The 72,089-nt window shown below is 35.3% G+C and overlaps 4 protein-coding genes and 1 long non-coding RNA gene across 9 annotated transcripts in view; 1 reads left to right on the top strand and 4 right to left on the bottom strand.

Moving 5' to 3' along the window:
* The window catches only part of LOC127860037 (monocarboxylate transporter 14-like), a 21,783-nt gene extending 2,068 nt beyond the window's left edge, over positions 1 to 19,715 (bottom strand). Inside the window, exons 1-6 of one of the 2 annotated variants that reach the window (XM_052397787.1) lie at positions 19,574 to 19,715; positions 14,610 to 14,697; positions 14,177 to 14,303; positions 11,725 to 11,868; positions 8,119 to 8,199; positions 4,947 to 5,903 (exon numbers count right to left, since the gene is read on the bottom strand). In XM_052397787.1, the coding sequence (XP_052253747.1) occupies positions 4,947 to 5,903; positions 8,119 to 8,199; positions 11,725 to 11,868; positions 14,177 to 14,303; positions 14,610 to 14,663 (1,363 nt within the window). In that variant the 5' untranslated portion in view covers positions 14,664 to 14,697; positions 19,574 to 19,715. Of the gene's footprint in view, positions 1 to 4,946; positions 5,904 to 8,118; positions 8,200 to 11,724; positions 11,869 to 14,176; positions 14,304 to 14,609; positions 14,698 to 17,212; positions 17,593 to 19,573 lie in introns of those variants that run through there. The other variant, XM_052397788.1, reaches the window with a different exon arrangement.
* A 4,291-nt stretch (positions 19,716 to 24,006) lies between these two features.
* LOC127860040 (radial spoke head 1 homolog) lies at positions 24,007 to 31,993 on the bottom strand. 2 transcript variants are annotated; one of them, XM_052397795.1, is made up of 8 exons: positions 31,818 to 31,993; positions 29,593 to 29,717; positions 29,305 to 29,399; positions 28,820 to 29,046; positions 28,599 to 28,670; positions 27,786 to 27,954; positions 26,662 to 26,693; positions 24,385 to 24,533 (listed from the first exon to the last, which is right to left on the bottom strand). In XM_052397795.1, the coding sequence occupies exons 1-7, from the start codon at positions 31,869 to 31,871 to the stop codon at positions 26,686 to 26,688; spliced, it is 750 nt and encodes a 249-aa protein (XP_052253755.1). In that variant the 5' UTR covers positions 31,872 to 31,993; the 3' UTR covers positions 24,385 to 24,533; positions 26,662 to 26,685. The 2 variants fall into 2 exon arrangements, with proteins under 2 accessions (XP_052253754.1, XP_052253755.1); XM_052397794.1 differs by lacking the exon at positions 26,662 to 26,693 and having other exon boundaries at positions 24,007 to 24,533; positions 31,818 to 31,992.
* Positions 31,994 to 32,062: 69 nt separating this feature from the next.
* LOC127860039 (PIH1 domain-containing protein 2-like) lies at positions 32,063 to 42,788 on the top strand. 3 transcript variants are annotated; one of them, XM_052397790.1, is made up of 5 exons: positions 32,063 to 32,180; positions 37,154 to 37,339; positions 37,905 to 38,028; positions 39,295 to 39,872; positions 42,095 to 42,788. In XM_052397790.1, the coding sequence occupies exons 2-5, from the start codon at positions 37,166 to 37,168 to the stop codon at positions 42,233 to 42,235; spliced, it is 1,017 nt and encodes a 338-aa protein (XP_052253750.1). In that variant the 5' UTR covers positions 32,063 to 32,180; positions 37,154 to 37,165; the 3' UTR covers positions 42,236 to 42,788. The 3 variants fall into 3 exon arrangements, with proteins under 3 accessions (XP_052253750.1, XP_052253752.1, XP_052253753.1); XM_052397792.1 differs by having other exon boundaries at positions 32,097 to 32,249; XM_052397793.1 differs by lacking the exon at positions 32,063 to 32,180 and adding an exon at positions 32,227 to 32,253.
* Positions 42,789 to 44,973: 2,185 nt separating this feature from the next.
* LOC127860052 (uncharacterized) lies at positions 44,974 to 46,602 on the bottom strand. The gene is made up of 2 exons (XR_008039582.1): positions 46,406 to 46,602; positions 44,974 to 46,251 (listed from the first exon to the last, which is right to left on the bottom strand). It is a non-coding gene; the product is annotated as an uncharacterized LOC127860052 (long non-coding RNA).
* A 2,989-nt stretch (positions 46,603 to 49,591) lies between these two features.
* On the bottom strand, positions 49,592 to 67,012 carry LOC127860043 (ATP synthase-coupling factor 6, mitochondrial-like). Its single transcript, XM_052397798.1, has 4 exons — positions 66,908 to 67,012; positions 54,792 to 54,962; positions 50,177 to 50,307; positions 49,592 to 49,682 (listed from the first exon to the last, which is right to left on the bottom strand). Exons 2-4 carry the CDS (start codon positions 54,953 to 54,955, stop codon positions 49,624 to 49,626), a joined length of 354 nt encoding a protein of 117 aa, XP_052253758.1. The 5' UTR covers positions 54,956 to 54,962; positions 66,908 to 67,012; the 3' UTR covers positions 49,592 to 49,623.
* Between the last annotated feature and the right edge of the window lie 5,077 nt (positions 67,013 to 72,089).

Genomic DNA, 72,089 nt, shown 5'->3' with positions numbered 1-72,089 from the left:
TTGGGTAAAGTGTCATTTCAGATTACATGTAGCAATCGGAAAAGGCGAATCAGGGACAACACTTTCTGCCCAAACTTAATTTTCCTTAAAAAGAGACCTCCTATAAATGAAACAAGAAATATCTTTAAAAAAGATATACGGCGTTGATTGTGGTCGATGTTTATGAACGATCAAAAGTTATCTCTATGAGATAAAAAGTAGCGGATGCCTTTTTTCTGCGCAGTTGTTAGCTACATCATAAATAAATCAATTACGGGGTGTTGCGCCAGATTTCGTGGCTTATTTTGCTTTATGTAATATTATTACTCAGATATCTATATTTACAGAATAGAAAAACACGAGAAACATGAAAATAAACGAGTGCATATAGGTCAGCCGGCAATACTCGAATCTTATTTAATTGCATAATTATAGTATAGCGAATTATTGTGGTCATGCTTAATAAACTGGTCTAAATGGATAAATATTTCTAATTAATTTTATCAAAATTGGTCCTTATCATGCAACTTTTGAAACCATATTAAAAATCGATGATTGACATACCACAATAATATCGCCGAATATCTTTATTTAGTATCTTTTTGATCAAAACAGACTTCAAGTGCACAAAGTTTACGAGACGGCGTTTATATAAAGATTTCTGCAACTGACCGCAAACTGACCTTGATACCTTGCGGATTGGAATGCAATGCATTACAGTCACTACGTTATTGTCAGTAAGACACAATGATCGCAACCCCTTTTGCGAACTCCGGTGATGAACTGTATATAAACTCTGACTTTCACAAAATGACCGCGTATTGACCCGAAACCTCGCGGGTTGAAATGCATTGCAAGTAAGTACTAAATATGACAACATAGCCTTTAGTTAAACGCTTTTGCGCTGGTAATTCTCTGAAAATAAAAGGTGAACGCACAAACTGTATTTATGTCGAAAATTGATTGTAAAACTGTTCTATCTATTGGGCCTTTTCATTAGAGATAAAATTGTTTCATGCAGTAAAACAGTGTTACAAAGACGCGGATATGTTTCCAATGTTCTGGTGTTATACTCAAATCAGCCAATGGAATAAATGAAGTGTATTCATTCGTACCTAGCCGCGGGAAATTTTATTTGAGTATTATTGGACACTTACAAAGGTCAAGTCAGGGTGAAAAGCTGGCTTATTCAGCTTACGCCGAAAAAATCCATAAACACTGAAAGTGTCATCCCTAATTAGCCTGTGAAGACTGTTGGTGATTAGATGAAGTGAGTATCTAAATTCAGTGTTGTGATTAATCAAATTGTGTAAAAAAGCAGATGCTTCTGATTGATTCTGCACCGGCAGATTCCAAGAGAGTGGCTGAATTGATATGATAGAATGATGGACAAACAGAGTTGTCTTAAAGGAGGATTTGATGAAATAAAAGAGACATCATTTTATGAATAAGCTAAATTTTATCTCAAAATTCTTATTTGACAAAATTTAACTCTTCAGGAGACTTATTCACAGATTGTAGACTTCAAGTCACAAATGCACAGAAATAAAAGTACACTGTGTAGCATCAAGCCAAACAACACCAACAACACAAACTAATTCTTTAAGTACAGTTTCGTTTATGACAAATCGTCAGTGAAATTGATGAAATTATAAAGCATTATAAATGCAAAAGGACTTAATCATTTGGAATGCTTCTGTTGTTTTTGTTAAATCAAACAATAATATTTTTTATGAACATCAATCAGGATTTAGAAAATCATATTCTACCGAGAGTTGCCTTATTCAGCTTCTAGATTCTATTAAATTAAAAACCTCAAAAGGTTTTTATACTGGAATGATAATGTTAGATCTACAAAAGGCCTTCCATACAGTTAATCACAATGTTCTTTTTGGAAAATTAGAACTTATGGGCATACGATCGATTCCCTGGTTTAAATCTTACCTATCAGATAGAAGTCAAATTGTAAGTATTGGTAAGTGTTCCTCTTATTCTAACCCTGTTTCGTGTGGTGTGCCACAAGGCAGTATTTTAGGGCCTCATTTCTTTCTTTGTTACGTGAACGATATGATTATAAGCATAGAGGAAGAATGCAAACTTATTTTATACGCTGATGATAGTACAATTTTATTTAGTCATAAGGATCCAGATTTTATATCCCAAAAGCTTGGTCATGTTTTAGAATGTTGTTCTGAATGGCTAGTGGATAACAAGTTGTTTCTACATCTCGGCAAAACTAGAGTATATTATGTTTGGGCCAATACCAAAAGTAAGCAAACTGAAAGTGTCTCCAGTAAATTGTAATGGCCATACAATAACAAATGTTAAGAAGGTTAAGTATTTGGGCCTTCAGATTGTTGATACTCTTTCTGGTGATAATATTGTAAATAACATTGTTTCTAAAGTAAATGCAAAACTTATATTTTTATACAGACACAAAACTTGTTAAGATTTTAATTCTAGAAAACTTTTAAGTTCAGCTCTTATACAATGTCATTTTGATAATTGTTGTTCATCTTGGTTCCATAGTTTAAATAAAGCCCAAACGAAAAAATTACAAATAATGCAAAACAAGAGATGTGTTCCCCAGAAACACAATGCCCTTTATTGCGCCGCTTTGAAATAATAAAAAAAATATTATTTTTTTACCTCTGACCTTGAAGAATGACCTTGACCCTGAACTTCCACCACTCAAAATGTTCAGCTTCATGAGAACGCCGCTTACATTTATTTTTTTTATCTTTGACCTTGAAGGATGACCTTGAACTTGAACTTCCACTACTCAAAATGTGCAGCTTCATGAGATGCACATGCATGCCAAATATCAAGTCGCTAACTTGAATCTTTAAAAAGTTATGGCAAATGTTAAAGTTTTTTTTGGAAGGACGGACAGACTGACTGACCTACTGACGGACAGTTCAACTGCTATATTCCACCCTACCGGGGACATAATAAAATTATCAGATTTATTACAGATTACGAACCAAGAACCTCCATTACCAATGATGATTTTGTACAATTGAAAATGTTAACTGTGGAAAACAGAGTGAAACAACTTAAATTAAGTTATGCATAAAATTTATTATGGAAAATGTCCTTCATATCTCAGCAAGAACTTTGAAAAATCATCAAGATCTGGAAAAATTAATTTCATAATACCAAATGTAACAAATGCTTATTTCAAAAAAACATTCAAATACTCTGGGTCTACCGACTGTTATTCCCTTCAGAGAGCTAAAAAAGTGGAAAATTTTGACAAATTTAAAAGAATGGTTAAAAAACATCCAAACAAACAAACTGAGAGAAGTGAGGACATGTATATTTAATATTAAAGGGATCTTTTCACGGTTTGGAAAATTGACAAAATTGAAAAAAGTTGTTTCAAATTCGCAAATTTTCGTTTTAGTTATGATATTTGTGAGGAAACAGTATTACTGAACATTTACCATAGTCCAATATAGCCATTATATGTATCTTTTGACGATTTGAAAACCTAAAAATTATAAAGCGTTGCAACGCAAAACGATTGAATAAGTTGGAGAGTTCTGTTGTTGTCGTTTAAATTTACGAAACTACCAAGATTGCTTATATAAGGTATAAAATACTTAACCTGTGTATACCCGGCGGAATAGCCGAGAGGGCTAATGCGTTTTTACTTCAGACTAACTCCAGGACTCCGGGGGTCACTGGTTCGAGCCCTGGTACCGGCTACTTTTATTTCCTTTTTTTAATTTTATTCTTGCTTTTTTACTGGAACTTTTAAGATCCAATGTTTACATTTATCAATATAAAGCATTTAATGACAAACTTCAAAATATGCCAAAATCTGTGAAAAGGCCCCTTTAATATAAGAATATGACTAAGATATAGAAACCATTGAAATCTGTGAAAAATACTATTTGAATTGAAATGTTTTTAAATTTGTAATAATATGTTTTTAGTTAAGCCTCATGTTTGGTAATGTTTTTCATTTTTTGTAAACATTGGTTAAGTTGTCGGGTTGAGACAAAACGCTTGGTTATTCACATGTTTTCTCTCAATCAAACGCTGAAGTATATGTGTGTAAGTTAGATCATATAACAACTTAATCATTTGTGTGTGTGTACTTTTAATGGACCCAATTGGAAATAAGCTTTTAGCTTGATGGATTATCCATAGGTCAAATATAGAATTTTAATTGATAACTAATTTTTATAACTGTTTTAATATATATAGATTTGAATTAATTTAAATATTTATATTTTATTTGATAATTACAGCTGTCAGAATTACATTGGTGTAACTATGTTTTTATGCTTGTATGTATTGTGATATTCTTATATGCGTTTGACCTGGAATGTAAATAAATAACATGTGGATCAGTTATTTAAAGAATCAAATGCGTGCTACCATATAACAGTCCAGAAAGCCAAGTGGTGAAGGCCTTAGTCCTTCAATCAAAAGGAGTCCTTCAATCAAAAGGAGTCCTTCAATCAAAAGGACACTGGTTCAAGTCCTAATGGGGAGAAAATTGCTTCTGTTTTTCTTTCTTGAATTATATATTCTTGTTATTATAATGGAACTCTACAATTCTGAGTAGCAATTTAAGGCATCTAGTGATCCACATTAAAAAATGTGACAATTTGTTGAAAATGTTGATCATTGCCATAACAACAGCAGCAGAATCAATTTATTTTTATTATTATCATTTACTGTTACTTTCCACAATAAATCTAGTCTCCCTCTGGGAAAACAGATGCCTTGTTCTGGGAACACTGGACGTAATGCATGTGGTAAAGTGTCATCCAAGATTAGACTGGGCATTCTCCACATCAGGGACAACACTTTCCACTTTATGGTATTTTTGGTTTAAAAGAAGTCTATTCATTAATCCAGTCAAGGCAGAGTGTCATCCTGATAACACTTTATGAACATGCATTAAGCCCCGTTTTTCCAGAGCAAGGCTCATTTTGGCGCATTCACAGTACCTGTAATCAGCGGTCCAACGAACGATCCAGTACCTGCAATACACGGTCCACCGAACGTTCCTATCATATGACTAAACGTCAGGAACCCAAAACCACAGCCCAGTGCTTTCGTACCCAGCAGGTCCGACGTCACGACAACCAATAACCCTAGGATGATTCCGTACATCAACCAAAACAGGAAGACGATTATTGCTAAACACCAAAATGTGTGGGTCGCCTTCCACGGAATCAGACAGGCAAGAAGACCAGCCCCGAAATTACCCAATATGTAGACATGAATGCGGTCGAAATGCCTGATGTTGCCCAGCATCCCACCCAGGACACACCCCACACAGTTGGCAGGCCCTATTAGATCGAACAGAATGATCAAGTCTCGGTTGTTCAGTCCCATTGAGAACGCATCATCAGCGAAGAATATCAGCATGATGCGTGCCCCAGCATTCCAAAAAATATTACTCAGAAGATATATGAGGAAATCTGTTATTCTAGTTTTTGTTTGACTTGCAGATGCTTGTGGTTTACTGGTACTCCACATCAGTGGTGATGATACATTATTTTTGTCTATGTTCACATTTTCTACACATAGGTTTTCATCTTTACATTCACTATTTATGTCCAGTTGCTGATTTAATACCTCTCTAGGTACAGACACACCGCCATTATGATCCTCATTATCACAATATATTGACCTACTGAGTGCATCCCTTCTCATTTCAATTTCCACATTCTGGTTTACACCATGTGTCACAGATTCCGGTTCCTCCAAATTATCGGCTCTTGACACCAGAACCTGCGTCCTCCTGGGAACTGGCCAAAGCAGGGCAGTGAAAATCAGCAAGTGGAGGTTCAAGCCTGATATGATGAACAGGGACCCAAGCAAGCCGTAATACTGGATCAACTCATGGATCAATATGGGGAACACTGTGGATCCCAAACAAGAGCCTGCTGTGGCAATGCCTGTAGTGAAGGAACACAACAAGGGGCTAAATGCATGTGTGAAAAGTGTCGTCCCAGATTAGTCTGTGCAATCCACACATGCTAATCAGTGAGGACTCTTTCCGCTTTCATGGTATTTTTTTGTTTAAAGAAAGTCTCTCCTAAACATAACTGGATTCAAGGCAGATAGTGTTGTCCCTAATTAGCCTGTGTGGTCTGCACAGACTAATCTGGGATGACACTTAACATGCATGCATTAAGCCACATTTTCCCAGAGCCAGCCATAATACTGGATTAAAACATGGAGCACAATGGAGAGCACCATTTAACCAAAGTCAGAGACAGCTGTGGCAATGGCTGTAGTGGAGGAACACAATTATGTACAGTTTCAGTTTTATGGTTTATGACAACAATATTTAAATATCACCCCCAATAGAGGGTGATACAATCCATTGTTGACTCAACCCAAGGTTGTAAGCCGAGGTTGACACTTTAATTGTGATGGTTGCTTATGCGTTGAGATGTGTCATGTTAACAAATTGGCGTGAGATGAGTTATACACCGCTTTGGTTTTAGTGAGTAGTAGAGGCATTATAAATGTGAAATGTATGAAGCAACACAGAATGAATTAATATAGGGCTGATACAACATGCATATAATATATTTAGAACAAAAGATGTGATAATCTGTGGCTAATTATAAACAAGAGCACCGCATAACCGGTACCAACGCTCGGCTGCGAAAGCTTTTTTTTTTTTTTTACAGGTCACGGTGACCTTGACCTTTGACCTAGTGACCCAAAATTTGGTGTGGTGTGTAGAACTCATCAAGGTGCATCTACTTATGAAGTTTCAAAGTTGTAGGTGGAAGCACTTTGATTTTAGAGCCAATGTTGAGGTTTTAGCACGACACCTATGGTGGACGGCTGACGGCGGACGACAAGCTGGCTATGATAATACCTCGGGTTTTTCCGAAAACAGACAAGCTAAAAATGGGTGTGTGTACATATGAAGTTTAAAAGTTGTAGGTGGAAGCACCTTTATTGTAGAGGCTATGTTAAAGTTCTATATTAGAGGGCACCGGGACTTTGACCTTTGACCTAGTGACCCAAAAATGGGTGTGGCATGTAGAACTCATCAAGGTGCATGTATATATACCGTATCAAAGTTGAAGGTGGAAGTACTTTGATTTTAGAGCGAATGTAAAGGTTTATGTTAAAGTTTTATATTAGAGGTCACAGTGACCTTGACCTTTGACCTAGTGACCCAAAAATGGGTGTGGCATGTAGACATCATCAAGGTGCATATACATATGAAGTTTCAAAGTTGTAGGTGGAAGCACTTTGATTTTAGAGCCTATGTTAAAGTTTTATATTAGAGGTCACAGTGACCTTGACCTTTGACCTAGTGACCCAAAAATGGGTGTTGCGTGTACACATCATCAAGGTGCATATACATATGAAGTTTCAAAGTTGTAGTTGGAAGCACTTTGATTTTAGAGCCTATGTTAAAGTTTTATATTAGAGGTCACAGTGACCTTGACCTTTGACCTAGTGACCCAAAAATGGGTGTGGCGTGTAGAACTCATCAAGGTGCATCTACATATGAGGTTTCAAAGTTGTAGGTGGAAGCACTTTGATTTTAGAGCCAATGTTAAGGTTTTAGCACAACGCCTACGGCGGACGGTGGACGGCAGACGACAAGCTGCCTATGAAAATTAGATTTTAACGTTTTATTTGTACCAGCGGATTGGTTTTGTGACGTAATGTCGATTTGTGACGTAACGTTATAGACGTGACGTCGTGACTTAGTGATGAACTAGATAAAGACAAGGATTGTTTTTATATTGAGGATCGTTAATAAATGTTCATACCAAAAGAGGGTATTAGGCGTTTATATTGTTCCCACTATCGTGAAAATAGTAAATTACGGATTTCCCATTATCGGGGATAATTCTCCGTAAACAGCAAAATTCAGAAACATCCATTATCGGGGAAACTTCTTAACAGGCTATGACAATACCTAATGGGTTTTCTCCGAAAACAGCCGAGCTAAAAAAGAGACTCACCCACAGAAACTGAACTGTTTTGATCAGCGTTTGCAATGTTTGAAGAACCATTTGAAAACGCAGTCAAGATATTATAATAATAATATTTCTGAGCAAGTTTTATAATTATTGGGCAAAAAATGTATGATAATTATCAAGGCATGATATAAATGTATGAAAGGTTGCTTACCTGTTGCCAGACTTCTGTATTTGCTGTAGTACAGGCCACTGAGCACATGAGATGAAACATACACCAGACTGTTACCTAGACCTGCAGAACAGAGGACAAACAGGGCACAATCATAAGGACAAATCATAATACATGTAGGTACTGAAAATAAGCTCTTTTAAATTCATCATGTGCGTAAAGTGTTGTCCTGATAAGCTTGGAAAAAACTTTCAGTCTAAACTGGATTTTAACTTAGAAGAGGCTACTTTTGAACAGAAAATACCATAAAAGTGGAAAGTGTTGTCCCTAATTAGGCTAATCTGTACTTACACCTTACGCATGTGAATTAAGACCAGTTCCATTTTCTCAGAACGAGGCTAATTTATACGAATGGGCATTAACAACTAATTTCACATGATCCATGTCATTATCACTACTGATTTCACAAAACCCATGTCATTATCACTACTTACCTTACATGATCCATGACATTATCACTCCGGATAATTTTTTAACCTAAGGACTTTTTTAGCTGATGAGTAAAATACAATATCAAAGACTTTTGCACAAGTATTGTATATCCGAACATGTAAAACATGTATCTCTAATAAAAAAACTCTTATCCTCAATTAATCAATAAAATAAATCAATTATGTGCTTCTGACTTACCAAGAATGAATGGAGGAAAGCAACTACTCATACTTACATTAATATGTATATTGAAATGGCTGATCAAATTTAATATCCAAATTGGTTATTGTTTGTTTACCTGATAATTGCACATAATGCATATGTCAATTTTTATGATGATTATTTCCATTCATTAACATTTTAATTAATGTGTATTAAGGAATTATTCATGAGTTTTTTATGCAAATACCCATCTTATTTGGACCTCTGCTTCTTATTTCACATGATCCATGTCATTATCACTACTAACTTCAAATGATCCATGCCATTATCACTACTGATTTCACATGATGCATGTCATTATCACTACTGATTTCACATGATCCATGTCATTATCACTACTGATTGATTTCACATGATCCATGTCATTATCACTATTGATTGATTTCGTATTATCCATGTTATAATCACTACTTACTTCACATGACCCATGTCATTATCACTACTGATTCCACATGATCCGTGTTATTTTCACTTCTGATTTCACATGATCCATGTCATTATCACCACTGATTGATTTCACATGAACCGTATCATTCACTACTGACTGATTTAACATGATCCATGTCATTATTGCTACTGATTTCACAAGATCCATGTCATTATCTCTACTGATTTAACATGATCCATATCATTATCACTACTGACTGATTTTACATGATCCATGTCCTTATCACTACTGACTGATTTTACATGATCATTGTCATCATCACTTTTGACTGATTTTATCATACATTTTCCATGTCATTATAACTACTGACTGATTTCACATGATCCATGTCATTATCACTACTGACTAATTCCACATGATCCATATTATTATCGCTACTGACTTATTTCATTTGATTCACATCATTATCACTACTGACTGATTTCTGATGATATGTCATTATCACTAATTATTTTACATGATCCATGTCATTAACACAACTGACATCAAATGATCCATGTCATTATCACTACTGTCTGATTTCAAATGATCCATGTCATTATCCTTAATGATTCATTTCACTTGATCCATTGCATAATCACTACTGACTGATTTATCATGATCAATGTCATCATCACTTCTGACTGATTTCACATGATCCATGTCATTATCACTACTGATTTATTTCACAAGATCCATGTCATTATCACTTCTGACTGATTTCACATGATTCATGTCATTAACACAACTGACTTAAAATGATCCATGTCATTATCACTACTGACTAATTTCAAATGATCCATGACATTATCATTACAGATTCATTTCACGTGATCCATGGCATAATCACTACTGACTGATTTATCATGATCAACGTCATCGTGACTACTGACTGATTTCGCATGATCCATGCCATTATCACTTCTGACTGATTTCACATGATCCCTGTTATTATCACTACTAATTTTGCATGATCCATGTCATACCACTACTGAATTATTTCACATTATCAATGTCATCATCACTACTGACTGAATTCACATGATCTATGTCATTATCACAACTGATTTCACATGATCCAAGTCATTATCACCAATGACTTATTTCATGCAATCCATTTCATCATCACTTCTGACTTATATCACTTGATCCATGTCATTATCACTACTAAATTATTTCATATGATCCATGTCATTATCACTACTTACTTCACATGATCAATGTCATTATCACTACTGACTTCACATGATCCATGTCATTATTTCTATTCACTAATTTCACATGATAAATGTCATTATCATAACTGACTTCACATGATCAGTGTCATTATCATGACTGACTGATTTCACATGATCCATTTCATTATCACTACTGACTGATTTCACATGATCAATGTCATTAATACAACTGACTTCACATGATCACTGTCATTATCACTACTGACTTATTTCGCATGAACCATGCCATAATCACAACTAACTGATTTCACATGAGCCATGTCATTATCACAATTGACTGAATTCACATGATCAATGTAATCATCCCTATTGACTGACTTAACATGATCCATGTCATTATCACTACTGACTGATTTCACATGATCAATGTCACCATCACAACTGACTGACTTCACATGATCACTGTCATTATCACTACTGACTTATTTCACATGATCAATGTCACCATCACAACTGACTGACTTCACATGATCACTGTCATTATCACTACTGACTTATTTCACATGAACCATGCCATAATCACAACTTACTGATTTCACATGAGCCATGTCATTATCACAATTGACTGAATTCACATGATCAATGTAATCATCCCTATTGACTGATTTCACATGATCCATGTCATTATCACAACTGACTTAACAATCCTCAAAGTCCTAAGAGCTCCCATACCATAAAAATTAGAGTTACTATTTTATTGTAACATCACACTATATGTGTAGCACAAGTATAACATTAAGTTCATTTGAGTCCCATTGACTTTGATTATTTAATGTGTAAGATCTGATACTAGATTAACAATTTAAATGAAGAATTCATTTTGAAATAGTATGAATTCTTTATGACCAATATATTTTTATTTGCAATACCTGTATGTTTTTATATTAAATTCTTATTATACCAAATGAGCTGTACTCTGGGGAAATAGGGCATCATGAGTGTGCATGAATATATAAGCAAATATGTAAGGACTGTGCAGGCTAAAATGGGACAACACTTTCTGCTTTTATGGATTTTTTTATTTAAAGGAAGTCTCTTCTCTCTTCAAAAATAAAGACTAGGCAGAAAGTGTTGTAACAGATAAGCCTGCACATGCTAGTCTGTAAGGATACTTTCTGTGTAACATGCGATGGTCAGGTTTTCACAGAAAGAGGCTCAAATAACTAGTTTGGACAATATCCCATTTGTACAGATGCATGAAAATTAAAGTCTATAAACCCATCTGGCAAAGCATAGCATTTATCTACCACTCAAAGCAAGCTTATATACCAGTGAGAACGCTGAAGAATGCATGCATGTAGTCGAGATTCGGAGCAAACAGTATCACAATGAGGCCCAGGTTGGTGAGGACTGCACCCAGCATAGCCACCTGCCGATGTGACCACCTGCACAACAGCAGACTTGACACTGGACCTGAATTATTAGAATGTATACAAGAGCAGACTTGACACTGGACCTGAATTATTAGAATGTATACAAGAGCAGACTTGACACTGGACCTGAATTATTAGAATGTATACAAGAGCAGACTTGACACTGGATCTGAATTATTAGAATGTATACAAGAGCAGACTTGACACTGGACCTGAATTATTAGAATGTATACAAGAGCAGACTTGACACTGGACCTGAATTATAAGAATGTATACAAGAGCAGACTTGACACTGGACCTGAATTATTAGAATGTATACAAGAGCAGACTTGACACTGGACCTGAAATATTAGAATGTATACAAGAGCAGACTTGACACTGGACCTGAAATATTAGAATGTATACAAGAGCAGACTTGACACTGGACCTGAATCATTAGAATGTATACAAGAGCAGACTTGACACTGGACCTGAATCATTAGAACGTATACAAGAGCAGACTTGACACTGGACCTGAATTATTAGAATGTATACAAGAGCAGACTTGACACTGGACCTGAATCATTAGAATGTATACAAGAGCCTCACTCTGGGAAAACGGCTTAATGAAAGTGCAGAGTGTAGTCCCAGATTAGCCTGTGCAGTCTGTACTGTTAATGAAAGTGCATAGTGTAGTCCCAGATTAGCCTGTGCAGTCTGCACTGTTAATGAAAGTGCATAGTGTAGTCCCAGATTAGCCTGTGCAGTCTGCATTGATAATGAAAGTGAATAGTGTAGTCCCAGATTAGCCTGTGCAGTATGTACTGTTAATGAAAGTGCATAGTGTAGTCCCAGATTAGCCTGTGCTGTCTGCATTGATAATGAAAGTGAATAGTGTAGTCCCAGATTAGCCTGTGCAGTCTGTACTGTTAATGAAAGTGCATAGTGTAGTCCTAGATTAGCCTGTGCAGTCTGCACTGTTAATGTTAGTGCATAGTGTAGTCCCAGATTAGCCTGTGCAGTCTGCACTGCTAATGAAAGTGCATAGTGAAGTCCTAGATAAGCCTGTGCAGTATGCACTGTTAATGAAAGTGCATAGTGTAGTCCCAGATTAGCCTGTGCAGTCTGCATTGATAATGAAAGTGAATAGTGTAGTCCCAGATTAGCCTGTGCAGTCTGTACTGTTAATGAAAGTGCATAGTGTAGTCCTAGATTAGCCTGTGCAGTCTGTACTGTTAATGAAAGTGCATAGTGTAGTCCCAGATTAGCCTGTGCAGTCTGCACTGTTAATGAAAGTGCATAGTGTAGTCCCAGATTAGCCTGTGCAGTCTGCACTGTTAATGTAAGTGCATAGTGTAGTCCCAGATTAGCCTGTGCAGTCTGCACTGTTAATGAAAGTGCATAGTGAAGTCCTAGATTAGCCTGTGCAGTATGCACTGTTAATGAAAGTGCATAGTGTAGTCCCAGATTAGCCTGTGCTGTCTGCACTGTTAATGAAAGTGCATAGTGTAGTCCCAGATTAGCCTGTGCAGTCTGCACTGTTAATGAAAGTGCATAGTGTAGTCTCAGATTAGCCTGTGCTGTCTGCATGTTGCAAAGTGTAGTCTCAGATTAGCCTGTGCAGTCTGCACTGTTAATGAACGTGCATAGTGTAGTCCCAGATTAGCCTGTGCAGTCTGCATGTTGCAAAGTGTAGTCCCAGATTAGCCCGTGCAGTCTGCACAGGCTAATCAGGGAGGACACTTTTTGAAAGAGTCTGTTGTGGTCTTTTTTTAATCATACTGCACAATTATGTTCAATTCGACATGCTTTTCTGCAACTATTGATAATCACTTACATAACATGGAAACTACAACATATAAACAACACGAATTTTAGTGGATCATGCCACATACATTCATGAGTATTGTTGTGTTATGTAATATGTTTGTAGCAGTATGTTCATAATAAAATATTATAAACTCTCAAAGCTTGTTTATTGAATACCATGCGAATAGTCAAATACTTAAATACCCGAATATTCTAATACCCATGAATCTGATCATTGCCATAGCAAGTTAAGAGTGAAATTGACCCCCTAATTGTTGTAAATTTTGCCTCTGCATCTTGAAATTCTTCATGTTTATTTGAGCTGCTTTCTGGAAAAAATGTCTTCCCAGATTAACCTGTGCAAAACACACAGGCTTATCAGTTTAAGAGGTCTCCAGTGTGTGGGAAAACTGTTGTCCCTAATTAGCCAGTGTGGGCTGCCCATGCTCATCTGGGACAACAATTAATGTACATGCAAAAAGACATTGTTTCCCAGAACAAGGCTCACTTTACTTTCCATGCTTTAGAAGAAATCAGTAATAAAAGAAGCCAGTACATGCCTGCCCCAAGGAAGACACCAAGGTTTATCGAGCCCACCAGCGACACTGCAGCCCCCCATCTGCTGAAATATCGCTGCCATTGAATGTAGAACATTCCGATTGACTGCGAAGTTCCAAATACTAAAATCTGGAAAATGGTGAAATGCTTAAAAACATGTACGGTGAAACAAGTCCAATTCAAAATTGTTTTGTTCAGTAATAAAAATGTAATGTTATTCACACATGGTGTGAAACAAAATCAGAATGTTTGGGGCTGCAAGTACTGAAATTTGTGTGGCTTTTGATTTCATTTTTATAACAACTAATTGCAGAATCATATAAATATATTTAACAGAACAAAACTGAAGGAGTAAAATGCTTACAAGTTCAGTAGTTATGGAAGGTTAAGACACATGACATGATTGTTAAAATCTGTTGCCAAGTTCATGTGTACCTGTATGCAGAATGCTGCAGCCACTACCAAAGCACCCTCTAGTCCACCTTCCATCTTCACACAAGATTTACTGGATGATTTGTACTGTCTGAAATAAATGTAGTGTAAGAAAACAACAGACTAGTAACATGAGCAAACTGTTCTGTGGATATGTATGCTCTATATACATATCAATTCAATTTTTGTTGTTTAATCATTTAGATCTTTTTAATTGTTCTTTTATAGCTTAAGTTCATTACATACAAGCCTCACTCAGGGAAAACCTGGCATAATGCATGTTCTTAAGTGTAACACTTTTCATTTAAAGGGAGTCTCTTCTTAGCAAAAGTCCAGTCTAGGCAGAAAGTGTCTAAACTGATTAAACAAGAGCTGTTATTGTGAATCACAATGCCCCCTAATTCGCTTGAAGCCACACAGTAGCTATTTGAGAGAAAACAAGGCCCATAACTTAGCAAAAATCAATGGACCAGAATGAGACTCACACTTCATCAGACAGTAAGTCATGTAGGTAGACTCACATACAAAAAATCAGCTCTATATCTAAAAGCGTTGTGTAAAAAAACGACAAACGGACAGTACAACTGCTATATGCCACCCTACAGGGGGCATACAAATCTCTGTGGGCTTTTTCCTAGTAAATGAATATAAACATGTCACAACATCATTTCATGACTTGGGGCTAGCACTCTTGGATGACTTAACAGTGTAATAAATATTGAAATTGAATCATGCAAATAATTCAAAGAATGTAATAGTTAACAAGGGCTGTTTGTAAAACACGCATGCCCCCCATATGGGCTGTCCGTTGTAGTGGCAGCCATTGTGTGAATACATTAGAAACCATTTTACTGCTTCAAGTCACTGTGACCTTGACCTTTAACCTAGTGACCTGAAAATCAATTGGGGTCATCTGCCAGTCATGATCAACGTACCTATGAAGTTTCATGCTCCAAGGCCTAAGCGTTGTTGAGTTATCATCCGGAAACCATTTTACTGTTTCCAGTCACTGTGACCTTTGACCTAGTGACCTGCAAATAAATAGGGGTCATCTGCCAGTCATGATCAATGTACTTATGAAGTTTTATGATCCTAGGCCTAAGCGTTGTTGAGTTATCATCCGGAAACCATTTTACTGTTTCCAGTCAATGTGACCTTTACCTTTGATCTAGTGACCTGAAAATCTATAGGGGTCATCTGCCAGTCATGATCAATGTACCTAGGAAGTTTCATGATCCTAGACCTAAGTGTTCTTGAGTAATCATCCGGAAACCATTTTACTGTTTCCAGTCACTGTGACCTTGACATTTGACCTAGTAACCTGGAAATCAATAGGGTTTATCTGCCAGTCATGATCAATGTACCTATGAAGTTTCATGATCCTAGGCCTAAGCGTTGTTGAGCTATCATCCGGAAACCATTTTAATGTTTTAAGTCACTGTGTCCTTGACCTTTGACCTAGTGACCTGAAAATCAATAGGGGTCATCTGCCAGTCATGATAAATGTTCCTATGAAGTTTCATGCTCCTAGGCCTTAGCATTCTTGAGTTATCATCTGAAAATCATTTTACTATTTCTAGTCACTGTGACCTTGACCTTTGACCTAGTGACCTGAAAAACAATAGGGGTCATCTGCCAGTCATGATTAATGTACCTATGAAGCTTCATGATCCTAGGCCTAAACATTATTGAGTTATCATCCGGAAACCATTTTACTGTTTCGAGATACTGTGACCTTGACATTTGACCTAGTGACCTGAAATGTACCTATGAAGTTTCATGATCCTAGGCCGAAGCGTTCTTGAGTTATCATCGGGAAACCATTTTGTGGACGGACTGACCGACGGACCAACATGTGCAAAACAATATACCCCCTGTTCTTCGAAGGGGGGCATAAAAAGAACATATTCTTGTTTGCAATTTTCAGACATTTAAGATACATGTATAACAATATCAGCTGGTAAATTTATTTTTTATTGTAATAAAGATGTATTGCTGATTATTGTTTTAATGCAATTTTAAGGACTAAATAGGCTTTATTTAGGGATGGCGTGTAAATATCTTTATAGTGATAATCAAACTCTTCATTCCAAGTAGCAAGTGACATTCATCTCACTATGACAATGTAAGAACCATTTTTTATGCCCTGGTAGGGTGGCATTTAGCAGTTTAACTGTATGTCAGTCTGTCCGTCCGTCCGTCCGAAAACTTTAACATTGCCCATAACTTTTGCAATATTGAAGATAGCAACTTGATATTTGGCATGCATGTGTATCTCATGGAGCTGCACTTTTTCAGTGATGAAAGGTCAAGGTCATCCTTCAAGGTCAAAGGTAAAAAAATCCAAGGGAAGTAACAAGCTTTAAAGGGAGATAATTTATATTTATCATTTGGCAGGTACAGATCATTTCACAATGGAAGTATTATTTTTTAAAGGGATATAAAAAAATTAATAAGATTAAAGCGGCGCAGTAGGGGGCATTGTGTTTCTGACAAAAGATGCAATTTGAAAGTGTGCAAGATTGTCATTAAATCTTTAGCCTAGTAAGCAGATAATTTTTTTAATATATTAAAACCGAAAGTAGGATTTCTATACGTTTACTCACGGAGTGTATATTGCCACAAGTGGCAATGTCTGGTCCGTTCACACTTTTTATGATACCTCCATGTCTTCTCGTGGTATTAGTGATCATTTCTTGGAGTAATGTAACGCCAAATACTCAATTTTGCGTTTATAAGATATGTAGCGTATTGAAAACATTTATAGTCATCTGCCCATACAGATTGCCATAAACTACATACTGTATAAATGTTAGCCAGCTTAATCATAATAATTATAAGTGCTTAATACCTATACATGTACATTTTAAACATTTAAAAAATCTAATACTTAACATTTAACGTATTTAGCGGGTACCGGTAAAAACTCCGTCATTTCGTAGTCCTATAAAGAGTGTATGGTAGTGTACGGAACAACATGATTAAAACAGCATTCTCATTTGACCACAACGGGGTTAAATAATCTTTCCGAATAATACAAATAATACAGAGTTATAATTTAGAATTCTATATATTTATAACTCTGATAACTTATAAAGATATTTCAATATACATGCATAGACAGTTGACCGTGATTTTCAAGAATCTTTACATAATTTTAATTAATTGATAATAAATGGTTAATAACCTTTCATATAATTTTGCATAAATACCTTTTTGATAATAAACAAACGATGAATGTTTTGACACCCATTATATTTGAAGTATGCAAAGCCGAAAAATATCAAGAGGGTCCGCTATATACGCTGTTTCATCATAAAATTAACACCCTTTCTGCGTTATAATCAAGAGCTGAAATCGTTAATTTATTAAGCTTCATTAATACTTAGCTTTATTGATATGTCTCTAGAACAAAATATTTCAATATATTCCATAAAAAATATAATATAATCATGGCAAAGGAAATTCAATGGCCGGTATCTAAACAAAAGCATAATCGCCAAGACCTTAGCATCAGTTCGGTTCGTTAGGACCGCGCGCTACTTTTTTCCGCCTTCATTCCTTACTTGCTTTCATTTTTAAAGCATTTTTTTTTCTATCATATACAGAATTCTTTTCTCCTAAGCAAGATGTTATTTTTAAAACTGAACTCCAAATATAAACGCTACAAATCGGTATAAAGTACGAACATGTCAACCGTAAATCTAGATTTTAAAACTCCAAAACGGTATGATATTTGCAAAAGTTTAAGTTATAACTCGCCGGGCTGCCGAAATCAAAAGAAAAACTTAATATATATTTATATATATGAAAACTACGTTACGTAAGCTTTCTAATGATATATAATTTGTCAAAATCGGCCTAGAAATGAAATAATAATTTAACAAAATACGTGAGTGGGTACATCAAATGTATAACCTCGGCGCTTCGATAAAAGATCGATAGTTACGACATGGTCACGTGACTTAGACACAACACGATATTTGGCGTAACGGTCCCGTTTCTTATCCGTGTAATCTAGAGTCCGTGGTTTACTTACATTTCAACAAACGCGATTATTTTTAGGTTTTAAGCGCAAAAAGACGGATTTTTACCTTATAACCACTAGATATATTCTAATGAAGATACATAAAATTAAATCTATAGCCTAGTAAGCATGTATAATTAATTTTTTTCAAACGGTACCGCTTTTAAAGGGATCTTTTCACGCTTTGGTAAATTGACAAAATTGAAAAAAGTTGTTTCAGATTCGTAAGTTTTCGTTTTAGTTATGATATTTGTGAGGAAACAGTAATACTGAACATTAACCATGCTCTAATATAGCCATTATATGCATCTTTTGACGATTTTAAAACCTAAAAATTATAAAGCGTTGCAACGCGAAACGATTGAATAATTTGGAGAGTTCTATTTTTGTCGTTAAATTTTGTGAAACTACGAAGATTGCTTATATAATGTATAAAATACGTCTAGAATGTGTACTCGTCGGAATAGCTCAGTAGGCTAAAGCGTTTTTACTTCAGGACTCTGGCAGGACTCCAGGGATCACTGGTTCGAAACCTGCACCGGGCAATATTCTTTTCCTTTTTTTAATTGTTTTCTTGATTTTTTACTGGAGCTTTTATGATCCAATGTTTACATTTATCAATATAAAGCATTTAATGAATAAGTTAAAAAAATGCCAAAATCTGTGAAAAGGCCCCTTTAAAACCGAAAGTAGGATTTCTAGACGTACATTTCGACAAACGCGATTATTTTTAAGTTTTAAAGAGCAAAAGAGACGGACTTCTACCTTGTAACCACTAGATATATTCTAATTGGCATAGATAAATATATTTCGTATTTATACTTAAATTTACTCAGCGATGTATTTCATTCCAAGGTGTGTGTCTTTAAATTAAGCAAGTGCATAATGCATAATGATTTCCATGTTTAATATTTTAAATTAAAATAACATGAAAACCTACCTCGCAAACTGTTGTTTATCGTCGATTGTAGGTTCCAACTTCTTTTATTATTGAGCAAAAAGGTTAACATTCAATAACAGCAAAGTTTTAAAATCCAAATAGCAAGTAGGTCAGTGAACAAAAGAATCGAATGGCGTGCACGCGGGAGATCTGCTGATTTAAAGGGGCCTGTTCACAGATTTTGGCATGTTTTGAAGTTTGTCATTAAATGCTTTACATTTAGGAATGTAAACCTTCGATCTTAAAGCTACAGTAAAAAATCAAGAATAAAATTAAAAGGGCTCGAACCACTGACCCCTGGAGTTCTGGAGTAAAATATCTCCGACTTAGACCACTCGGTCATCCTTCCGTATACAATGGCAGATGTATTTTATACTTTATATAAGCAATCCTCGTAGTTTCACAAAATATGTCGACAACAACAGAACTCTCCAAATTATTAATTCGTTTCGCAATGCAACGCTTTATATAATTGTCAGGTTTTTAAATCGTCAAAAGAAGCATATTATGGCTATTTTAGAGCATGGCTAATGTTCAGTATTACTGTTTCCTCACAAATATCACTACTAAAACGAAAATTTGCGAATCTGAAACAACTTTTTTCAATTTTGTCAATTTACCCAAACGTGAAAAGGCCCCTTTAAGTAACAAGAGAATCGCGCTTGCAAACATTCGAAAATACACAAACGGTCAAAATGCAAATCTACTTATAACACAGTGTATAAACCAGTTGTATCATCCCGGGATGTTGCGATGTGATTGCCATGGCGAAATGAATACTTGGCATACGAGCGGTGCTAGACATGTAAATTATTTTCCTTTTTTTTGTCATTATGATGGTCTTCAAACAGTACTCCAATTAATATTCAGATTTGAATGCAGATATCACGGGCATGCTGTTATGCATTGTTTATATTGAAATAAGGATGAGATGCGTCACTGATCACCGAACATCTCGTCAAATTGTCATGAACTACTTTTGAAATCTTTGTTGTGCTAGCGTTTAAACAAATAACAAGAACTATATGCATGTATACATCAAATGTTAGATTAAGAATGTGCACTTTCGATCAGTACAACGTATTGTTTTAGGGATTCTTTCTTACATCAGATATACCGGTATGCATTTAATACTTCACACGTGTGCTTCTACTTCTGTATCAATTATTGCATACACTGCATGAATCAATCATTTGTATGATTATAGCGATTACTATTTATCATTTATTGGGATTTTCAATATGTGATTGAAGTTAAAATGTCATTACTTCGTCCTCATACTTTGACACTAGACACACGAAGCGATACTTGATATTTTTCTTGACAGTCGCGGCGACGCACGATATTTTTATTGACAGTCGCGGCGTCGCACGATATTTTTATTGCCAGTCGCGACGACGCACGATATTTGTCTTGCCAGTCGCGGCGACGCACGATAGTTTTTTTTACAGTCGCGGCGACGCACGATATTTTTTACACGATATATCGCCTTTTGGGCTACCTAAACAAGGTTGATATATCATGTTAAATATATCGTGCGTCGCCGCGACTGTCAAGAAAAATATCGTGCGTCGCCGCGACTGTCAAGAAAAATATCGTGCGTCGCCGCGACTGTCAATAAAAATATCAAGTATCGCTTCGTGTGTCTATTGTCACCCTTGATGAAAGAAGTGCGAGATTATAGATGGCACCATCCGGATTCCGTAATAAATAGATAGCTGGCACACATATGCATGTACAAGTGTTAATAATGCAAATTCTAAATTATCCAACATAAAGGTTACCCTTTCATTATAAAGTTGAACAAAATATCGTTTCTTGTTTCTCTCTCAGGTCATGTTATTTTACACAGATTGCCAGTACGCACAGTTTATGCTGCTGCTGGTGGTGTTGCTGTTGTTAATGATGATGCCAACTTTACTGATGATAACGAGGATGATGATCATCATGATGGGAGTGATAGTAGTGATTATGTTGGTGATTTATATTAACTCTCTGCATTTCTTGGGACACTTTGATATAGAACTAAATTATTGCTATTTTACAGAAACATGGCGGACGAGTAAATAGAAGTTTTTGGATCTTAAAAGCTACAGTAAAAAATCAAGAATTAAATTTAAAAAAGAATAAAGGTAAACCTCAGAAGGGCTCGAACCACTGACCCCTGGAGTTCTGGAGTAAAATATCTGCGACTTATACCACTCGGTCATCCTTCCTGATACAATGGCAGATGTATTTTATACTTTATAAAAGCAATCTTCGTAGATTCACAAAAATTGTCGACAACAACAGAACTCTCCAAATTATTAATTCGTTTCGCGTTACAACGCGTTATAATCATCAGGTTTTTAAATCGTCAAAAGATGCATATAATGGCTATTCTAGAGCATGGTAAATGTTCAGTATTACTGTTCCCTCACAAATATCACAACTAAAACGAAAATTTGCGCATCTGAAACAACTTGTTTTCAATTTTGTCAAGTTACCCAATCGTGAAAAGGCCCCTTTAAACGGTAGTTTTCACACCGTATTACGCGCGTCACGTCGACGACAGACAATTGGACTCGACCGCGAATAACAAATAGGTTATACATCCATTGAGTGCATGCTTTTTTGTGTTTCTGTGCTGGCGCGGGAGTGCTTTTCGGTGGCCTAAACTACTATTGTGCTTTATTTTTAAACTTAACTCAAAATTTAACGAAGTCATTATTGACTAAATACCTATATCCATCTTTTCAATCCATCAAAAACGGCCCTTATACCTTACTTTCATGTGTATATAGAGAAATTGAGTGCTTTTCGGAGATTCGGTGCTGACGCGGGTTTGCTTTTCGGTGGCCAAAAATACTATTGTGCTCTTTATTTAAACTTAAATCAATATTTAATGAAGTTATTTTTGACTATATACATATATACATCTTTTCACTCCATTAAAAACGGCCCTTATAACTTACTTGCATGTATATATAGAGAGAAATTGAGTGCTTTTCGGTGATTCGGTCCTGACGCGGGAGTGCTTTTCGGTGGCCCAAAATACTATTGTGCTTAATATTTTAACTTTACTCTATATTTAACGAAGTCATTATTGACTAAATACATATATAAATCTTTTAAATCCATTAAAAACGGACCTCTTAGCTTACTTTCATGTATATATAGAAAGAAATTGAGTGCTTTTCGGTGATTCTATGCTGACGCGGATGTGCTTTTCGGTGGCGTAAAATACTATTGTGCTTTAAATTTGAAGTTAAATCGATTTTACGAAGTCATTTTTGACTAAATACATATATACATCTTTAAATTCATTAAAATCGGCCCTTATAGCTTACCTTCATGTAAATATATAGAGAAATTGAGTTTTTTCGGTGATTCTGTACTGACGCGGGAATGCTTTTCGGTGGCGTAAAATACTTTTGTGCTTTATATTTAAACTTAAACCAATATTTAACGAAGTCATTTTTGACTTAATGCATATATACATCCTTTCAATCCATCAAAAACGGCCCTTACAGCTTACTTTCATGTATATATAGAGAAATTGAGTGCTTTTCGGTGCTATTCGGTGCTTTTCGGAGATTGTATGGACCATGTGTTACTTGTTTACCATTATATCGGGGATGCGACATTAATTCTTAATTCCAAAAATGCAGAATTTACTTTAAAACATTTGTAAGTTTTGTTAATAAAGTTGAGGTTTTCACCGTTTCCAACAGTATTTCATTCATATCATCGCAGACACTTTTCCTGGGTAAGCAGGTTGACCAGTAAACTGTTATTAGAGCACATACTTGTGTCAGTAGCTGCCAACTACACTACTCGAGTCAGAAGGCGAAAATGGACGAAGATAGGATATCATGACCAATCGCCGTACAACTAATGTGGCTGGAACGGTTTACTCTTAACCAGCTAGGCTTGCAAGCCTGGCACATCATTAGTATCGTGTTTGTATGTTGGCATAAGTTATGCGAACATTATATTCAAGCCAATGATTAAACATCAAAGCGGACATTTATCAGATTGTCCGCATTTTTTCATTATTAAATCTCTTTATTTGTATTTATTTAGAACTTAATGAAGCAGGATCGATATAAAGAAAGTTTGTGTTACAAAAAAGGAGTTTATTTGATTATGCATAGTACCAAAGATCTATAAATAAACATGTTTATTGATAGATATTTGCAAAAACTGACAAATATTCAACTAATCCAACTTCTGCTAATAAACAGTGTATTAATAGATCTTTGCACTCCTATATTAAATATTGTCTGTAGATTCTTTTTAATTATTGCCCTTTTCCTTAGTAGGAATGCAGTATATGATATATATAAAAAATAGCATTGTTCATATTGTTCAGATGATCCTAAATTTGACTTTGTATCTACGTTAACAGATATATTAAATTTACATAGAATAATGTATTAAGAACACCATCATCAGTTCAACTATTCATTTAATAGTCAGTTAATGCATAAATGAAACTATACAATAATAATCAAAACAATATACTTCCAAAACTCCAAAGAGTTCATTATAAAGTGAAAATGATAATTTTGTGTGAGAACAACTTTTTTGCATAAATTACTTTTTTTCAGCTTTGAAATACATTGATTCATAGTCATATAAATGTGTATATTTTATGTACTCAACACTTTCTTCTCTAAACACTCATATTCAATAGCATTATCACAGATAAGACACACACGTGCCAAGACTAAGCCAAAAAGGACCAAAAGCATGAGATGAATACATGACAGGAGGCTTAATCCAGAGATGATTGATAGTAACAAAGTCTACTCCTCCTCCTCCTGGGGCTCTTGGTTGCCACCATCATCCTCTGCAGGCTCTGGCTCGGCAGGTGTGTCTTCAGCGGGTGCCTGTTCTTGGTTGCCGTCCTCCTCAGGGGGTGGGGTAGGTGCCTTGTCCTCCATGGCATCCACCTTGATCTCTGGAGTTTTGGAAGCTGGAATATGTACAGAGGAAATATGACAATGTTTATTTACTTTGGCAAGAGAGGTACTTTATGTTTGAAAATCATCTGCTGAACATCTAATAGCTTTAAAAAACAACAAAATAAAAATGTTGGAATTACACTCAAATTCCTAGGTTTACCATAAAAGTTAGCAAAACATGAAACTGTAATTACCCAGTAGTTACTAGTAATCAACGTTTTTATTCATACACTACGTCTTGCGCGATTTCTGCCATCCACATCGCATACTGTGATTCAGCCCAGAGTGGACAATTACTATCTCACCACGATACACCGTTGAACACGATGATTTCGCCGTGGCGAATTGCGGTGTCAGTCTCGGCGTTATCGGGGAATTGATCTCAAGGTGGACCACCATGATCGCGGTGGACCACCGTGGCCTCAGTCGTTCGCAGTGAAATGCGATCATGGTGGTCCACCGTGAGGGCTATTTCCCGATACCGCCCGCGGTGTTCAGCCACTGTCTAAGCGATTTATCATGATGGAAACACCTTCCGTTCGCGGAGATTTTCCACGCTCACGAAAAATTGTCCACAGTGGGAGTGAGGTGGATGGCAGAAATCGCGCTAGACGTAGTGTAGTAACTAAATGCTTGAATGCTTAAATTATATCAATTTTGTCATAAAATGTTTGATTTTCTTAAAAATTCATTTGTTACAAACTGGAACATGCTTATTGCAAAGTATTACCATTAATAAATGGGCTTTCATTCGATACATGTATATGCTTATGGAGGGAAGATAAAGTGCATTACATTTGATAAAAACCAATGACTTTTCAATTTTCTTCTTAGATAAAGGAATACCAGCCTTTGATTGCCACACATAAAATGTTGCAATTAACATTTTAAACATCAGAATACATGTAGATCAATTCATATGATCTTTAGGTATACACACATTGCATTATTTAAAGACATATTAGTATTGTGTAAAATGAACAGTGCAAATATTTGCCTATACAATATAAGATCTGCCAAAGTCATTTTAATTATTTTTTCATAGGAAGACACGTGTAAGAATGTATCTTGAACGCAAATTATATCAGTACATGCACAGTTTTCTAAAAAAATCATAAGCATGCACTTCTGATAACAAATAGTAACAAATGATAACTGATAATATATATGTTATTATTAATTTTATGTGTGATGTGTTGAATAGTAGAGGCAAATAACTGAAATGAGGAAACTGTTTTGAATAAGAATCATTTTGTGCAATGAAACACAAGGTGGTTTTAGCAAATTTTAAAGACAAGTGTTTCACCACTCCTCCCACACACAAAATTATTTTGTTATGTGGAAATGTGTGCACAAAATGATTTCATAGTACCTGCAATACATAGTATACTGGGATATTTGGGATTATAACGCGGTTACCGCTACTTAGCAACATGCTTAATTAAAAAGGAATTTTTTTACTAGTACCGTATGCTATTATTCCTAATCCTTCATTAATTTCCACATGATCTAAAAGAATGTTCAAGGGACTTTTATAAGTCAATTTTGTTTTTCTTGTTTATAATTTGAGTGAATACACATGCATAAATATTATGGACCTATAGCTGATTGATCAACCTCTTTTTGTTTATATAGTTCATTTATAATGAATTGATGTTTAGTACATGGACCTAATGTTGGTATCTTTAATTTGGTGATAATTTTAGCTTACAATCACAATTTATTTGAAACTGTAAGGGATTTGTTAAAACATGTATGAATTTGTTCAATATAACAACTGAAATAAAATTAAATACAAAATGTTGGCTGGCATTTTGCATAAGATAAATGATTGTTTTTATATATATACTATTATGTTGTGATTATGGAAAAAAAACATACACAGACTGCAGATACACCAATTTGCAGACTTTTAAAAACAAAATACACAAATTACAAAAAGACAGAAATTTCTTTGATGACGTAGGAAAATTATCATTTTTTCACAATTGAGTAAAGAAATGCAGCAAAATAATATTCTAACTGCATAATACCAGCCTGTGATATTCAGGATGTGCAGGCAAATAAAACATAAACACAGAAATAAATGATAATTAAACATGACCACATAACAAAGTGTTAGGGTGTTCCGTTGGTTACCTGAACTAGATGCAGGTGAGTAGATTATTCCTCTGTTAAGATTGACATAAAAAAGGTTAAACAATATTAATCAATGGGATTAACCAAAACAAAACAAGACAGAAACATACACTAAACCAATGTCATTAGAAGAGATCACTTAGAAAATACAGATAGTAAGTAGTAGTATTTTTAATGAATCAGTTTATGACAATAGTTTTAAGAAACCAATTTTAATGGATAAAATTAAGACAAATGCAACCCATGAGAAAAGCACTGGGCCTCGGAACAAATCAAAAGATTGAAATCTGATGACACTTCCAAGATTATTGGACCTTCTGTCTGGTTTAATATATTTGCATAAACTTTACAATAGGGAAAACAGAAAGATGAAGCTTTATACTAGCACCTTCTATTATTATTTCAAATTATTTGCATTATAATTTTATTATAATTTATTTAAATTGATGAAAATATTAAGCATTAAATGTTCTGTTTGTAAATTTTAAACTAATAAACTAATATGAATAATTGTAAAACAAAACAAAATGTCTTATCATTACTATATCTGATTTGGTCTTGTAAAATTCATAGGTGACAGGACCTTATAACCTGTAATAACTTCCAGTGTTTCACATGGGTTGTAAATGTTTATAATGCTAAATTATCGTGATGGAATGTGTTTACTAAAACAGGGGTGTGGAAATAATCTTTACCCCACATGAAAGTTGTAATATTACTATACTATATTTATAAATAAGACTTCACTTCAAGTCACATTTTTTTTGTAAACAGACTAAAGTAACTTGATCACTGGTTATCCGTGACCAATGTTCTGGTTAATTTTCCAGGAACCTCATAAAGTTTTACTGGTTCTATTATAGATATGACAGTCTTTGGAAAACACTGTCAAAGGATAACTAAAGCAAATATCAAGTTAAAAACATGTACAGGGCTCAACCTGGCTTAAAATCTTTGTAAAACATTCAAATCTTTCTATTTAAAGCTATTTATGGAATGCATAAAAAAGTTGTACCGAAACTTTTCTTAATAAATATTCTGCTCTTTTAGCTCTGATCTGGAGAATCGCAGAGTGAGCCCTGATGTGCACACTGATTTTTTTTTTAATTCTCCTCAACTCGCACCTTGTTCCTCAGAGACAGGTTCAACAGTGGCATTAGTGGAGCTGTCAGCAGGGATGTCTTCAAGGTCGTCTTCCTCAGATGCCAGGTGGATACCAGTGGTGACTCCTGCCTGCCACTTGGACGTGATGTTCACCTGACCCTCGTCTTCTTCACCTTTCTCGTCCTTTTCCTGGAGAAAAGCAGGTTATCACAGAAAAATAAGGGTTTAATTGGTTCATCATGACCACTTGTTAAACAACTAAGGGTCATGGGGATGAAACAAAGGATTTTGATCCTGACTATGGAGTTTAAGGATTTTTATGTTAAATGCATAGGTCTTTCCATGGATTTGCTAGCAAATGCTTATGCAGGGCAATATTTTCTGTTTAGAATTGATATATGATTAATAAATCTTGTAAAAGAATATGTTCAATAGCCTTTATTAAAAAAAAGTGAATTATGCACATTTTTCACAAGAAGCGCACTATATAAGCTATTAATTAGAGCTTCATCTATTTTTCTATGCTTTTTTTACTTCTGATATAACTCACTTTTAAGAAAGCAATTTTTAATTAGGTTCTGTTTGATCTATCTATTAACGACCTACTAAATTGCCATGTATCACATTGAAATAGTGACAGTAAAATAAAGACACTGAACTTGTCATAGTAATTAAATCTTAATGTATTTATTTGTATATTTAATTCAGCTAAGAAAGTTTTTTAACGTACTTTCCCTTAAAAAAACAACACTTTTCTCAAAATGATTCCATTTTATTATATTTCAGTGAAACTTCTTTTAGAGTTATTTGACATATACAGTGAAATTCATTACCGTTTCAATGCCAAGGTATTCCCCATGCTGTTCACATCCAATATCAAACACATATTTGCCTTTACCCAGTGGCTGAAACATAATCATGTGCAGATTAAAAATGTATGTATCCAATATAACAAAAACATAATTTACCTTGTACAAATAAAGAAAAAAATAGCATACTTTGTTAGTATGTGACAAAGTCACTTATACACGATAACTTGGTCACTAAAACTTACTCTGTCTTCTTTGAACACTCCAACATATTTGTGGTTGGCATGAACCAGTTCACCATGGCCTTCCCGTTTGCCATTGTTCCAAGTTCCAACGTATTTTGTACCAGTGGCAGCGTAAGTGTATGTGCCTTGACCATGACGGACATGATTTAACCATTCTCCCTCGTATGTGTCACCGTTTATGTAAAAGTATTTTCCAAAACCACATCTCTGGTCGTCCACCCACCGACCTGAAGTAAAATTATTTAAACATTTCTTTTTCCAATAAACTTCAAGCCTCAAATACGAGTAATGTCGAGATTTATTTTACAAGCATTCTAGAAACAATCACAAAATTCCAAAACAAGATGTTTGTTGGCTTTGTGAAATCATTTGTTTATGAAATATGAAAGCAATAAGCAAATTTTATAGCAATCATCTAGGTATCTCAAATATTAATTTTTCCTGATGTTATTTTGAAAGAATTGTTATTAACAAAGTTTACTTACCTTCATATCTTGAGCCATCTGGGTATATAAATGTGCCATCACCATGTTTCTTATTTTTTATGTATTCTCCATTGTATCGTGAACCATTTTTGAACCTGAAATAAATACATTTAGGAAAATATTTAAAAATACAAAAAATTGTTGAAGATAATTAATGAATACATTATAACGAATATATTTTACAAATAATTAATGCTATAAATGAAGCAACATGCTTAAAACACAACCCAAAATACTGAGCAATACTTCATGGATAATACTTGATTTCATTTATGTTTACCAAATTACCTGTATACACCTCTACCATGACGTTTCCCATTTTCATACATTCCTTCATATGTGTCACCATTTGGTAGTGTAGCTTTGCCCTGACCATGTCGCTCATCTTTATCATTGCGTGGGCCCTCATATTCCTGAATAAATAATTATGCAGAACTAGTATTAAACTTATTTACTATAATTATGAAGTCACAGGTTATATCAATTTACTTTAATATAAAATGTGTACAACATACTTAAATGATCAGTGCTTTTTTGTTGCCAATTTTGGGCTATAATCTGACAATTTCCTTGCTAAAAATGGTAACGCCATCTTGTCCCCAAAAGGTGAAAAAGAACACTGACAATGGTGCAATAAAAATGTTTAATGAGAGACATAACTTGTGATATTGTACAATTCCTTTAAATGGAGCGTAGCCTAATTTTCATCAGTTTGTTTACATTAAGAACGTGGCTCTTGTGATGAAGTCACACGCTCCGAGTATTTTGTTTCATGAACATTACTGCGCTTGAAAATAAATACAGACACTACTAAAATGAGGAAAAAAGAAGTATAATTGCATTTCAAAATCTTACTTCATATGAAATAATCGAAATGTAGCTCTATTACATTCATTTTTTCCGTACTCATTAAATTTGAACATAAATTGCAGACAACAGTGCTAGTGCAAACCGGGCAAACCCAACACTTTCATGTATTTGATTTATTTTAAAGAAAATTGGGATTGAATGCTTATTTTACCAAATCTTTTAAAAGTATTATTATATGCCAACATTTTTTTTTAACACATTGCGAACGTTTGTTTTTTTGCAATTCTTGATCACTTTCACATGTCATTATTGCTCAAAAAAAAGATTGACTGATAAAACAGAAACTTCATAAGTTGTAAATAGTATTTATAAAAAAGTTAAATTACTGTTTCAGTTTGTATAAATGTGTTCAGTGAATTGAATTTTCGAAGTTTTGTTTAATGCCTATTGCAATCGAGTATTACCATTTTCGGAATGACAACTCAATTTCAGGTACAGTTTGTCAACCAGTTCCGGATAATAAGCAGTTCCGATTAATTTGTATTTAATTTTCCATAATGCCCAAATAAAAACAAAATGATAAGTTTCTAAGGTGAACATAAGGTAAAGGAATAAATTTAAAAAGTTTTAGCATTAAGAAAGCTTTTGTATTATGCTTACATGGGGGAATAAATGAAGCAAAAAGATAACCAGAACTTATTGAATAAAGTTATGTTTTAAAATGTGCATATTTATAAAGAAGGCTTTATTATTTTCAAATACACTTTTTGCTGATTGAAAACAAATGCCATGACAATGTTTGGAAATACTTATTCTGTAAGTTGAATGATTTTTAATAATTTCCAAAGGGTGAACTTTAATTGGCTATTTTTGACAAAAAACTGCATATGCCGTCTGACCTAACCTGTTATCATACAAAATAAATTTTACCCAAAAGTATTTTACATCTTCTCACATTGACACTAATAATCCCGAAAGAAATTATTGTGGTCAAAAGAATTAATGATTTTTGCCAGGTGATTCTAAACTGGTTGACTGACTGTAAACAACGCACATTTATAATGGATGTAATTTGCGTGTGTGTATGGAACTATCGCCTTTGCATGTTTAAACGGGCTGTAAATTAACAATTTTGTCATGGATATATTGGGAATTTATTAAATCTTCAAAGGTAAATCTTTTATTGCGGCATTGTTTGCATTAATTCAGATATTGTTTTACTTGTTTCCTTATCACTCGATTCACTGTAATTGGAGGATCCATCAAAATTTGCTCATTAGTAAAAATTCAATGAATAGAATTTTAATCCATATACTGAATATTGCCTGCATAAAAATGTAGTTCAAATCACACATTAGATGGGACGATTGAACTTTACCTGTATGCAACACTTAATCATATATATTTCCTTAGTATCGTGGGCTACTGCCCCAGAACCCCCGCTTTGTCGATAGTGGTAAACAACTGCGTACCGGTAAAGTTCAATCTAGCCCAATAACCAATAAATGAAATAAAACAACAATAACAAAGTAAACCCCTTAAAGTGACGTCGTTCGCTCATAATATTTTTATAATAAGTTTTCACATTATGCTTTACAAGTATGACTAGCGCTATCGGTTTAAAAATTGCATGCGATACATGTTCAACCGTGGTTGATTTTTGTGCAGCAATTTGCAACAAAACTACATCTTAAAATACTTACGCCTAAATATGGTCCCTGCTCTTCGTCCATTTCTTCCGATCCAACATCAGACATTATTGCTGTTTTTTCGTGCTCTCAAATAAATAAAAAATAAATAAACTAGATTTTAGATGGTGTCTGTCGTTTTAATGACACTAGGAATATCGGATGTACACAAGCGTTGCTATGACACTATCGCTTCCGTTTTAGGTCGGGTTTCATGAATGGCACAGTTTAATACTAAACTGTTATCAAAAATAGCCAAAGATAAAAACCGGTCTATGTACCCATAACTTAATGACGTATTTCGCATACCAAGGACGCTTCACATGAATTTTCGTGTTTGCTCTTGTGTTTTTCTGAAGATATCTGATTTACTTATCGGTAAGAAAAGTATTTTTGTTATAATGCAATGGCCAGCTACGCTACTCTTCGCGTCACTGGGAACTAACTGTATGTATATACTCAAGTATTCAAGAAAAAACACAGGCAGCAGTATCATAAATTTGCCCCCCCCCCCCCCCCCCGGGAACCCTACACCCCCCCCCCCCGAGCTTACCCCTGGGGTTCCAGATTGTTAAATGTACACCTATTGTGCATGGTTTGACTTTTCAACATCGAATATTGACAAAAATACTCAGTATGAAAAAATAACCCTCGTATATCTGGATTGAGAACTTTCTGAGTCAGAGAAGACAGTGTGTGTCAATAAAGGGAAGTACATCTAGCTGGATAAGTGTAGAGAGTGGAGTTCCTCAGGGAAGTGTGCTTGGTCCAGTACTTTTTATAATATATGTTAACGATATCACCGACTCTGTGAGCTGTATTTCTAAAATATTTGCTGACGACACCAAGTTATTATGCACCTGTGACGGACTCAGGCAGGCTGCAGGAGGATCTTGACTCTCTCAGCGAATGGGCACAAAAATGGGAACTTGCCTTCAACGTTGACAAATGCAAAGTTATACATTACGGAAACAATAACCCCAATCAACAATATACTATGAATAATAAGCCTCTGCAGGCTGCAACTGAGGAATGTGATCTGGGAGTGCTCTTCGAAAGAGATCTAAAATTTAGTAAGCATATATCTACAAAGATAAATAAAGCAAACAGTATCCTAGCCTTAATAAAGAGATCTTTTGAGTTCATGGACAAATACTTATTTTTGAAATTATATACTGCCTTGGTGCGTCCGCATGTTGAGTTTGCAAATGTTATATGGTACCCATATTTAAAAAAGGACATTATTAGCATAGAAAAAGTTCAAAAAAGAGCCACAAAACTTGTACCGAATTTGAGGAATTCATCCTATGAGGAACGACTTAAAGAACTAAAATTACCATCACTTGCTAATCGCAGAATTCGTGGGGATGCCATTCAAACATTTAAAATAGTCAAAAATATAGATGATTGCGTTTTTGAGAACTTTTTCAATTATACATCATCAACTAGAGGACATAACCTAAAGCTTGAGAAACCAAAGTCCAGAACATCTTTTTGTCAAAATCAATTTTCCAGAAGAGTGATTAACATGTGGAATGACTTGCCTCAATGTGTAGTTGATGCCAAGAATGTATTAGAATTCAAGAGCAGGATTGATCTACATTGGAATGGGGACATAGTGTATAAGTTTTAGTGATCACAACTGTTGTTTGTCAAAAGGACATTCATTCTTTAACATACTTAAGGAACTATTTTTTACTGAATAAGGGCTATTTTTATTAGTTGTGAGAACACATACGGATACAGTACCATAAGACGTCGATAAGAAGAGGGGTTTAAAAAGGACTTGAGTCCTTACCACAGAGCCCAAAATCATCCTACAGGTATCCTACAGGTATATGTATTATATATACACAAGGTATGAAACGTATCCCGGTGTGACCCAAATTCGACGATATAACGGATACATAAAGCAATATTTAGCGAATAATAAAAAAACTTATTTAGCTTAAAATAATTATTTTTAACTCGGCTGTAATTCTTTGAAATGATTCCAAGACAATAATCATCCATTTAAATTTAAACCGATAAAAATAGAACATCGTCGAATTTAGGTGTCGTCGAATTTGGGTTACGGTAGGATACTATATAATTATATGCCTATTGCTAAGAGATTGTGGAACACTGGACGTGACCTTTTTCACGGAAAACACATGCAGTTGCCAACAAAATGCAACTGGATTCGTTAAAAGACAGTACAAGCAACGTGATTACACACCTAACCGATCTCCTGCTCGGCTAATAACTTTAATATTCAATTAAATTTGACTTTCTCGCTATTTGTCACTCGGTGTTTCATCTACACATGTACACCATTTTAATTTTATAACGCATAATCTGGTTGGTTGTTCTCATTGTATTGGCCAATGATATGGCGTTTTAGAAGCGCGCATTCAATCGACAAAATATGACAGCAAAACACGAACATGTAGCGAGAAAGTTGAATTAAATTGAATATTTAAGTTATTAGACGAGCATGAGATCGGTTAGAAGTGTAATCTCGTTTCTTTTACTGTCTTAAACGAATCCTGTTGCATTTTGTCGGCAACTGCATGGGAACATGTGTGTTTTGTCACATCCAGTGTTCCACAATCTTTCAGCAATAGGCATATAGTGCGTTTCATACCTTGTGTATATATAATACCAATACCAGGGTTATTTTTTCAAACTATGTTTTTTTGTCAATATTCGTTGTTGAACAGTCAAACCATACACAATAATGTACATTTAACAATCTGGAACCCCTGGGGTAACCTAGGGTGGGGGGGGGCAGGGTCCCGGGGGGGGGGGGCAAATTTATGATGCTGCCTGTGAGAAAAACTAGTAAGGAAAGAACTTTCAGATGGGTAAAAAATGACTACTCCCATTACACCAGTGTCACACAACTGCAAAATACAATCAACTTGCGCACCCTGGAGAACAGACGCATAGATGCCTAACTCATCCTTTTCTACAAAGTCTTCTACCATCTTGTGGCCATATCCCTCCCATCTTATCTTGGAAGTCCCAACCAGGTTAAACAGACACATGCATCCCCTCAGTCTTCATCAAGTCCATACAGGTTACGATTACTTTAAGCACTCTTTCTTCCCCCACACCACAGTATTGTGGAACAGGTTACCCCACCTCGTCGCAATGCTGCCAGACCTTGAAAGCTTCAAGCAGGTAGTAGCCCAACTTAGCCACTTAACCCATGGGCACTGTTTTTATCCATTTTTATCCCTTGTACCCTATATGACTTTTAAATCTCCTAACAACCTAACAACACTATCCTTATTATTGTACAAATTCTTAATTTGCTGAAAGATATCTTTCTCAGCTTTTACTCTTTTACTTTACTAACAGCCAACGCGCACCCTGCCCATAATACTCGTGAGAGGCGTGAGGCACTGGCAGTACTATGAGATAGATAGATAGAACTTACCATTAGGCAAAGCAACAGCTTGAATCAGCGATTTTTCTTCCCCAATTGTGAAAAGTACCTGTACCATATCAATGGGAAATTGGGAAAATTCGCGTTGCGAAATATTCCAATTGGGAATTATGTGTTTTTAATAGCTTGGTATCAATAGCACAAATCAATTCAATATTGATTTACATTCATTTAATTGGCTTAAAATGTTCAGTGTCAGTGCTCGTTTTATTTGTTAACTGCAGATAATTCACTTTTGGAAGAAATGGACGAAATTTTCTTTCCCTTTGCCATTGGCAATTTTCAGACCGCAATTTGGAATTTTGTAGTTTTTCTATTATTGGAAAAGTACCTTTTATGGGTACTTTATAAAGAATAGAAAAAATCCCTGTGAATTGAATACAATACTGTACCAACACATTACTTAGTCGTTCTTCTGACATTGGCAACCAAACTTTAGAGCAATAGAGCAAGAAAATGTATCCCATATTTAATATAATCAGAAATAAGCGCAGGTAAAAGAATATTAAAAGACATTGAGAACATAGTTTTGGAACAATGCTGTCAAAGGCATTTAATTTCAGATTGTTTGATGTAGCCATTTTGAACAACATCAATCTCTTTAAAAAAAAAGAGTTGTGAACGCTATTCTACCTTTATCTGGTTAAATGACACATCCATTATGGATCAGTGACTTTTGTAAAGCTTAAATATTACAAAATTATTATACATAGGAATCAACACTGACCACAGCCACTTACTACAAACTTATAGTAATTTTGTCTATTCAATTAACAATTTGAAGTGACCAATTAAAATAGTTGTGTGTATATTAATCTAAGTAAGCCCTATTCAGAATGTGCTATTGCATGCCTTATATTAGGCTTATTTGATCGGATAAGTAGCCTCAGCGGTTACTTTCTAGTCCTATATACATATAGTGAGGAGATTCAATAATTTATTTTAAACATTTTTTTTACAGCAAGATAGGCTGTTTATTCAGTCAAAGATCTATCTCATATCCTATTATTGCTGTGCGGGAAGTAAACACTCTTCACTTTGTCACAAAAAAGAAAATTTAATATCCATCACTAAGATTTTAGCATTTGATATTCAATGGATCCAATAGTTTTTTATTTGTTCCCATCAGTATTGTATCTTACCCCAGTGTTACATGAATCAGCTTCTAGTCACCCCCAGGTGACAAGAATCGTCTTCTAGTCACCAGTGTATTTTTTTTCCAAACGGCATCGCAACCAGGTACCGTATCTAATATAGATTCGACATCTGAACTCCCACAATTAATTAATTGAGAATTAATTGAGTTTTTTTAAGACATTTAGCTCTACTTTCGTTTTGTAGTATTTTTACACAAATTCCCTCGCATATGAACAACCAAATCATGTATTTTTTGTCATCTCGGGTGACAAGAATGGTCGGCTTCTTGTCACCCCCGGGTGACTACAATCGGCTTCATGTCACCCGGGGGTGACAAGCGTCGGCTTGAAGTCACCCTAGGGTGAAAGAATCAGCTTTTAGTTACCCCGGGTGTCATGTGGGCCATTTCAGGTCGACAATGACCCATTGAGCCTTAATAAGGAAAAACAAGCATTTTTGTTTGATGTTAACTTTGTTCAAAGCATTATTTTGATCACAGTCTGAATATATGCGACTCGTTCTGGGAAAACTACGTTTAATGAATTTGGGTAAAGTGTCAACCCAGATTAGTCTGTGCAGTCTGCACCATCAAATCAAGTACAACACATTCTACCAGTTTGAATTTTCCTTTAGAAGAGACTACCATTTAATGAAAAATGGAAAGATGGAACTGTTGTCCCTGATTAGCCAGTGTGGACTGCACAGGATAGTCTGGGAGGACACTTTATGAACATAAATTGAATCACATTTTCTTATAGAGTAAGGCTCATTTTTATTGAAGACAAAGACCAACATGGCCGATAGTGAAAGCGTGATGCAACAGGCCCAGCAGGTGTGGTCCATGCTGGATGACATGGCCGATAATGACCCCAGGGCTTACAAAAAATTTATTGACAAGCAGATGGCTGAACGGAAGGAATTTCTGAGCCCAGCTGAGCCGCACATGTGTGTGAAGACATGGATGGTGGTATGCAACATTCATGAAAATTAGCATTTAGACCAAGCAAGCCTTAGTTCTATGTTATAACTTGATAGTAAGAAAATGTTACAAGCCCTGTGACCTAAATGAAAACTGAATCTGAGTAAGCCCAGTTCAACATTTACCCGTATAGGGCTTGCCAGCTTGTACACATTTTGAATACTGGTGTTTATTACTGTAGATCTCTCCCAGCTTGGTCCAATTGAAACACTTTATGGACACTTAACTGATTTGACTGAAAGCATAATTTCAACTGTGAAATGATATTTTTGTTCTGTTTGACCAATTACTTGGATATTTACCTGTTATGCCTTTTTAACATTGATCACTTAACATATATTTATTGGTAAACGTTTTGCAATGACTGTAAGAAGTTGGCTATTGTCCTTGTCCGCGTCTTAACAGTTTTGATTTGCCAACTTGGAGACACAAACATGCATAAAATACTTTTAAAGTTAAAAGTTTTTAATATGATTTCTACTAGAATGTTTTTCTAAGATGCATTTTCATTTTGTTTATGTAATATGTGTATAATTTGCAATTAAACTTGTAGAAGCCTCAGAAGACTACATTTTACATCAATTTCTGCACATGGAAACGAATACCTGAGCAAGCCAGTCCAGAGGAGGCAGTCAAAGTAGCTGGAAGTGCAATTGGGCAAATAAATGAAGACAAAGGTAAAAACATTGAACATTTCCTGTTGCTTTTAAGTCTTGGCTAAAATTAACAAAATTAATACAATGAGTTTGGCTTCAAACATGCTTATTACATACAGTATCAATTTCTTGCGTTTTAGTCAGTCTGTGCTATTTTGTCTTCAATATATAAAGGCTTAAATAATGCTTTCATCATAAATTTAAATACATCTCTGAAATAATAGTTTATTTAATAGTTTGAATACAAACACCTCAGACTTGTCTCTTCTGTCAAGGAAAAGCAATACCCTAATAGAACTGTTGACACCATCGTCGTTGAATAAAGTTTGTGTCTTTGACATGTCCTCTATTTAAGAGTTGCCCAATTAAGCATTTAACATTATTTTAAAAGCAGTATACAAACATAGATGGGTTGGCATTTTTGCATGTCCAAGAATTTGACAAACATAAATTAAAGTATTCAACCAAGCGCTGTTCTTTATCACTTTAATATGATCTGTTGCATGGAAAACTGGGCTTGATACATGATCATAAAGAATTGTACCAGTTTGCAAAGTCAGATCAGGTACGAAACTTGCACATGCATTAAACTAAATAATAGACATGAATTCATTTCAAAACTTATGTTTAGATGGAGGTGTTTTGCTTTACTTTTGTCTGAAGATAGAGTACATGCAGAGCTAGCTGGGGATGGCATTTAGATCCAGTTGGGTCAAGATCACAGTTACTTAAAACAAAATGTATGCTTCTACTAAAGAACTTTTAAACTTTTTTTTCAAGTATTGTTCTGATTAAGCTTGGGATCACATTTCTGATTAAGCTTGGGATCACATTTGAGGCTGGTCAGATGACCACTGTATGAATGTCACTGTAACTTAAAATGGGGAAAACTGTTTTTGCTCATAATTTAGTGTTTTGGTGGAAATTTTATGTTGAAATTCATGTTATAAGCTTATATGCAGATCTTGCTTGTTGAAGTAAAATAAACTTGTTGGTTAAAGTTTCAACTTAAAAGATGGAAATATAGTAGTGGCATATAACCAACTATGTAACTATTACAGATATTCACCATCAAAAATGTCGCCACAGTAATGATATCAGGCTACTGACAATGTACATTATACAATCAATGTTGAAGAATGGTCAAGTGTACTCTCTCATGACATCTTGCTTTTTGGATGTCTTGCTATTTGTATGGATAAATATATGAGGCATGGAAAGGGTATTTTTTATTACAAAAACATGTTATTGTTTGTTATAAGGTTTGAATCTCATCTTTGATTTCAGGAAAAGCAGCAGTAACTGCGGTAGCATTCAATGAAAAGGTGCTTGCAGAGTATGGAAGGGACGCTACTAACAAATCAGACCAAGACACTCTGATACAGATTGCCATGGACTTCATAGAGCGACAACACTCCCACATCAAGATTAACCGAGAGTACAAGATACTGGACAGAACGCACAAAGGCAGCATGAAAATGATACAAGAAAGTTTGTTGCAGGCATTTAGGTCCAAAGACAAAGACTATGAGGAAAATATAGCCAACATGGTTAAGAACTTTGCTCCTCTGGCAACTGAGAGTCCAGAAACGTTACTAGGACATCTGCACACAGATGATGAGGTAACTTCAATGTATGCTAAGAATGGGACTCTAGTGGATGATATTAAAGGAATAAAACTGGACACTAAGCCTGTAAGGAAAGGATTGATCGAGGAAGTTTCTAGCACAAATATCATGCCATCATTACCTAAACCAGCGTATGACTTGACTCATCAGATAATAGACGGTAATGAATGTCTTGTGTTGAAGATACAACTGCCTGGGGTTCCATCTGTGAATGAATGTGAATTGGATATCTCTAAGGTAATAAGCAGGTGTATTCCTGTCAAGTGAACAGCAATTTCTAGTGTTTCCTGTAAACCCGTGGCTTAGTGGATATGGTGTCTGCCTAGTAAACAGGAGGTCATGGTTTTGATCCTCTCTGTAGGAGTGTTCTTCAGTTCTCACTCAAAGAAACCAAGTGCTGGTTCTCCCCAGGAAACGAAATTGAAATCTTTTCAATAAGCATTGGGCTTTTGATGAAATCTAGCGAAATAAACCTATATACCAGAATAATATATCAACTATACGATTTTGCTGTTTACCAATATGTGAATATTAGTACAATAATTTTAACCACACTACATCTGTTAATTAAACTAATGGTTTAATCAATCAGATCATGCCACTTATTGCTGCCACATGGCCTAGCAAACAATGAATTTCTGAACCACAGAATTAGTGTTTTAAGCAAGAAAACGAAGTAGCTTATTTTGGGACTGGTCAATCATGGCATTCTATGCAGATGTTTTTTTGTTAGACACAGTTGTGAATACATCCAGAAAATATTCAAAGTGAGTCACAAAATGAGGTGGTCACTGAATTTGTAAATAAAATTGTCATGTTCTTCAACCTTTATACAAGTGTAGTTATTTAAATTGCAAAATAAAAACTAAAACATTTAGACAATTATAATATTCAATGCCAGGTTAGTGTAAGTTACATATATTTTTATTTGCATTTGCTCCAAGACCTTAAGCACTGCCAAGGTTTATATGTTTCTATTTTGTAAGCCTCTCCCAACAAACATCAGTATTCAACATTAACACGTAATTTACTATTTTATAGTGTAAGGGTATGCATGCACCTGGTAAAATAGATTTTTTATACGCCCGTATAAAATACGGGACGTATTATGTGAAACCCCTTGGCGGGCGGGCGGGCGGCGGGCGGGCGGCGGGCGGAAGGCATCACTTTGTCCGGACTCTAATTCAAATTGTATTCATCCGATCTTCACCAAACTTGGTCAGCAGTTGCATCTAGTTGATATCTAGGCCAAGTTCGAATATGGGTCATGCCGGGTCAAAAACTAGGTCATAGGGTCAATAAGTGCATTTTCAAAGGGGCCACTTTGTCCGGACTCTATTTCAAATTGTATTCATCCGATCTTCACCAAACTTGGTCAGCAGTTGCATCTAGTTGATATATAGGCCAAGTTCGAATATGGGTCATGCCGGGTCAAAAACTAGGTCATAGGGTCAATTGACTCAATTAGTGCATTTTCAACGGCGCCACTTTGTCCGGACTCTAATTCAAATTGTATTCATCCGATCTTCACCAAACTTGGTCAGTAGTTGCATCTAGTTGATATCTAGGTCAAGTCCGAATATGGGTCATGCTGGGTCAAAAACTAGGTCAAAGGGTCAATTAGTGCATTTTACTTTGTCCGGACTCTAATTCAAATTGTATAAATCTTATCTTCACCAAACTTGGTCAGTAGTTGCATCTAGTTGATATCTAGGCCAAGTTCGAATATGGGTCATGCCAGGTCAAAAACGAGGTCACGATGTTACTTAGTGCATTCCAAGCATTTAGTGCATTCCAAGCATTTAGCATGGTGTCTGCTCTCTAATTGAAGTAGTTTTCATCCGATCTTCACCTAATTTGGTCAGAAGTTGTGTCTAGATGATATGTAGGTCAAGTTCAAATATGGGTCATGCCGGGTAAAAAGCGAGGTCACGATGTCACTTTGTGCATTTCAAGCATTTAGCATGGTGTCCGCTCTCTAATTAAAATAGTTTTCATCTGATCTTCACCGAATTTAGTCAGATGTAACGTCTAAATGATATCTGAACAAGTTCAATTGTGGGTCATGCCGGGTCAATAACTAGGTCTCGAGGTCACTTAGTGCATTTCGAGCATTGAGCATGGTGTCCAAAACCTTCGAACGGGCGTATCTTGTGACAGTTTGGCACTCTTGTTCATGTTTTAATTATTACAATTTGTTCTTGTTCTGTGAAAACTGGGCGTTATGCACGTGTGTTAAAAGTTGCCCCAGCTTAGTCTGTGCAGTAAACACAGGCCAATCAGGGACCACACTTCCGCCTCAATTGAATTTTTGCTAAGAAGAGACTTTCATTTAACCAAAATACAATAAAAGCAGAAAGTTTTATGCTAATCTGGGATGTCACTTGAGACACGTGCATTAAACCCTGTTTTCCCAGAGCAAGGCCCATATCGATGCAAGTGTTTGATTGTCTTTTCAGGATGATGTCTCGCTCTTGGTCGAGGGCAGGTACGAGTTGAAACTGTTGTTACCATCCACTATTGATGATGAGGATTCAACAGCCAAATTCATCAAGAAGTCCTCAACCTTGACTTTACATATGCCTGTGAAACAGTCCTGAGGAGATATTGATGGCATTTTATGAATGAAAAAATAAATAAAATGAATGTATAAAATATTCTGTAAACTTACACTTACACAGTAACTCCATAAGTCTTGATGGCTTGTTATGCTGGTACAAAATTAAGTGCAACATGTAATAAGTTGCTACACATGTATATATCTGAATCTCTTGCAATCCATTACTTTGAGTTGACGAGCAAGTTCAATGTCATTTAACTGGGGTAAAATCGATTACCCAAAGCTGTCAATCAGCATCCTTGGTGAAATGAACAAGAGCTATGAGTTTCTGGCGTTTTATATCTAAATCGAATGGTTTGTAGAGTAGAAGTGTAGTTAAGTAAGTTATTGTTGCAAAGTAGCTATGTGCATTTCTCATTTGAAATATTTCACTGCAGACACATTAACTTCGATTTTGAAAACATTTTTGAACATTAAATACCTGTGACATTTAGTATAGACCTTGACACAGTCTGCCTTACATGCATTCAGATCTGAACTTTTGATGGAATGAGACTGCTTGTAGTTTCATCATAATAAATTTGTTCTCGAGATATCTAACTGAAACCATTTTTTCTGTATGTTGGAACAGTGACATTAATCGAACCCATCCTAAGTGCAGTCCCTGTATGAAAAGGTGTCTATATAAGAATGTTAATTACAACTTAATATATGGGGATTGTCAATATGCCTGGATAGTGTCAAAGCGGAGATATCAACGATAGGAACAAGAACTCTTGAGATTCTGAGGAACTAGACGTATCTTATCAGGTATTGTTAACAAGATTTCACAGTAGACAATAATAATTTAAGTTTTCACAATAAAGGAAAACATGTTGGTCTAAGGGAAGGGTCAATCTTGACCCCAGAGGCATGATTGTCCACCATACCATGTTAAATCACAAATACCAAACTTCTTCCAAACAATTTCCGAGATTTTAAAAACTATTATACACATACAGGAAACCAATAATCCCCAGGGTTGGGCCAGTTATGAACCCTGAAGCTTGCTTTGAACAAACACAATAGAGGATCACCATGGCAAGTAACATACCAAATAATAAACCTAAAGTCATTGGAAGTGTTTTTGCAACAGTTTTCACAATTAAAAAAGAACAAGGGACAAAATTGTCACAAAACCAGGTTTTCAGTTGAAAAAGTCTGATAAAGGGAGACAATTCAAATGTGTATTGTTAACCCCCTTGTGTAAAATTGACCTTTATTTCAATTAGAAAACAAGGGCTGTTTGTAAAAGATGCATGCCCCCTATATGGGCTGTCAGTTGTAGTGGAATCCATTGATTGAATACGTTTTTAGTCACTGTGACTTTGACCTAGTGACCTGAAAATCAATAGGGTTCATCTGCCAGTCATGATCAATGTACCTATAAAGTTTCATGATCCTAGTCCTAATTATTCTTTAGTTATCATCCCGAAACCATTTTACTGTTTTGAGTCACTGTGACCTTGACCTTTGACCTAGTGACCTGAAAATTGATATGGGTCATCTTCCAGTCATGATCAATGTACCTATGAAGTTTCATGATCCTAGGCGTAATCATTCTTGAGTTATCATCCGGAAACCATTTTACTGTTTCGAGTCACTGTGACCTTGACCTTTGACCTAGTGACCAGAATATCAATAGGGGTCATCTGCCAGTCATGATCAAAGTCCTTATGAAGTTTCATGATCCTATACGTAAGCATTCTTGAGTTATCATCCGGAAACCATTTTACTGTTTCAAGTCACCTTGACCTTTGACATAGTGACCTGAATATCAATAGGGGTCATCTGCCAGTCAAGATCAAAGTTCCTATGAAGTTTCATGATCCTAGACGTAAGCATTCTTGAATTATCACCCGGAAACCATTTTACTGTTTCAAGTCACTGTGACCTTTGACCTATAGACCTGAAAATCAATAGGGGGCATTTGCCAGTCATGATCAATGTTCAAATGAAGTTTCATGATCTTAGGTGTAAGCATTCTTGAGTTATCATCCTGAAACCATTTTACTGTTTCGAGTCACTGTGACCTTGACCTTTGACCTAGTGACCTGAAAATCAATAGGGGCCATCTGCCAGTCATGATCAATGTACCTATGAAGTTTCATGATCCTAGGCCTAAGCATTCTTGAGTTATCATCTGGAAACCATTTTACTATTTCAAGTCACTGTGACCTTGAAAATTGACCTAGTGACCTGAAAATCAATAGGGGTCATCTGCCAGTCATGATCAATGTACCTATGAAGTTTCATGATCCTAGGCCTAAGCGTTCTTGAGTTATCATCCAGAAACCATTTTACTATTTCAAGTCATTGTGACCTTGACCTTGTGACCTAAAAATCAATAGGGGTCATCTGCCAGTCATGATCAATGTACCTATGAAGTTTCATGATTCTAGGCCTAAGCGTTCTTGAGTAATCATCCGGAAACCATCTGGTGGACGGACCGACCAACATGTGCAAATCAATATACCCCCTCTTCTTCGAAAGTTTGAAAAAAAAAAGAGATGTGTTTGTCAGAAACACAATGCCAGGGTTTTTCTGCCTATTTTAGGAAAATGAGTCCGACCAATGGGAATTTTTTATCGACAATTTTGGGAATTTTTGCTTCGATGAAACAGCTCATTTTGGGAAAACATTGTGAATTTATCATGCTTAAATAAGTCAGTGGTTTAACAAATAAATTTGTTTTATTTGTTATTTTGTCTTCTTTATATAAACACATGCAATATTGGGCATGATCAACGTTTATTCAAGTACTGCAATTTTGTTTTTCAGTTACAGTTACACTCTGAGATAAGAACTGTACAGTCAAAAACTTATAGCAGATATTTTTTACAAAGATAAACACTGGTTAGTCACACAAGTTACAGCATAATTTTTCTCTCCTTTCTGTTTTTGAAAGCATCACACAGGTCCTCCAATGTTTTGTCATTCAGATCTAGACCTTCAATGCAGGTAAGCATCAGATGAGTAAATGTTTGGTTTGTGTGAATGTGCCGCATAATAGGGAGCACAGCAGGTTCATGGTGCTGAATCCTTGCTCAACCACAGCAGTGATTGCCGGTATGACGCACATCAGCTGGACATTAATAATCTAATAGTCATAGTCTACAAAAAAAAATTCTGGGATCAGGTCTGTTTGCTTTGGCAGCGCCTCCATTTTCCGGAGGCGCAGACAGTGCTGAAAACCCCCTAAATAACCCCTATTGTGCCGCTTTGATTTTTTTTTTACCTTTGACCTTGAAGGATGACCTTGACCTTCCACCACTCAAAATGTGCAGCTTTATGAGAAGGCCGCTTTAAAAATATTATGTTTTTGATCTTTGACCTTGAACGATGACCTTGACCTTGAAGGATGACCTTGAACCTACACCACTCAAAATGTGCAGCTTCATGAGAACACCGCTTTGATTTAAAAAAAAAATAATTTGACCTTGAAGGATGACCGTGACCTTGAACTTCCACCACTCAAAATGTAAAGCTTCATGATAACGCCGCTTTGATTTTTTAAAAATTTGTTTGACCTTGAAGGATGACCTTGACAGATGACCTTGACCTTGAACCTACACAACTCAAATTGATCAGCTTCATGATAACGCCGCTTTGAATTTTTTTTTTTGACCTTTGACCTCCAAGGATGACCTTGACCTTGAAGAATGACCTTGAACTTCCACCACTCAAAATGTGCAGCTTCATGATAACGCCGCTTTGAATTTTTTTATTTGTTTTTTTCTAACTTGAAGGAAGACCTTGATGGATGACCTTGAACTTCCACCACTCAAAATGTGCAGCTTCATGAGAACGCCGCTTTGAATTAATTTTTGTTGACCTTAAAGGATGACCTTGACCTTGAACTTCCACCATTCAAAATGTGTAGCCTCATGAGATACACATGCATGCCAAATATCAAGTTGCTATCTTCAATATTAAAAAAAGTTATGGCCAATGTTAAAGTTTTCAGACGGACAGACGCCGTATATTTGACATTTGATCTTGAAGGATGACCTTCACCTTTCACCACTCAAAATGTTCAGCTCCATGAGATACATGCATGCCAAATATCAAGTTGCTATCTTCAATATTGAAAAAGTTATGGCCAATGTTAAAGTTTTCAGACGGACAGACACCATAAATTTGACATTTGAGCTTAAAGGATGACCTTGACCTTTCACCACTCAAAATTTGCAGCTCCATGAGATACACATGCATGCCAAATATCAAGTTGCTATCTTAAAAAGTGAAAAAGTTATGGCCAATGTTAAACTTATTTCCGACGGACAGACAGACTGACTTACATACTGACGGACAGTTCAACTGCTCTATGCCACCCTACCAGGGGCATAACAATTATTTTTTGGGGGTGGGGGGATGGGGGGTATAGTGTGAGGCTGGGGTGGTCATTTATTAGATGATCTTTAATTAAAAAAAAAAATGGAGGGGGATTCAGGGGGGGCGTGGGGGATGGTTTGGACGGAGTCAATTGTGGTATGTCAGGTAAGAGTTGTTTTGTCAAAGTATCAAACGAATCTAATCATAAATAAAAAGAAATGGCAATTTTAGCAAAATTTAATAATTTGACCTTGAGAGTCAAGGTCATTAAAAGGTCAAGGTTAAATTCAACTTGCCAGGTACAGTACCCTCATGATAGCATGAAAGTATTTAAAGTTGAAAAGCAATAGCCTTGATACTTAAGAAGTAAAGTGGATCTAAACACAAAATGTAACCATATATTCATAGTAACTAAGTAAAACAAGAGCACCGCCTTGCGGGTGCAGACCGCTCATCTATTTTCTTTTTAAAGGTGAAGGGACTCTCATTTTCAATCACAAAGGAGGGAGGAGTGGAGTGAAGAGGGGTGTATAGTGTGGGGTTGTGGACATTTATTACATTATCTTCCAAAAAAGCGAAAAAAAAAAAAAAAAAAAAAAAAAAATCGGGGGGGGGGGGGGGTATAGTGTGAGGGTGTGGTGATAATTTGTGAGATGATCTTAAAAAAAAAAAAAAAAAAAAAAAAAAAATCAAAAAAAAAATTTGGGGGGGGGTGGGGGGGGGGTGGGGTGGGGGTATAGTGTGAGGGTGTGGTGGTCATTTGTGAGATGATCTTATAAAAAAAAAAAAAAAAAAAAAAAAAAAATTAGGGGGGGGGGGGAGGGGGGGGGAGGGGGGGGGAGGGCACGGGGGATGGTTTGGGTGAAGTCTATTGTGGTATGTCAGGTAAGAGTAGTTTCATCAAAGTATCAATCAAATCTAATCATAAATAAAGAAGTTATGGCAATTTTAGCAAAATTTAATAATTTGACCTTGAGAGTCAAGGTCATTCAAAGGTCAAAGTAAAATTCAAGTTGCCAGGTACAGTAACCTCATGATAGCATGTAAGTATTTGAAGTTTGAAAGCAATAGCCTTGATACTTCGAGTGGATCGAAACACAAAATTTAACCATATATTAAAAGTTACTAAGTCAAAAAAGGGCCATAATTCCGTAACAATGACAACCAGAGTTATGCAACTTGTCCTTTTACTGTACCCTTATGATAGTTTGTGAGTGTTCCAAGTATGAAAGCAATATCTATGATACTTTAGGGGTAAAGTGACCAAAACATAAATCTTAACCAAATTTTCAATTTTCTAAGTATAAAGGGCCCATAATTCCGTCCAAATGCCAGTCAGAGTTACATAACTTTGCCTGCACCGTCCCCTTATGATAGTTCATAAATCTTGCAAGTATGAAAGCAATAGCTTTGATACTGTAGGAATAAAGTGGACCTAAACACAAAACTTAATCAAATTTTCAATTTTCTAAGTATAAAAAGGGCACATAATTCTGTCAAAATGCCAGTCAGAGTTACATTACTTTGCCTGCACAGTCCCCTTATGATAGTTAGTAAGTGTTGCAAGTATGAAAGCAATAGCTTTGATGCTTAAGGAATAAAATGGACCTAAACACAAAACTTAACCAAAATTGTCAATTTTCTAAGTATAAAAAGGGCACATAATTCTGTCAAAATGCATGCCAGAGTTATCTAACTTTGCCTGCCCAGTCCCCTCATGATAGTAAGTAAGTGTACCAAGTTTGAATGCAATAGCATTGATACTTACTGAGAAAAGTGGAACTAAACGCAAAACTTAACCAAAATTTGCAATTTTTTAAGTATAAAAAGGGCACATAATTCTGTCAAAATGCACGCCAGAGTTATCTAACTTTGCCTGCCTAGTCCCCTCATGATAGTAAGTAAGTGTACCAAGTTTGAATGCAATAGCATTGATACTTTCTGAGAAAAGTGGACCTAAACGCAAAACTTAACCGGACGCCGACGCCAACGCCAACGCCGACGCCAAGGTGATGACAATAGCTCATAATTTTTTTTCAAAAAATAGATGAGCTAAAAAGGGCCATAATTCTGTAAAAATAGCAACTTGTCCTTTACTGTCCCCTTATGATAGTTTGCGAGTATTCCAAGTATGAAAGCAATATCTATGATACTTTAGGGGTAAAGTGGACCAAAACACAAAACTTAACCAATTGTTCAAGTATAAAGGGCCCATAATTCCGTCAAAATGCCAGTCAGAGTTACATAACTTTGCCTGCACAGTCCCCTTAAGATAGTTAGTAAGTGTTGCAAGTATGAAAGCAATAGCTTTGATACTTCAGGAAAAAAGTGGACCTAAACACAAAACTTAACCAAATTTTCAATTTTCTAAGTATAAAAAGGGCACATAATTCTGTCAAAATGCCAGTCAAGGAATAATACTAAAGGAATAAAATGGACCTAAACACAAAACTTAACCAGAATTTTCTATTTTCTGTCCCATTCGATCTCTCCCTAGATATTGTGTAAATAAACATTATGACTAAGTTTCATCAAGATTGCTTTATAGAAAGACCTCAATTGTAACAAGGTTTTTCTGGTTGACCTGGTGACCTAGGTTTTTGGATGAACATGATCCAGTTTAAAACTCTGCCTCGATGTGGTCGGTATAAACATACCGAGATCGTTTCATAAAGATGAAAAATGTGGCTTCTAGGGTAAAAAGTTGACAACTTCCACCAGGTATGGCGCAACAATATATTATGATTGCAATAGTTTGAATTGTGCATTTCATTTTTAGGTGAACTCAAAACAGTTACAACTCATGTTTCAAATTACAACTATATTTTATTTATTTTTACCAAAAACTGACAATTTACTAAACTAATAGCATCTCATTAGTCTGTATTCAACATCTTTGACATTCTTTGTAATTATACAAGATATATAAGCATCATATAAAACTTATGTATAATTGTTGGTACACAGATACACACATTATACCACAAAGCATATCCCAGCACATTCCATAAAAGTTCAAATTGTTCAATTGTATTTCTTAGTTATTTAAACAAATTATAACGGCAAACTCTCAGCTGTTTTTTCTGGAGCTGCTGGTACTTCCAAAGGCTGGTCTGAAACAATTACAACAAGAATCACATTTGGCACAAAAAATTGTAAACTGAAGATACAATTTGTGATTTTGCCACAGTTTTTATAGCCAGAATTCTGATGGAGAGAAAATTTATCACGAGGGCGTTACCTGAGCACTTAAACAGCTTCAAATAGTTTTTTTTTGTCCGATCTATATTTTACTATCATGTTCTCAGATTCTTGATAATTTTTTATCTTTATGAGCAATACTTATAAATAAATACACATTGCTCCCAAGCTTTTATGATTGAAGAACTCATTTGAATTAATCTAGTAGCAGAAAATCATCCTAATTCCTTCCTAACTCATATTGTTCTTTTTTGTTAGAACTTACAGGAAACATTTACCAAAACAATATTTTTTTAGCACTAGCTTGATATAAAGGACCTATATAACTAGACTCTCTTTTCAAATACTAATGCAGCTAGAGAGACCCCTATTTCAAACCACTCCCACAATGCACAACATTAAATACCTTTGAAATTAAATGTTGGGAATTTAGTCATATCGACGCCTGAGGCTTGAAACTGGGTCTCGATGCGTGACAGCTCATTCTTCAGTTCTTTTTGAGAGTCGGCTGGGAGATCCATCTTGCCTCCTGATGACCTGGAACAGACATGGCAAGTTCATTTGAAGAGTAGAACAAACGGGTTTGTTATGTTGCAAAAACTATTAACATGTAAGTGGGAAACCTGGTATTTAAACCTGTGCTCTTCCTCAATATATATAATAAGACAAGAGGGCCTGAAAGGCCCAAAGTCGCTCACCTGAGACAACAAGATATTATTGGGACAAATCTTCTGACCAAGTTTCATGAAGATTGGAAAATAAATGTGACCTCTAGATTGTAAACAAGGTTTTACTATAGCCATATAAGGAAAAATGCCCCGCCCCTTGGCAGCCATGTTTTTCAACCAACCGGCATCATTTTTATACTCTTCCAAGATATTATCGGGATAAATCTTCTGACCAAGTTTCATGAAGATCGGACAGTAAATGTGGCCTCTAGAGTGTTAACAAGATTTTACTATGGCCATTTAAGGAAAAATGCCCTGCCCCTTGGAAGCCATGTTTTTCAAGCAAACATAATTATTTTCGAACTCATCCAAGATATCATTGAGACCAATCTTCTGACAAAATTTCATGAAGATTGGACAATAAATGTGGCCTCTAGAGTGTTAACAAGGTTTTACTAAAGCCATATACTGTGAAACCATTATTAATCGTCAGGCATTAATTTTCATAAATTTCGTCAGTCGACCGATCGGCGAATTTAAGATCCTAACGAACAATCATGCTCTATGTTTGAACAAAAACAAACACTGAGTTGAACAATATTTTAAAACTTTACCGTAGACATGAGGCATTAAATTCCAACATAATCCATGCACACATTCACTGCTGTTTCGTAATCAAGATTAATCCGGTTTTGACACAAAGGGATGTAGATGACACAAGGTACTTAACTGACACGTTACACTTCTTTAAAACGCGTGTGCAGTACAGCTGTATCGAATGCGTTGACTTCGTTTATGTAGAATGGTAATGAATTAGCGCTAATTGTTTATAACTTAATTACCCATTAGGTGCATTGTGTTTTTCAGGGGTGTTGCATATTAGCCATCACGCAGCGAATGCCGATGAAAGACAATAAACCAAATGAAAAGATGACGATGTGTGATCAACATGCATATTTATCACAAATTAATAAAGAATATTTTAATTGCTGTTTGTTGTTTGATTGTTTGCGTTTAACCACACTTATTACTATTTTAAATGTATCAATTTATTTATTTTTAAATTATTGACATTATTGATTTATATACCGGTAGTTTACTTTTTAAGAACAAACACACACATAGAGTTTATAATTAGAATGTTGATATCAGAATTAAAAAGCATTTTATTTGAAAAAAAACACTTAAACTGGAACCTCTTTCGTATAACACAAACAGTTTTAAAACGGTATTGACAGCATTTTAATAAAAATCATACCAACTAGAATTACGATTGTTATCAGTATGGCAATTATAATAATAGAAAATGACTAATGGGCAATTGGCTTCGTTGTTACAAACACTCGTTAACGGTTATTCGATCCCACTTGTCCGCTAATCATAACAATGAACGTGTGAATGGCATACATTAAGAGGGTCCATTACTGTCCCTTGATAACAAAAGACTAGTTAATTGGCATGTGACAAACAGGCCCGACCTCCTGCAGTGATTCTCAAGTGTGTTCCCGCATTCGTATGATTTTTCGCAACTGCGATTGATCGCGAATATGTATTACACACAAATCGGATATTGACTGACGCATTTTTTTAAAATTTAAAATCAGAAATCGGCGAATTTAAGTGCTGACGAAATCGTCATTTTTATAAAAATGACGAAATTTTGTGCTTTCGAAAATAAATGGTTTCACAGTATAGCCATGTAAGGAAAAATGCCCCGCCCCTGGTAGCCATGGTTTTAAAGCAACCAAAACCATTTTCAAACTCATCCAAGATATCATTGTGACAAATCTTCTGACCAAGTTTCATGATGATCAGAAAATTAAATATGACCTCTTAACAAAGTTTTACAACAGCCATATAAGGAACAAGGGACAAAATTGTCACAAAACCAGGTTTTCATTGTGAAAAAAAATCTGATAAAGAGAGAAAACTCAAACTGAACTTTTGAAATGAACAAACAAAATTAACCCCCTTTGTAAGTTTGTTTTTAAAAAAAATCTATTTTTAGTAGTGGCGACCTTGACATTGGAGATATTGACGTGATTCTTTCGTGCGACACACCGTCCCATGATGGTGAACAAATGTGCCAAATGATTTTAAAATCTCACAATGAATGACATAGTTATGGCCAGGACAAGCTCATTTATGGCCATTTTTGACCTTTGAACTCAAAGTGTGACCTTGACCTTGGAGATATCGACGTAATTATTTCGCGCGACACACCGTCCAATGATGGTGAACAAATGTGCCAAATGATTTTAAAATCTGACAATGAACGACATAGTTATGGCCCAGACAAGCTTGTTCCGCCCGCCCGCCAGCCAGCCCGCCCGCATTCGCCAATCTAATAACCAGTTTTTTCCTTCGGAAAACCTGGTTAAAAATGCCCCGCCCCCAAGGTGGCCATGTTTTTCAACCAACCGGCATCATTTTTGGACTCGTCCAAGATATTATTGGGATGAATCTTCTGACAGAGTTTCATGAAGATTGGACAATAAATGTGGCCTCTTGAGTGTTAACTAGATTTTAATAAAGCCATATAAGGAAAAATGCCCCGCCCCTTGGCAGTCATGTTTTTCAAGCAGACGTAACCATTTTCGAACTCATCCATGATATCAATAAGACAAATCTTCTGACCATATTTCATGAAGATTGGACAATAAATGTGGCCTCTAGAGTGTTAACAAGGTTTTACTATAGCCATATAAGAAAAAATGCCCCGCCCCCTGGCAGCCATGTTTTTCAACCAAAGGGCATCATTTCTAAACTTGTCCAAGATATTATTGGGATGAATCTTTTGACCAAGTGTCATGAAGATTGGACAATAAATGTGGCCTCTAGAGTGTTATCAAGATTTTACTATAGCCATATATAGCCATATAAGGAAAAATGCCCCGCCCCATCGCTAAAATAGGTGACATAACAATATACACACTATAATTAATGCAAGCAGATCGATCATTTTATATATAAAATATAGACAATTCGCTATGCATGCATGATTTGCATTCCTATGTTTACCAGGTGACGATGATGATCAATCTACTTGCGTTATTTATAGTTAACTGGTAGGTACTTGGTACCTGTACCCAGTAAAATTTATTACCGAATATATAAATCAGGGTTTTTTTTCCACTTTTTGGGAAGATAGCCCATGGCTTTGGAATTGGGAATTTTATCGGCATTTTCATGAAATTGGGAAAATAAATTCATTAGCCTTTTTTTCCACACGAAAAGTCCACTGATTAGGGAAATACTAAATTTGATATAACTCTTTACAATCTTTCAAATTAAAAGAAAAAAATCATATAATACTTTGTTAGATGTAATTGAATTACAATTGAGATAAAATACACATAAGACTTCTTTTTTTTTTTTTTTTTTTTTGGAAATTGGGAATTTTTTGCCAAATTTTGGGAAAAAAGTATACTTTTTGGGATTGGGAACATAGCCGAATTTCGGCTATAAAATCGGGCAAAAAAAAAACCTGTAAATACTGAAGATATTAAAACTTAACAACTTTTTTCAAGTAATGTTATATACCAGTCGTGATATTTTAATCAATATAAACTAATAATTGTAAAAAAACAAGCAAATTCGTTGAATTGATATCCCCCGCCTATATGCTTCTTGACACTAAGGATTATATTTGACACTGAAAAAAGCATTTTTTCAAGATACAAAGGGCCATAGTTCTGTAATTAACAGATGCTGTACAACTTCATTTGGCATGCAGCATCCTCTTATCCACATATATACTCATACCAAGTTTCAATGAAATCCGCCAAAGCTCTTCCAAGATATGGCTCCGGACACAAAAGTGCCTATAGTAAAAAGCATTTTTTCAAAATACAAAGGGCCATAACTCTCTTTTTAACAGGTGGTATACAATGCCATTTGGCATGCATCATCCTCTTATGCATATATATACTCATACCAAGTTTCAACGAAATCCGCCAAAACACTCCCAAGATATGGCTCCGGACACAAAAGTGCCTATAGTAAAAAGCATTTTTTCAAGATACAAAGGCCCATAACTCTGTTTTTAACAGATGGTGTACAATGCCATTTGGCGTGCATCATCCTCTTATGCATATATATACTCATACGAAGTTTCAATGAAATCCGCCAAAGCACTTCCAAGATATGGCTCCGGACACAAAAGTGCCGGACGGACGGACAGCCGGACGGACAACGCCAAAACAATATCCCTTCGCCTTTGGCAGGGGATAATTACGGTATTTTAGAACCTTTCTTTTTTTGTCAATCGCGGTTGACAGTCTCTTTAATGTTGAAAGTATACAAGTGCATGACTAATTCTGCACTATGTCAATCAATAAGCAAACACTGTACTTTTTCTTCTCTGCATATTCCCTGATTTTCTGTACAAAGAGCTTCTGGATTGGGTCTTCTGCGGTCTGGGAAAGAACAGCTGAGCAGCCGATATTGCGCCTAGCCTGGACACGAATACATAGGCCCACAGTCCTCAGGTGGCTACGACACAGATTTGTGAACATCTTGACTCTAAAACAGAAAAAAATAAAAAGGTATAATATTCTGACCAATTTTTATGACAAATGTGGCCTCTATAGTTCATAAGCTTTACTCAGCTAAATAAGGAAACTGCCCAGCCGGCTTGCGGCCACGTTTTGAACAGACCAGAACAATTTTCAACTAGAAATGGCGCTGCAGAGGCAGACGCGGATACCAACGCCGCATGTTTGAGCCAGAGGCGCCCCAGGGTTGGTAATGGGGCCATGCATAGTTGAGATTGACCGTAATGTCATAAGAGATGTTCAGTATCAATTTGAAGTAAATTGTTGTAGTAATGAAGAAGTTCATGTAAAATAACCTAAAAAAATGAGTGAAAATCTTTGACCTGGCCCCACCCCAACCCCCCATAACTTTTGACCCAGAGGTTAGATCAAAATAGTGCACTGTCGCACATACCGGTAATTATGCTCATAGCTACCATGTGTGTAAGTTTCAAGGTTCTAGTGCTAATAGTGTTGGAGGAGATAGTGGCCAGGACGGACGGACAGACGGCAGAGATAACCACATACTAGTAATAGATTTCAAAATCTAAACGCAGACCCCAAGTTCAAGGTCAAGGTCACAGGGGTCAAAAATTGTATGCACATGGAAAGGTCTTGTCCAGATACACATGCGTACCAAGTATGAAAGAAATATCTGAAGTTACACAGACGTTATGAGCTTTTTTTGAATCGAGATCACAGATTTCCAAACCTGAACGCAGACCAAAAGTTAAACAAGAGGGCCAAGATGGTCCTAGTTCACTCACTTGAGAGGAGTGGGTTCGTTCAATCTTTACCTTATGTCAAACATGACCTAGATATTGACCAGACAAACATCCTGGTCAAGTTTCATCATTATTGAACCAAAACTCTGGCGTAGGGAGTGTTTTTGTTTTTGTAAGATTTGAAATGGTGACCTATATTTTTAGATGACCCCCCTTACCAAACATCAAACTTTTCTTACAAGGATTTTGTATACTGAAATGAAAATTTAGACAATCTAAGGGCCATTATTATGGCATTAATTATGTGATTTTGCTCATCATCAAACTTGACTGAGATCTTTCAGCAACTTTGATGAAGAATGCTTGAGAAATGTGAATGCTAGAGTGTTTACAAACCAAATGTGGACAGACGGACAGCGGACAAAGACCAATCCTAAAATCTCATCTGAGCAATCAGGTGAGCTAAAGTGTGTTTCACCGATCTGAGCCATTTTCCAATTTGTCCAAAAAATTAATAAAACCAATGTATTGACTAAGTTTCATGACGATTAGGCAAAAAATGTGACTTCTATAGTGTTCAATCACGAGGTTTCTCTCTATATAGTCACATAAGAAAAACTGCCCCACCCCCCTGGCAGCCATGTTTATTGACCCATTGAGACCATTTGCAAACTCATCTGAGATATATATAAAACAAATCTATTAACCAAGTTTCATGATGATTGGGCAAAAATTGTGACTTCTAGAGTGTTCACAAGCTTTTTTCTTTTTTTTTTACTATATACATAAAAGAAAACTGCCCCCCCCCCCCCCAATTTGACAGTTACATGAAGATTGGGCATAAAATGTGACTACTACAGTGTTTACAAGTTTTTTCTATTTTTGACCTAGTGACCTAGTTTTTGACCCGGCACGACCCAGTTTTGAACTCGACCGAGATTTCATTGGGACGAAGCTTCTGACCACCAAGTTTCATGAAGATCGGACAATAAATGTGGCCTCTAGAGTGTTTACGAACAAATGTTAACGGACGGACGACGGACAAAGACCGGTCACAAAAGCTCACCTAAGCAATCAGGTGAGCTAAAAATTTCATGCGCATGGACAGGTGTTGTCCAGATACACATGCGTACCAAATATGAAAGCAATATCTGAAGGGACACAGTAGGTATGAGCCTTTTTCGAACCACGGTCACAGATTTCGAAACCTGAATGCTGACCTCAAGTTCAAGGTCACAAGGGTCAAAAAATGTATGCGCATATAAAGGTGTTGTCCAGATACACATGCATACCAAATATGAAAGCAATATCTGAAGGGACACAGTAGTTATGAGCCTTTTTCGAATCGCGGTCACAGATTTCGAGACCTGAACGCTGACCTCAAGTTCAAGGTCAAGGTCACAGTGATAAAAAAATTGTATGCGCATATAAAGGTATTGTCTTGATACACATGCATACCAAATATGAAAGCAATATCTGAAGGGACACAGTAGTAACAGTGCTCCAGCTAGGATTTGCCTTTTTTGACAAAAGGGCACTTTTAACGCGCAGTATTTTGTCAAAAGGGAACTTTCTAGCGCGCTGGCGTTTCTTTAATGCTTCCTGTTGCTGCTGCATGTTCATTTATGTCATTATAATTGTTAGAATATAGTATTCCCATTATTATTAAACCATTCAAAGATAATGTCTACAATGAGGAATGAATTAATTACAATGTAATAAGAGATTTATTAATTATCATAATTTTATGTAAAAAAATTGTGTTTTGTTGTAGTGATACAGTTTTAAATTCTTTATCACATTTTGATATAGTTTTGTACAGGGCTAAGATATTATTGGGACAAATATCTGAGCATGTTCCATGAAGATGGGGAAATAAATGTTGCTTTTAGAGTGTTTACAGAGCAAATGATTGCACTATTTTTTTTCACTGCTCTTAATAGAGAATTATCTTTTTTAAATCCCTGACATTTACCTACATACAGAAAGGTCTTAGGTGATTTGGATTTCATTTGTGCAAATTATGGCTATTTAAATAAGTTATTAAAAAAATATTTGCTGATATTAGTATTGACTACTACTATTGATATATCGCCATAAAGAGTTTCTTAGTATACTCAAACTTGGTCAACTAGCGGGTCAAGTTGACTCGCAGTATTTCATAAGCTCACTCTGGATTTTGTTTCTAAACAAACTTGCGTGACCTTTTTGTCAAATCTGTCAGGAAACATCTCTTGCTGCCAGTATCAATCGATTTTTGGTAATAAAATTCTAAAACTCACACTCTAACAATATTTGAATTATTATAGTTTAATTTGTTTTAACGAAAAAATCAGACAGTGCTTTAAAATAACTGTGATATTTATTTTATTTGATGTCTTAAATTCCATATTTTTCAATTGTTATTTACGTTATTGATGGTAACTTTGAATGATATGTCCGATCTTTGTTTATTCATGCTTAATAATAATATTAGTGCTGTTTATTAACCTATTTACCGTGAATCTACCGGGCGACAAAAATAAACAATGGTGGACAGTGATGTTGTTTTTGTTTCTTCCTTACTTGAAGGATTTTCGTCATAAAAAGGCAATTATCCAATAAAGTTAAATAAATATATTTACCTTTTCAATCATTTATCTGATATATGAAGATGGTTTCTAGAAGCAAGTGAATATTCCTTAAGTACAGCAAAGCTACCTTGTTTCAGGCTAGGATAAAAACAAAAGCAATTGTTTTCATTTTCTACTTGACCGTTTAGTTGCAATAATTCAACACTCAGCTTTATAACCCAAAGGGTTGCTGAGAGTTGCAATGCACCCTCTTTTGTCCAAAGGTGCAAAATTGTATCTCCACTGCAAATGCTAAGGAACACTGATATTGCAAATACTTATCTTGGTACTTATCAAAGTTGACTGTTTAAAGCACAAACTCACCCAAATGGTACCTTTAAAAGCGAGAAATAATTGCTTTTAATTTACTTTGTTATTCTTTCATCCATTATCCACAATATCGAGAACTGTTGTATTGTTGCCAACAAAAAGTGTCGCTATTGGTTAGGTTGCAGTACACCAATCTTTTGCACATATAGTGATTTTCTATTAGCCTCAGTCGATAACGATATGGAACAGTTGTGGAATATTTACAGTGTTTGAAAATTTAAAATGACAAAAGATGTATTAGTCGGAAAAACAATGCCCCCTATTGCGTCGCTATGAAGTCATCTATTCAACCTTTGACCTTGAAGGATGACCTTGACCTTTCACCACTCAAAAATGTGCAGCTCCATGAGAAACGCATGCATTTTAAAGCTACACACCTTGAAATGAACTACATGGCATAGTAAATTTAAGAATAAATAAGAAACATATTTTATCTATGCTAATAAGAATATATCTGGTGGTAACACGGTAGAAATCCGTCTTTTTTGCGTTTTAAAATTAAAAATATTTGCATTTGTCGAAATGGACGTATATGTCTAGAAATCCTACTTTCGGTTTTAAATACGGTACTGTTTGAAAAATAATAAATAACATGGTAACTAGGCTATAGATTTAATTTAATCTATGCCAATTAGAATATATCTGGTGGTTACAATGTAAAAATCCGTCTATTTGCGCTTTAAAACTTAAATATGATCGGGTTTGTCGAAATATTCTTATACATATAGAAATCCTACTTTCGGTTTAAAAAAAAAAATAAAAAAAATTGCTAACTAGGATATATATTTAATGAAAATTTTGCAAACTTTTAACTTGCATATTATTGATAATATTGATCAACATGTATTTCATTTCAAGGTGTGTGGCTTTGAATATCTAGTTGCTATCTTCAATATTGCAAAATTTGACCTTTGACCTTGAAGGATGACCTTGACCTTTCACCACTCAAAATGTGCAGCTCCATGAGATACACATTCATACCAAATATCAAGTTGCTATCTTCAATATTAACAAGGGCTGTTTGTAAGACATGCATGCCCCCCATATGGGCTCTCCGTTGTAGTGACAGCCATTGTGTATGTTTTTGTCACTGTGACCTTGACCTTTGACCTAGTGACCTGAAAATCAATAGGGGTCATCTGCCAGTCATGATCAATGTACCAATCAAGTTTCATGATCCTAGTCAATGCGTTCTTGAGTTATCATCCGGAAACCATTTTTATATTTTGGGTCACTGTGACCTTGACCTTTGACCTAGTGACCTGAAAATCAATAGGGGTCATCTGCGAGTCATGATCAATCTACCTATCAAGTTTCATGATCCTAGGAATAAGCGTTCTTTAGTTATCATCCGAAAACAATTTTACTATTACGAGTCACCGTGAACTTGACCTTTGACCTAGTGACCTCAAAATCGATAGGGGTCATCTGCGAGTCATGATCAATGTACCTATCAAGTTTCATGATCCTAGGCATAAGCGTTCTTGATTTATCATCCGAAAACCATTTTACTATTTCGGGTCACCGTGACCTTGACCTTTGACCTAGTGACCTGACAATCAATAGGGGTCATCTGCGAGCCATGATCAATGTACCTATGAAGTTTCATGATCCTAGGCATAAGCGTTCTTGAGTTATCATCCGGAAACCATTTTACTATTTCGAGTCACTGTGACCTTGACCTTTGACCTAGTGACCTCAAAATCAATAGGGGTCATCTGCGAGTCATGATCAATCTACCTATCAAGTTTCATGATCCTAGGCCTAAGCGTTCTTGAGTAATCATCCGGAAACAATTTTACTATTTCGGGTCACTGTGACCTTGACCTTTGACCTAGTGACCTGAAAATCAATAGGGGTCATCTGCACGTCATGATCAATCTACCTATCAAGTTTCATGATCCTAGGCCTAAGCGTTCTGGAGTTATCATCCGGAAACCATTCTACTATTTCGGGTCACCGTGACCTTGACCTTGGACCTAGTGACCTCAAAATCAATAGGGGTCATCTGCGAGTCATTATCGATGTACCTATGAAGTTTCATGATCCTAGGCCCAAGCGTTCTTGAGTTATCATCCGGAAACCACCTGGTGGACGGACCGACCGACAGACCGACCGACAGACCTACATGTGCAAAGCAATATACCCCCTCTTCTTCGAAGGGGGGCATAAAAAGTTATGGCCAATGTTGAAGTTTTCGGACGAACAGAATATTTGACATTTGAACTTAAGAATGACCTTGATTTTCACCTTTCACCACTCAAAATGTTCAGCTCCAGGAGATAAACATGCATGACAAATATCAAGTTGCTATCTTCAATATTTAACAAGTTATGGCAAATGTTAAAGTTTTCGGACTAGAGAATCATGGTTCAAACAGAATTCTCAAACCTAAATTCAAGCACTTTTCAAGGACTTTTCAAGGCCCAATTTTTTATTTTCAAGGCCGAGAACCGTACGTTAGTTTCCTTAAAAAAGTGCATTTTCAAGCAAGTTTAACACAGTTAATATCATTTATTTGCTCAAACAAATTAAACTTATTCCACAATAACTCATACATGTTATTTCTAGTTATTACATACATGTTATCCATCCTTAACTCAATGAGTCTCACATACAGTTTGTCAACCAGTTCCCGATAATCAGCAGTTCCGATTAATTTGTATTTAATTTTCCATAATGCCCCAATAAAAACAAAATGATAAGTGTCTAAGGTATACATTAGGTAAAGGAATAAATTAACAAAGTTTAAGCAAGAAATCTTTTGTAAATAGCTTACAGGGTGGAAAAATGCAGCAAAAAGTTAACCGGAATTGAATGAGTTATGTTTTGAAATGTGCATATGGGTATAGAAGGCTTTATTATTTTCAAATAAACTTTTTGCTGATTGAAAACAAATGCTATGACAATGTTTTGAAATACTAATTCTTTAAGCTGAATGATTTTTAATAATTTTCCTAAGGTTAAACTTTAATTGGCTATTTATGACAAAAAACTGCATGTGCCGTCTGGCCTAACCTGTTATCATACAAAATAAATATTACCCTTTATTTTGACATCTTCTCACATTGACACTAAATCCCGAAAAAATTATTGTGGTAAAAAGAATAAACGTTTTTGCCGGGCGATTCTAAACTGGTGTACTGAATGTATCTATTTACTTTTTAAAGTTATTACAAACAAACACATTGCTTCTCAATTTCATGTTTTCTTTGTGGGTTTCCCCTTTCTCGTGGCTTTTCAAAGCGCTTTTCCCCATCCCCTGACATCAACGGTCTTCATACAGACCCGACAATGTGCTTTTTGAATGTCATTTGTTTTCTGTACCCAGGAATATTCAGTTAACCACCCTGGTTTGAAATGACACTTCCCCATTGCTGCGTTTTCACTCGCGAAAATTGATCACAATGGAGAACCTCTGACGTGGTACAAATAATCTGTGACGTGTACACATAACGTTTCGTACTCAATAGTGTACGAAACTTATATATTTCGTACTCAACTTTTTGCGCGAAGGAATTTATGATAATTTTTCGTAATATTTCCCTTAAGAACGATTTAAGATAATAATTAAAGCGATGATACATGTAATTTTGAGCAGAAATAAACATTTTCAAGGCTTTTTTACATGAAATAAGCACTTTTCAAGCACTTTTTCAAGGCCAACCTTTGTTCAAGGGCTTTTCAAGCCTAGGACTCGTTTTCAAGCACTTTTCAAGCCCTGTGCGAACCCTGAGAATATTTGACATTTGACCTTGAAGGATGACCTTGACCTTCACCTTTCACCACTAAAAATGTTCAGCTTCTGATCAGGAGATACACATGCATGCCAAATATCAAGTTGCTATCATCAATAGTGAAAAAGTTATGGCCAATCATGAATGTTTAAGTTTTCGGACGGACAGACAGACGCCATATATTAGACATTTGACCTTAAAAGATGACCTTGACCTTCACCTTTCACCACTCAAAATGTTCAGCTCCAGGAGATACACATGCATGCCAAATATCAAGTTGCTATCATCAATAGTGAAAAAGTTATGGCCAATGTTAAAGTTTTCAGACGGACGGACAGACGCCATTTATTAGACATTTGACCTTGAAGGATGACCTTCACCTTCACCTTTCACCACTCAAAATGTGCAGCTCCAGGAGATGCACATGCATGCCATTATATCAAGTTGCAATGTTGAATATTGAAAAAGTTATGCCCTCAATCCATTTTAGGGGAAGCGGGTCGCTACCCATAGCAGGGGGAATTTTCGCGGCGTTTCCCTTTTTGGGGGATTTTTTACTTAATATCTAATTATTACATTTGTACATGTTTGCACAATATTCATTGCTTATTTCATAATTTAGTATGATTGACAAGATTAAATTAAAATAGAATTGAGATATAATAATCATGAGACATCTATCTATATAAAAAAAAAAAATATTTTTTTTTTTCAGGGGGAATTTTTCCCACCAAAAGGGGAAAAAGTATACTTTTCAGGGGGGGGGGAATGAGGCCGAATTTCGGCCGTGGATTTGACAGATTGAGGGCCCTGTGACCATTAAAGTGTTAGGACGGACGGACAGACTGATATACTGACTGACGGACAAATCAACTGCTATATGCCACACTACCGGGGGCATAAAAATGTAAGCAATATGAGTGTGTTGAAATATCGTTGTGTTTTTTAGGTTGCATGCAAAGGATAACATCAGTAGGCTGCCATTTAGGTAAATTTAATGTGTTTTTGAAGTTTATTCATCACTTTCCTTACTTGGAAACGAATTACTTCTGTTTAGTGATACACACAAAATCTGTGAGCAAAACTGCGATTGTGTTTATGAAGGGGCGCATATGTCCTCACAGAGCCGCCATAGCAACTATTATCAAACTCAAAGGCTCTGGGAGTACATTTATATGGACTACTTGACAGTCAGAAGTAATACGGGCAAAAGCCTGCGAAGCGGGCGTTGACCGTTCATACATATGGGAATTTAGACATAAAGTTACATAAGAATACCACATATGGATACGTCTCAAAAAAATTTGCCTCGCGACATATTTTTTCGCGATGCTATTTATGACCTTGAACAAATCAAAAACACTTTGACATATGCTAAATCACATGTAAATACATACCTCAGGAAAAGTTATATCAATGACATCATAATTGTGTAGCGAATCGCACTAAATATTCTCGCATTATTTGTTTTTCTTCGCAACCATTCCAGAATTAAGTCATTATTCAATTATCTCCCATGAATGCTCTTCTTCAGTGGGTATAAGCCGAAGACTGGTTCATTACATATAGTGACAGTCTTTACCAACACAATCTAGGTGAACATAACCCGTCTTTAATATGTTGCAGAATCTCAGATTTCTGTCGAATTTATATGCTTTGATCTTTTCGATATCTTATTGTTATTAGTATCCTGACAAATCACAAACGCTTGTTTAAAAATTATTTGTTTTAAACATTATAGTTGGCATCTCTATTCTTCCAGTATTCTCGCGGTATTTTAATAACGACACCCTACTGTTTATTTGTCAGAATTTGTGACGCATTTTCCATTCGCTCTCAGAAAGAAGTTTTACGTGTGATCATGAGCAATATTCTGGTAAGTTGTCGTTGTTATCCACCAGAAACACATTTATTCACAAAATTTAAAGATATTCCGATCTAACTTTTTAATCTTTTAGCTTGAATTTTTAACGTATTTACACCTCGTCTGCTCGCTCTTTACCGATATCCTGAAAGGTTACATATCACTATAATTAGTTTAGGCCTAAAACCACAAAATCCGATACCTTTGGATTTTCGTACCACAATCTTACGTAAAAAATCTTCCAGATTCGAAATCAACAAAAAACAAGACATTTATAAATTGTCTGCATTATTGATCAAATTTTAAGATATTTGTTGGTTTTCCGTCTTTAGAAGCTGTTCTGCCAAGGCAAGAGCTGGGCATCATACAAGCCATTCTATCCAGCAAAACTGACAGTTTTGGTTTACAGAAATCAGCAGAGGAGGGATTCCTGAACTTTCAAAATTTCCAAGCTATACACACAGTTATTATCTGTGGTGATCTTTATTGGTTCTGTTTGTTTACTTGGATGGAACATGTGTGAACTTTTATAGAACTTTGAAAAGTCTATATATGTCTATCTATAAACAAAAATCAGCTATGGTATAATAAGATCAGATTTGCAAACAATGTCAAAGGGTTGTTAAATTAACAATTTGAAGGCAATTATGCTGAAAAAATATGAAAGTTCCTATGCAAATTTTGTCTGTATATCGACAAGTGTCTGCAGATAATTGTCAAACTAGTAATACAAAACTTACCACAAGTATGTAAAAGCACTAAGTACCTGTGATCATTTTTAGTAAGATAGTGTAATTCTAAACAGTAGCAAATAGCTTGTTTAGTAAATGCATAATGCAATTAATATGATTTCCGTTCTATTGTGTAATTAATAAATTGGTTGTTACTTGTTAATCCATGATAAATGTTTTATGGCTAGTACAAAACCAGCAATGTTAATTTTGTAAAAGGTAATACAATAACACCACTTTGTAATTTCATATACGCAAATATTCTTGAAATGAAGGTTGATGACAGTGTTTTAGTTTTTCTTATTTTGTAACTATTATTTTATGTGCAAATAAATGATGTGAAGTGTTTTGTATCTCCACACAATAAAACATACCTTTTTATATATGTACTGTGTTATGTGTTATTTGAATGTTTAAATAAAACAATATGGATGATATAACATGATGCATTCTAATATTTGCATTCAAATTGTAACTAAGGTGCTAAGTGTATGCAGTTTAGACTGTGATTTTAGAATTGCTACAAAATGGCTAGTTTTTTAGTGGCGACAAAATTTAAACTATTCAACAAAAGTTTGCGAAAGAAAATTAGAAACCTGCAAGACACCTGTATTTATTAAATATTTTAATTGCGAAACAAGTATGTTGTTATGCTGTTACACATAATTATACATTGATAATAAATAAGAAGATAATTAGTGGTGTTAACGTTTCCCAACAGTAGAAATCATTCTTCTGATGAAGTCAGTGATAAACAGACGAAAGCTCCAGGTATGGCTTTCAATACGTAGTGTGTGTTATTTGACAGTCTAAAACTTCTTGGATTAAAAAAAATCCTGTCAAATTTGTCAATCAAAATTGATTTGACACATCACATGATGATGATTTTGATTATGTTAAATCAGTGTACTGTATGCTAACTGCAACTGCTTTAGCAAGCTGTCAAGTTGAATTGAGACATTTGATGAAACAAACTGTTTCCTGGGTAGGACCAGTACTTAGTGTCTATATGACGTACCATGACGTCGAAAGTCTACAAGACCTACTAGGTAGAACGAGAAATGTACTTCGACGTACAATTTTCACCGACCCTTGAGTGTTAGCCAATCAGAAGACACCTTACGTCTGTTGATTTTAGAGATATTTTACATTGAACATTATTATTATTATTATTTATACCGAATTATGCGACTATCGACCGCTTACTCATAGATATTGCACTTCGATGTACATTTCTCTTTTTAACTTGAAGGTCTTCTTGACTTTCAACCCAAATGGTACTCCATAGTATGTCTTTAGCGTTATCTAAAGAATGCTCCCACTTAAGGGATCAATACAGAGACCTCCCAGTGACTAGGCCAGTTAGCAGACACCCCATCCACTATACCACAGACACCGAACCAGCAATAAATTCCTGTGGCTAGAAAAAAATAAAATAAGATGCTAGATCTTTAAGCTTGGAACATGTAACTGGTTTTAAGATTGATTTTTTTGGATGCATTACTTAATTATTGCAACAATTATAATATTTTGAACACAATCATGTTCATATATTTATTAAAAATAAATGGTTATCAAAAAAAAACTTAAAAAGCTTTTGCCCGTAAATTAGGTAGCACCTATAATCATATTAATTTTTGGCTATTTTCGAGGCATATTTCTTCAAAACGGCTTGTGATAAACAAAAATCGCTATGAACAATCAAGGACTTCCACCTTGTTTTATTTGTAACACTCTAAACCATCAGCCAACAATAATAGCAATGTGGGTGGGGAAATATAAATGTTCCGGATTTCTCAAAAGCAACGGACTGACTTCATGCATATACTAAAAAAGGGCATAACAAAAATTTAAGATAGTCCTTCTACGCACTAAAAACTTTTCAAAAAAAATTATTTGAATGGGTTTCGGTGGAAAATACATTAAAATCCATACTTTTGACTTTTGTGTCCGAATAACGTTACAACACGAGAACAAGCGAGATCCAAAACCCTACTACGACGGATATTTTACACTAATAAACTTTTCAAACAGAAATAACGCAAAGATGTCTTGATAAAATATTTATTAATAAACATATCTGTCATTGCGTAAAACTGTAATGTCTAGTTATATATACTAAAGGTTTACTTATAAATTTAAAGTCATTTAATAATGCACACGTAGATATACTTTTTTTAGTTTAAATTGAAAAGTCTCGGAGATCTTCATTAGCGAAGCATTGTTAACATTTCAGGCTGATGTATATTTATTGAAAAGTACATACCTGATTTTGACTTAATGATATTCGTTTCGTTTCGTTTATTCAGTCTCTGATTTAAGGCCACCGGTCCATAACAAAATGCATTTACATAAAATTGAATATAAACATAGACAAACATACATTTATAATTGTTACCTGACAGAGGGAGAATAAGAAAAAAAGCATGTTTATATATAACTTAACAATGGTTCGAATGCAAACAAAGTGGTGTACAAAGTTGACATACAACGATAAGTGTACTATTTATTGATCATAAGTATTATTATATTAATACTATCTTCTCATTATATTATTTATCAGCTTACAAACAGCTAGAATTTCATAATTTCTTCCAGAGTTTAGTAAATTGTAAAATCTATTAGCTAATAACTGTAAAATGATTGGGTTGTATATAAGGCAGATAGAATGAGCGTATATCTGAGTACTTTTTTACAATCAAATAAAACATGATGCTCATCCTCAATAACAACAATATATTGTGGTTAAAACAGTAAGTCTTATATTAGACTGTTCCGGCAATATTTTATATATTTCCAAAATTGATATTTTTCTTTCTTAAATTTTCCAAATAATTACGTGTAAATTTTATTTTTAAATTGTTAACTGATGTTATGTTATATAAAATAATACATTGATTTAACTTCACTTATTCCGTATAGATAATACTAACAATACACATATTGAATACACATTTGCGATTGAGGCGCAAACGCATTCTTTCCAAGGTAAACCATGTCACCATTCTGATATGTAGGAACCTTAACTGATATGCCCGAGACACCACATGCATGCACGCGTGTAGATAAGATTATCACGATAAGACGATGCGCGTCACATCATCGATTGACTGAAATCTAAGATCTATAAATGCACAATAATAAAAACATCCCCATTGTTTCTAGATAGAATGTACAGAATGTTTCTTTACGACTTAAGCATATACAGCTTATCGTCACAGCAATATGGATATAGATCTTGCTGAAATCTCGAGTGCCGCGACATCGACGGAACTCGCAATAACAAGAATATTTGTTAATTGATACATCTTTGTTTATATCTTTGCGATACTGGATTCGTTGTTATGTTAACCCAATTAAATTATCGAGTTACTCTAAAAGAGTAATTTCAAAGCTGTTATTTATCCATTTGTTAGCTTGATCTATTCATGTCACAGTAGTAGATCTACATACAAAAATATTGTGTATTTTGGTCTATTGTTCGCTTTTGCAGTTCGTAGTTTTTGTACTCAATATCACGCATATTGCAGATAAATAAGTGATGGTTTGCTCGAAAGGTCAAATGACTGGAAATAACCATATGTGTAGGAATCTTATAATATTAAAATGGCCAACTTACAATTACAAAAACAGTTACCAGACTTTTATTTTTCATAAATATCTATTTTGGCTTTTTTGTCACGTTAATGAATATAAATATTTGTAATCAATTTTGGAAGATTTTGCTAGCTCTTTTATTCAATTGGATGACCACAACATATTTATAAGATGTTTGACGGATTCACCAAACCTTTTAATTCTAAAATGAAATAAAACTTTTTAAAGTTTTTTAAATGCGCACGCTTTGCTTCTTTTGCATGGCACCCGATTTTTTTTTCAACGAAGAGGCATAGTTCAATATTTGCTATGCCTACATCTTTTAGAACATACATGTATATTTTTTTTCGACTACTGGCAGGAAATACCAACATCATCAAGAATCATCGTCGGAAACCCACGTTAATTCAAATGCTATGCTTTTTGATCGACAGTGAAAGGTTAGGTAGCAAACGTATCCAAGAGAATACATATCCATTCGATAGGTTCCATGTAATATTCTGTACTAAAATTAAAGCAAATAAAATATACTTCATTAAATAGTTATATACAGTATACATATAACCATCCGCTTTCATCATATTTACCGTTATCTGATGAAATAATATACATTTGTATATAGACTTCATCGGAAGAGTATTTTAAAGTAGTGGTTATTATTTGGCTCGTGAATATTTATGAAAACGAAATGCTATTAGGAACTTCTCTCACAGTATAAACCACTGTGTATTTCCAAGTAAAAGACGCCCGACAAATACGGCTGACAACAGATTAACATCAATATTATTAATATTGAAAACAGTGCTAAATCATATCAAACAATATTTACTATGATTTTATAACTAACGTATCTTCTATTGAGTCGAGATTGCAGTCGGGAGGACGCGTGTCTGTGTGTGCGTGTAAATAAACTCTGAAATACACAGACAGTTAATGAGGTCCTTAGGGGTCTACATTATATGAGGACTCAAAGTGTGTCCCAGCACTCCTACCTCATAAATAAAAGTTGTGACGAATTCTGAATTTTGGCTGATATATCCAGCCATTTACTATTTACTGAAAAATAATCCATCTTCGAATGTGTCGTATGGTGGGGGTGGAGAACAGTGAAGAACCCGATCCTTCCGGGATATGGTGACCACCAACAAAGCTCACATGCGCCGGGAGCGGATATGAATTCCAATTGCATAGATGTACTAACCCATGCGCTAACCGGACAGCTTCCCACGGTAAATAATGCTGCGACAACGGAATATGTACAATGTTTTCCGACGATGTTCTCAGATAGATCTGCTGCGCTTTTGTTGACAGATCAATAAAAACAGTCATCTAACCAACATAACAAGTTTCCAAGCATAATGGAAGAATGCGTAGTATATTAATAACAACAACCGAAACCCCAAATGCACGATATTTTTGGGTGATATAGTGATATACATGGAGTATTCTTATATTGCAATAATAAAAGCATCCCAATTGTTTCATTTGAGTATGCTGTAAGAGACATTCACTTTGCATGAATACAGTTTTTACAATCCTTCAAGTCAGAAAACAATGCGGCGAAAATGGATTTTTTCGCTCTTATAATCGCATTCATTTTTGTAAATTTAATTATTTTGTTAATATTTTTTTTCAATTTATAAGTTTTAGGTAAAACGTTTTAACAATCGTTTGAATGTTTAAATATACATTTAACAATCGCCGTTTGCAAGAAAAATATTTAATCTGCCACATACAGTTTAATATTTTCTATTCATTTATAATGTATGAAATTGAGTTGAACACGACATGCAAAATAATGGTTGCACTTTCAGAAATGCTGATATTTTTTCAACGAACTCCTTATATTGTTACTCTTATCGTTATATGTTTTGATAAGGCTTTTGCATGCGCTGTTTTGATGATGTTCTTGTTAATGCTGCTGCTGCAGCTGATAATCATGATGCCTATGGTGGTAAACAACACTATATTATATATAAAATACACAATATATATTGGTGATTTATTGAGAACATCGTCAGATGCGCGCAAATTGTTCACAGTAAACCGAATAGTTGTTTCATCATTGTCGGATACTTATTCGGGATCATTCAAATACTGTGTTTGAATGCAAAGTGATACCAAACGTAACCACATCTGCATGTATGTGACATCCGCACCACCGAGTTTTGATTTTAGCAATGTCGAATTCTAGAATAAAAGATAGCTTTTTGTTTGTTTGATTAATACTAATGAACACAACACGTGCTCGAAAACATATAAAGTTCGTTCATAAGAAGAACAACTTTTGAGAACAAATATATGGGATTTCCAAACGATGTAATTGATGACGCTAAAATACACAACACAGATCGCAAAACAGTTTTTCATATGATAATTTAACACTCGTTGAAGACAGTACGTTCGCTTAGTTAAGGAGTTTTTGACAAATGCGAAAACTTCAGTTATTCATTTGGTGATACTGGCGGGAAACGTCTCCACAATCTTGTAACATATTATGCGGACGGACAAACCTACAAACCAACCATTCGACGGACCGACTGTCAGTTTGAAATATAAATAACCCCATGTCAGACTTCGTTTGCGAGAGTATTACTTAAACCTATCAAAAGAGGTGTTGTACATATATATTGACGAATCTATTTTGACAGCTACTATATTAAGCTTGAAATGTGAACTTAGGCTCGATTGGTCATATTGTGACGCAGGGATCTCGACATTGCCTGCAATGAAGTTCACTAGCTATGAGCCATTAAACAATGCTAGATCAACAAAGCTTTTTGTTTCATTAACATCACAAAATAAGGTTAGGTCATTTCTATGTGATGTTCTCGAACATGTGTAGGTTCAATAGCGAAGATTTCGTTAGCTCAATTACTGGTTTGTAAAAATCAACTGGACGCTTTAATTTAAACTTATTCGCATCACAAAAATATAGAACAATTCATTACAATGGTATAAGAAAAAAATGATCTTAGGTAATTAAATAAAAAAATAACGATTTACTAGAGCTACAGTTATCAAGTAATGTTATAATTTGATTTGCATCCATTTAACATTTGGATTATATGTAACCATCATGCGTATATCTCATGGTCTATTACCAAATTAGTCACCATAGATACAGCAACACTATGACGGAAAACACTCAAAGCAGACTCAAACATTCCTGATTTGTTTTCTTAAGTTCGAAATTGTTCAAATGATTATAATGTCTCGATGGTATTGATAGTCCAGGTAGTCGATGATATTGATAGTCCAGGTAGTCGATGATCGCTTCGGGATCGCTTCCCAGTCTGGGAGCATTATCAAACTCTTTTGTTATATAACCAACTACTAGGATTCACCGAAATACTTTATGAACAAGACACGAAATCAAGTTTCTTTATTATTATTATTGAAGTAGAGCTAAAACTTAAGAAAAAACAAAAACGACCATTTTTGTAGATGTATGAACTATTTGATAAAAAGTGGATGGGATTGATGTCAAAAAAATTAGTCCAACCTTTTTTCCATTTGT

This window comes from Dreissena polymorpha, chromosome 15 (genome assembly GCF_020536995.1).
Source record: "Dreissena polymorpha isolate Duluth1 chromosome 15, UMN_Dpol_1.0, whole genome shotgun sequence".
NCBI lineage: Eukaryota > Metazoa > Mollusca > Bivalvia > Myida > Dreissenidae > Dreissena > Dreissena polymorpha.
Note: the sequence above shows the minus strand (reverse complement) of the source record. Positions and strands in the feature narration are given on the sequence as shown.

What these genes read in the sequence shown, in the direction of transcription:
- LOC127860040 (XM_052397794.1), bottom strand. Translation starts at nt 31,871, where the DNA reads ATGTCTGATGTTGGATCGGAAGAAATGGACGAAGAGCAGGGACCATAT. An exon ending in AATACCTTGGCATTGAAACG is followed by an intron (nt 27,955 to 28,598) that starts GTAATGAATTTC and finishes GCTTTTCTCCAG; the next exon opens with GAAAAGGACGAGAAAGGTGA. An exon ending in ACCTGTCTCTGAGGAACAAG is followed by an intron (nt 24,534 to 27,785) that starts GTGCGAGTTGAG and finishes TACATATTCCAG; the next exon opens with CTTCCAAAACTCCAGAGATC.
- LOC127860043 (XM_052397798.1), bottom strand. Translation starts at nt 54,955, where the DNA reads ATGTTCACAAATCTGTGTCGTAGCCACCTGAGGACTGTGGGCCTATGT. An exon ending in GAATATGCAGAGAAGAAAAA is followed by an intron (nt 50,308 to 54,791) that starts GTACAGTGTTTG and finishes TGTCTGTTCCAG; the next exon opens with GTCATCAGGAGGCAAGATGG. An exon ending in CCCAACATTTAATTTCAAAG is followed by an intron (nt 49,683 to 50,176) that starts GTATTTAATGTT and finishes TAATTGTTTCAG; the next exon opens with ACCAGCCTTTGGAAGTACCA.
- LOC127860039 (XM_052397790.1), top strand. Translation starts at nt 37,166, where the DNA reads ATGGCCGATAGTGAAAGCGTGATGCAACAGGCCCAGCAGGTGTGGTCC. An exon ending in GTGTGAAGACATGGATGGTG is followed by an intron (nt 37,340 to 37,904) that starts GTATGCAACATT and finishes TTAAACTTGTAG; the next exon opens with AAGCCTCAGAAGACTACATT. An exon ending in GTGAATTGGATATCTCTAAG is followed by an intron (nt 39,873 to 42,094) that starts GTAATAAGCAGG and finishes TTGTCTTTTCAG; the next exon opens with GATGATGTCTCGCTCTTGGT.